The 71,249-nt window shown below is 45.5% G+C and overlaps 2 protein-coding genes across 3 annotated transcripts; one reads left to right on the forward strand and one right to left on the reverse strand.

Moving 5' to 3' along the window:
* Positions 1–375: 375 nt before the first annotated feature.
* AK3 (adenylate kinase 3) lies at positions 376–13,802 on the forward strand. 2 transcript variants are annotated; one of them, XM_054178362.1, is made up of 5 exons: positions 376–526; positions 5,408–5,527; positions 9,591–9,763; positions 12,210–12,328; positions 13,595–13,802. In XM_054178362.1, exons 1-5 carry the CDS (start codon positions 376–378, stop codon positions 13,716–13,718), a joined length of 687 nt encoding a protein of 228 aa, XP_054034337.1. In that variant the 3' UTR covers positions 13,719–13,802. The 2 variants fall into 2 exon arrangements, with proteins under 2 accessions (XP_054034337.1, XP_054034338.1); XM_054178363.1 differs by having other exon boundaries at positions 430–526; positions 5,345–5,527.
* A 2,720-nt stretch (positions 13,803–16,522) lies between these two features.
* Positions 16,523–39,706, reverse strand: CDC37L1 (cell division cycle 37 like 1, HSP90 cochaperone). Its single transcript, XM_054178677.1, has 7 exons — positions 39,550–39,706; positions 37,159–37,440; positions 34,673–34,760; positions 33,283–33,398; positions 32,853–32,975; positions 31,853–32,008; positions 16,523–17,294 (listed from the first exon to the last, which is right to left on the reverse strand). Exons 1-7 carry the CDS (start codon positions 39,652–39,654, stop codon positions 17,193–17,195), a joined length of 972 nt encoding a protein of 323 aa, XP_054034652.1. The 5' UTR covers positions 39,655–39,706; the 3' UTR covers positions 16,523–17,192.
* Between the last annotated feature and the right edge of the window lie 31,543 nt (positions 39,707–71,249).

Below are 71,249 nucleotides of genomic sequence, written 5' to 3' on the forward strand. Positions count from 1 at the left end.
TCCCCCCCGCCAGCGCTCCCCTCTCTTCACACCCCCCCCCGCACCCCCCCCACCCCCCCCACCCGCACACACACACACACACACACACACACATACGCGCGCACGCACACCACACCCCCCCCCCCCCGCCTCGCCCCGACAGTTTTACGTAAAGGCTCTTTCCTTCCTGCCTCTGGCCGACAGCCAGGAAAACTGCCCCTGTTTTTGCCGTCGAAGAACCGGCCGCGGCTCCCTACCCTATTCACGCCCTCCTAGGTCCTAAAGGGGACAGCCGAGGCGGCGCTGCCTGGGAGGGCGGTGCTGCTGCGGGCCGCGCTCCGCCGGGCAGCCTCCGCCCGCCGCGCCAGCAGCCGCAGCGGCAGCAGCAGCCGCGGGATGGGGGTGCCGCCGCCGCTGCTGCGCGCCGTCATCATGGGGCCGCCGGGCTCCGGGAAAGGCACCGTCTCCGCCCGGATTATCAAATACTTTGGCATGAAGCACCTCTCCAGCGGCGACCTGCTAAGAGACAACATGCAGAAGAAGACAGGTGGGGAACAGGGACGATCCAGAAGGCGGCTGGAGGCTGGCGGGGCAGTGGGGAGCAGCAGGCCGCCGCTCGCCCGGCGCCGGCCCCCCAGCCGCGCAGGAACCGGTCCCACGCAGCCCGGCAGGAAACCCCCGCCTGACACAGCCCCGCTCCGCCGGGGCGGCCGGGCCGCGCTTTTCTCCCGATCGGTGCCTTGCCCTTCTCTCATCCATCTCGCCCCATCCGGGAAGCCTCTCGGGGCATCTTGAAAGGGGGGTTGGTGCTCCCCAGTCCCACATCTATGTGCCCTCCACCTCGAGACTTGAGAGTCTTCACGCAGCAGTTCCCGGAGACCAGAGGCCACTGAAGTGGGCCTTAAGGTTTCAGCCGAGGATCATCTAAAAGCTGTCACTCGACATCCTCCTTGTAAGCGCGACCGGGGCCTGTCTCGGTGGTGTCGCGTTTCCCTTGCTTTGTAACACCAAATTGTTCGCTTGACTTTGTGCTTTTCATAAGCCACCCAGCGTTTTTGGTCGGTGTTTATCAGTCTTTCAGCTGAAACATCCTGAAAGGGAAAAATAATTCAAGTTTTTAACAGATATGGCAAGAGGAGGAGTTCTGGGCAGTCAGACTTCTTCAGATCTCCATTAGAAGGCTAGTAGTAGCGGCTCCTAGAATTACCAGCTATTCCCAAATTAGAAGACCTTGCCCTGAACTGACTGGCATAATTGAAGTGGTGCATGCCAAAAACAATGGGCAAAATTTTCAGACTGCTTACGTTGTCTGATTTTATTACAATTATCTTACAACCCTTGCTTGGGTTTCAGCATGGTCTGTGTTTGTATGTGAAATTCCTTGTATTAGGCAATGAAGTGAGTACTTGCTATATAGTCTGAGCTTGACCTCTGGCTGTCAACTGAAATTCTACAACCCCTTTCTCCAGGGGATTTTTGCAGTCATGAAGGGTCTCCTCCTGACTTCTTCATCTGTTTTTTTCCACATTAGAGTCAAAAACCTTTTAAGAACCATTTAAAATTGCATGGGAGTTTGTAAGCGTATTGCTACTAACAGCACTTCAAAGTTGCAGAGGACTGTGATACTATTTAGGTAGCTGGTAGTCTTGGTCTTTGAAGCTTATGAGCATGTTTGAAGATGAAAAATTATCTGTATTTTGAAATTGTTTGTTATGTGATGTGATTTCTACATCTCCTTTCACACAAATGCTGTTTGCACTGTAGGAACAATGACTTTGGCCTAGTTGATTGACTTTACTATGGCTGGTATCTGCAAGTTAAACATTTGCTAGGAGTACCATCTGTGCAGTCATACCTGATCACATTCATGCCTTTTCTGTCTGGTTGCACAAGCTTCAGTTTTTTTTTAACAGAAGATCACAAAAGCAAAATTGTTGCTGTTAATGAACTTACAGTGTAAGCAAGACATAGTGAGAGAAGGTGGCATTCCAGAAGATGAAGGGAATATGTTATTTACTAAATACTTTAGGTTCTGCACTCTTTCGGTATGTCTTGGAAGGAAGATCAAAGAGCACCAAATTAAGATGGAGGGTGTGTGAGGAGATTATAACTGGAAGTATCCCATTGCTTGATATGTGGCAGGACTCATGAAGTAGTGCAGAGAAAAGTGATCAGTGAAGTGTGTTAGGTAGGCTGAACACATGAAAGAATGTGAAGAAGTGAAACTGTAACAAACACATTAAACCCCTGAGCATAAGGAGATAAGCCAGTGTAGGGTTTAAGAGATAGTTTGTTCTGAATTAGCTAGTGTAGAGTTCACAGGAATTTGCTCCAGCTTTTAATCCACTAATTAACCTGTTTGAAGCTCTCTTTTAATTTTATTGAAAGTGAGTCAGTTGTTGCAGAAATGGTCTCCAAAGGATTAAGATAAATACTGAGCACAAGTAAGTAGTACACCAAAGGATGAAGAGAGACTGAATATCAAGTCAGGGAGCGCTGAAAAGTTTAGTCAAGGCAGAGTTATGAATTTTTTATTGTAATAGAAAAGTCTTGCAATTTCCAGTTCTTAGGGAATTGTGTTAGACTAATTTGGGTGGTTGAAACACTTAAATTAGTGATACTTATACTGTGCCACTTTTGGCATTTATGGTCTTGTGAAAGTGGACTTAAAGTCCTGTTGAACTTGTCAGCAATTTTAGTAATTTCCAGATACTAACATGTAAAAGCTGCTTTGGAGGGTAGGGAGACAGACTGTGTATCTAATGCTAAGCAGCCTGATGTCTGGATGTTGCTAGAGATTGTTTGCTGTGATCTGGTTAGGATGTGCCAGTCCTTTGGGAGAATTCTGAAACATCAATACCTGCTGTAATCTAGACAGGACAGAAACTTGTATTCCCTTTAATTCCAGAGATTTCTATGCCTGTAATGGTTTTGGGCCCAAGCTGAAAAAAACCACCCAAAAACCCCCCCAACACTCCCCCCACCAACCAAAACCAAAACCACCCCAAACCCCAAACCAAGCAAACAAACAAAAAGAAACCCCCACAAACCCAAAACCAACAAAAACCAAACCAAACCAACCAACCAACCAAAACCCTCAAAACCCAGCCAAAACACCAGAACAACGTGAAGTCAATAAAACCTAAAGAAATACCATTCCCAACAACAAGAAGAAAACCAAGCATTAAAAAGGCAGTAGTCTAGTGTGTACACTTTTTGTCCTAACATACAACTATTTGGGTACAGTTGTGCCTATTTTTTAATTTTGTGATAGTGACTTTCTAAAGAGCCTGAGGTTTACGGAGAGAGGCAGCACGTTTCTAGCTCTTTTGGTCTAACAATAGGACCTTACAGCTTGCTGTGCTCAAAAACTCCTTGGGCCCAGAAGCTCATCTGTCTTTCCAAAGTGTGTTAGTACCATTTTCTGTTGACCTTGCCTTGTAGCTAGAGCAATGCTGCAGCATAAATCAGTAACAGATCCAAGCATCAAGTACACATTGAACTATCTAGACGTGATTTGCTCCTCCTCCCAGCCTACTTCTGCAGGGTACATAGTTCAAAGTTCACTAAAATAAGAAAAGAGGTCTGACTTGCTGATCTCAGAGAAAGGAGATAGAAAAGTATAGACACTTTGTACCCAGACTGTCACCTTCATTCGTGTTTGTGTTGTGATGGAAGACACAAGCACTGGAGTCAGACTCTTCCATATTGTGAGGATTATTTGAAGTCCAACCAAGGTGCAATAGTGCCGGTTGCCAAATGGTCTTCAGATTTTTCAGAGCCTAACTGTAGGTGTCAACATCCACTGAAGGAAAATAGTTCCTTTATTACTTGTTTTCTTTTCAGCATCAAAGCTACTGTTTGAATTACTTAAGGGCATCTATCGCCTTTCAGTTGCCTTGTCTGAGAATGGCCTTCGTACTACTGCACATTCAAATACTGCATCAAGCGATGGGACTTGCATTCTTTGTTGCTTTCTGCTGAAAGTGGGTGTATCTTCTGTTGATATGTCAGTCCATCCCATTTTCTCTTCTGTTTAGTTTACTGTAACTAGATTGAATTGGCTGCAAATAAAGGCTTCTTCATTCATCCACAGTGAAACCAACATACCTGCTACATTGGGTGACTTACATAATTGGGTAATTGTTTTATAAACCCAGATCCCCGAGTCTTTGTGCCTAGGACACAAGCCAGGCAAATGAATCCAGCTATGCCTGTCACTGGGATGAGCTACAGCATGCTGCTGCCTGTCGTGTCAGAGCATGGTTTCATATCCAGAACTGTGGTACGTGGATGGCATTTTAGTGAGCCAATGGGATAAATGCCCGGTCCTAAAGGTTAGCAAGCTCCATGGGAAAATCCACGCTTCCATAAATAGTTTACAGCATCTACAAACATCCTCTTGTAACTAGTTGTGGTGGTTTAGGCTGGGTGCTGGCCCAGATGCCACTGCGCAGGCCACACCTGGGAGGTCCCAAGGGGTGGGCCCAGCCCAGGGGGTGGTCACAGGGAACCAGGTATTCCATTCCCATAATGCCCTGCTCCCCTATAAAAAGTCCATGCGGGGTCTTCACTTCCTCTTTCATCCCCTGCTGCTGCCTAGGTAAAATGGCATGAGCTGCCTCCCTTGGGCCTGCTCAGGCCCAAGGCTGGGTTGGGGGGGGGAGGAAAGAGCCCTGGGGGGGTTTGGGTGTACCCCCAGGTGGGGATGGGATGTTCTTGGGTATGTTCTGGGATCTCTCTCTTTGTCACGGCGCTTGTGGGTCTCTGTAAAACTTTCATTGTTGTTTATTGTTGTTTTCTTATTTAAGCTTTCCATCACTTTTGCAATCCGTTTGCCTGAGTTGTTATTTCTGCCTGTGGTGGGGAGGGGGTCTGCCCCAACCCATTACACTAGTAATGGCAAGAATACATGTGGCAAGCGTGTCCCCACTGCATGCTGCCTTTGTAAATGCCAAAGGTAATTCTGTTTGAAGTCATGTCAATAACTAGCCACTAAACACAGAAAGTAACTTCCTTGATAGGAAACCTGAGTGCTGTTATCTTAATGAACTTGAATCTGCTACATGTATTATTTTGAAGGCTCTTCTACCTAATGGCTGCTTCTGATTTTAGCTCTTGGAGCCTAAGATTTCAAATACTTACTAGTAAAATTATTTGGTGGGGGTGTGGGTAGAGGTGCACTGAACGCCCTGTTGCCGTCTGTGGAACCACAGCCCAATCAAGTTGCTTAGCTGTGTATTTGCATGGTCTGCTTCTAACTGATGACTTTTCTCGTTAGTTTTTTCTGATTTCAGCAAGCAAACTGTCGTGTTTACAGCTTCACTGTTCTGCACTATCCTGATAATATTTTTTTTCTTTTCAGGCTTTTTTTTTCCGCTTGCTGGAGGTCAGAGATAGTGTAATGCGACTTCTCTTACTTTCGCAGAAGTTGGGATCCTTGCCAAGTCCTACATTGATCAAGGGCGGCTTATTCCAGATGACATCATGACGCGACTAATGCTGGATGAGCTAAGAGGCCTGGATCGATGCAACTGGCTATTGGATGGTAAGCTCACAGTGTATTTGGTATCACTATACATGAACAACAGATCTGCACTGGGAAGCTTGAAGGGCTTTGGTCACCTGGGGGGTAGTCATGCTGGAGTCATAGTAGTCATAGTAACTGGGCACTGTTTGTGGTCAGCTTGTTGTGAAACCTTCAGCAGCTAATCTGCCCCAGTTTCTTTGGTTGCAAAATGCTTTGGGTACATCCTGCCTTCAGAGCATTACAGGGTTGTTTAATACACGTTAGAGTAGTTCAGCACTCCAGTTAAAATTTCAAACCTGGCAATTCTGATAATTCTTATGCTTTATTCTGCATTTAAAATATGCACTGAGAAGTTTCTCTTTTTTAAGCTTTTTATTGTTGAAATCCTTGGGGGTAGAACACTTCTGAAGAATGGGGCTGAGGAGCAACTTAAATAGAAAGGTAGGTATGAGATGGAAGAACAAAGTTAAGTATGGAAAGCAAGTACTGCAGCAGCGGTAATAAATCACTAACATAAACACTGCTTAAGTGCTCTGGAGGATCTCTTTCATTTGCTCTTTGGTTCTTTAGAAGGAACTTTTATGTGGTCCTGCAGCATAAGCTCATTGCTTCAGTGTTCACAGCAGAGAGAACATTTATTTGCCACTGTCTTTATGAACTGAAGGGCTCTTATGACCCCAGCCCATGGGTGTAAACTTGGATGAGCAGCACGAAGATAGTGCCTAGGCTGGTTATGTGTGTTTCTGTATTCTAGTGACATGACAACCTGCCTCAGCAGATAAAACTAAAAGGTTGTTGCTGTGGCTCTTTCTTTAGAGGGAGTGAAAAATCCACAGTGCTTGCTGTCCTTTAGTGCTTACATTGTAATTGCTTCTAGTACTGTGGTCTGTTCTGGTGGCTTTAGTCACATTATGTTCCTCCTTAATGGGGACAAAAGCTTAGTTCCCTCAGTAACCTGCACAATAAAACTGAGTCCATAAAGGAAAGGGCTGCAGGTGTTCTTTTTAATTTAGTTACTGGTCCTGTGTACACACAGTTCCAGACTTGTGCATCTGGATGTATAATAGTATAGCTGGCAACTCTTTAACAGGAGGACAGTGTGGAGGCAGTGGAAGAATAAACGAGTTCCTGCTACATGTTAATGTATAGTGTTCTTTAAACCTTTGGAGCAGAAGTTTTGTCTGCATTAGTATTTGTAGTAAGACTGTAGTGGTTTGAGCCTTAACTAGAGTTTAAGAACTCAGATGATAGCAAAAAACCCTGAGAATTTCCTCTCTCCCCACCCCCAAAGAGACTAGAGGTAAATCTACTAAAAAATAATCTGGAGTCAGTTTGGAAGTAGGGAGAAGTGAATTTTTTAACAAAAAATACATACAGCAGTAACAGGGAGGATTTACAAGGGTAAGGAATAAAGGTGAATTGGAAAATATACAAAAGTAAATTTGGATGGCCTTGTATCTCCCTTGATATATGTGGATTTCAGTCCTTTAGAGAAGCATGGATGCAGCAGGGAGATCAGGCCTGACCAGATGGCAGAACCAGAAGGCTAGCAGCAGCTGTTGGTCCTTTCAAATGGGCAAGACAAGAGCAAAGAGGGAAAATGGCTGCAGTGTCTCCCTTTTTATAGGCTTGTTGGACAGGAAGGGGGAGTGGAATAGACCACCTTCAACCTGGGGATCCCTCGTCCTGGGAGGGGGAAATCGAGTCCCTCTCTGTTCACCTGGATCAGGTTTCTTTTGTCCCCTGGGAAAGCAGGGCTCTCGCAACCCTCCCCCAGGATGGGTGTAACTCTGCATACTCCACCCCTCTATTTCAATTCCACTTTCCTGTCACAGTCCATTTATCCATTTGTGAAATGTAGTATTAGAGTTCTTGATCCATGTCCTTCTTCATCCTCTCTCTCTCTCAGGGCAGTGTCTCTCTCTCTGCTGCTGGTTGATGCAGGTAGTGCTCGTGCTGGGCAGGGGTGTGGAGAAGAATCAGGAACCAGGGAACTGTCTTTGAAAGAGGAAATGAGTGACAGTCTGTTGCTGTAGGGGAACAGGAACAGTCTTTTGCTGTGGGGCTTCAGGAACAGGTGAAGGTGAGATGATGCAGAAGTCCCCTGGATTGGAAGCAGGGCTCTTGCAGCCCTCCCCCAGGATGGGTGTAACCCAGCACAAGACTTAGTGGATTACACTAGGGATAGCTGTGGCATAGTCAGCTCTGCAGAAACAACACAGCTCTGTTGAAATACCAAATACCCATTTCCAATGCTTTAGGATAGGTTGGTGGCTTCTAGAGTTGTAGCAGATACAGCAGTTGGAGAGGTGTGGGGTGTGATCTGCTTAGATTTATTGCAAATTAGGTGTTCATGAATTCTTCATAATTCATCACACCTTGTAGATTTTTTTTCTGTATTGAGAAAACATTTCATGCAGCAAACCCTGCTTCAGTTTGAGTGAAATGATGTTGTAAAGGCCCTTTAATTTGTTGGGGAAGTTTCTCAGTACTAAGTCCCAAAGCAAACTCATTTTCCAGTTGCATAACTAAGATGTGTGGTGGCTGACTAGCTTGTCAGCAGTAAGAAAGAACAGCAGTGTTAGAGCTCTGGGTCTCCCTCTGCTCTTAATACTTAAAAACTCTTCCATGAGCTACTGTGAACCTAAGAGAAACAGGATGAGGGCAGTTGATGACTGTGGTGCAAACCAGGTGTGTTAGACAATACACAAGCAAGAGCTTGGTTTCAGTGAATAAACTCTTTCCTTTTGTGATGCAGACAAAACACAGTAGCCTTAAGACCGTAAAATACTTACTTTGTATCATAAAGCTAGTTCTTGGCTGGTTCCTTACTCAGGCAACAGGCTTGTCTTGGGTTCACCTAGGACAGGGTTAATTTCTTTCACAAGAAGAGGGGTCATGCCCAGGATAGCAGCAGAGGCAGCCAGTGGGGTATTTGGTAAGTCATGCCTGCTATAGAAGAGGGATGTGTGGCATGGGTGCTGGGCTTTTTGGTCTGGGTGTCTGGTGAGAATATTGAACTCTAAATGACTAGTTTTTAGATACTAATTCGTTACTTTGTGCTTTGCATTGTTTTATTAAACTCCTTTATCTCAACCCATATGGTTTTCCATTTTGCTCCCAATTCCTACTTCCCATCCTACAGGAGGAAGGTTTGAGCAGCTGGTCTGCTGCAGCTGGGCCTCAAACCACCAACCAGTGTTATGCAAGGGTTTTCTTGTTTGTACCTACCAATACTTGTCCCTGTGGAGAAGTTTACTCGGGTAATACAATGAAAAGTTACTGAAGAACATGAGACTGTACACAAACTTTGTGAATCTGTGGTCCAGTAATATGTTCTGCAGTAGCTTTGACCAGCTGAAGTCTTTTGGTCAATTTTTCATTTGAAATTTTTTATGGAGACTTTGATTTTTCTTCTCCTATTTCTTCTTAAGTTCCATGAGCTCCTCTAGTAGTTAACACATGTCTTTGGCGGTGCACGGAGTTCGTGGGGCAAAATGTGGTGTCTTGGAAGCACAGAACAATTCCTGTTCAGCTTGAGTGTTACCACAGTCAGTCTTCCCTGAAAATGTTTTGATACATTAGACTTTCTGGAACTCTTTCTAAACCTACTTAGTTATGAAAAATCTAATCTTGGGGTGCTTCAGGTAGGTATGTTTGGCTTACTGAAACCGAATAAAATAGGTTTGTAATGCCCACGTCTGTAAGCCAGACTTACACAGCTGTGGAATAGGAGTTGTCACACGTGTTTCTAGGTTGCTTCAAACCTGAATGGACTACCTGTAGCTTTTCTTGTTCAGAATACTTTTATTCAGTACAGTGGTATGCAGTATGTAGGAGTATGGGGTCTTTTTGCATTTATTTGTTAATGCTTTTGAGATGAGTAACTGAAATTAAGTAGAAGCTGGGAGATAGTTGGCAAGCTAAGTGCCATGACTCACTGAAAAATACTGAAAAAACCTTTACAGTATGATGATGCCTCTTTTTTTGTCTGATAATTATTTTCTCTAATGAATGAATCCATGTAACTCTCACTACTACTCTACCTTCAGGTTTTTATTGAGTTGTTTCCTTTGAAAAGGTTTCCCGCGAACAGTTGCTCAGGCAAAAGCCCTGGATAGAGAATGTCAGATAGACACTGTGATTGACCTAGATGTGCCATTTGAGACCATAAAGTGTCGGCTTACAGCACGCTGGATCCACCCTGCTAGTGGCAGAGTTTACAATCTTGAATTCAGCCCTCCCAAAGTGCAGGTAAGCAACACATGTTGATGTTGGCACTAAATAAATGTTGCCTTGCATTTGGTAATTGCAGTAAAATATTCTTTTGCTGCACATAATAGCTCAGAAGAAAAAGGTGCATTTCATCTCTTAGGAGCACAGAAACTTTATGGTAGTACCTTATCTCTGAAGGTATGCTAGTGACTAGTAAAATCCCAAGCTGATAGACAAGGTGTTTGTCCCCTGCAGAATGAAACACCGTGTTTTTCTGTGAGCTGTTGTTAAAGCTGTTCACTCATCTTTTTTGCACACTGACATAGGAGTTGGGCATGTTCTTGACCTGTTCTGCAAGTCTGCAGCCTGTCCAAAACATAGTTTCCTTCCCCTTCCTTTTGAGGATTCGTTCTTTGTATCTAGGATGCAACTGAATTTTCAGTTAGAGGAATCTACGTAATGCTTTTCCTTTGTTTAACAAGGATGGGTATTTTCAAGGGAGCAGTTGTATTGCAAAATTAGATGTGTAACCTTACCAGTCAGGGAAGCCTCTCAAAAGATTAAGGAGGTTATGGCTTGTGATATCCTAAAGAGGAATATTGAACTTAAGGATAATTGTTGTACATTGCTACCTTAAGATTTCCGAGACACTTGTATTAGCCTCAGTGCAACTTTAGAAGCTGTATTTCATCCTTAGCTTTAAATAACTTTCTGTTGTGGTGTCACATTTCACCTGGAAGTTCAATTAAGTAATGTCAGAAGCATAGCAAGCCTTTAGTTTTCAGATTGCAATTTTGCAGGAAAAGCAGCCATCTGAAATAGCAGGAAAGCACTGGAAGTGAACAACTGGAAACAGTGCCTTTGTACCATTTAAAATGTTATGGTTTAAGTTGTTATTTTTAATTGCAGAAAACTATAGGCAAGCTGCAAGAGGGAATTACCAGACCTGCCAAAGAGAAGGCTTCAGCTGCAACACCTTTACTTTTAGGAACATTCCACCTTACCTTCCACTAATTAGCAGGCACATCACAACACAGGAGATTGTGGTACTTACAGGAAACCATGGAATGGAGCTGAAAGTTCTCCTGTTATCTGGTTGACAGCTGGCTGAACATGAGTCAGCAGTGTGCCCAGGTGGCCAAGAAGGCCAATGGCATCCTGGCCTGCATCAGAAACAGTGTGGCCAGCAAAAGCAGGGAAATCATTCTGCCCCTGTACTCAGCACTGGTTAGGCCACACATTGAGTACTGTGTCCAGTTCTGGGCCCAATTTAAGAAGCACATTGATACTTGAATGTGTCCAGAGAAGGGCAATGAGGCTGGTGAGAGGCCTCGAGCACAAGCCCTGTGAAGAGAAGCTGAGGGAGCTGGTGTTGTTTAGCCTGGGGAAGAGGAGTCTCAGGGGAGACCTTATTGCTCTCTAATGCTACCTGAAGGGAGGTTGTAGTCAGGAGGGGGTTGGTCTCTTCTCCCAGGCAACCAGCAGCAGAACAAGAAGACACAGTCTTAAGCTGCGCCAGGGGAAGCTTAAGCTTGAGGTGAGGAGAAAGTTCTTCACAGAAGGAGTTCTTGGCAATTGGAATGGGCTGCCCAGGGAGGTGGTGGAGTCACCATCCCTGGAGGTGTTCAAAAAAGGACTGGACATGGCACTTGAAGCCATGGTTTAGTTAGTCATGATGTGTTAGGTATTAGGTAATAGGTTGGACTTGATGATCTCTGAGGTCTTTTTCAACCTGCTTGATTTTATGATTCTGATAGAACTGCAAAATGTTTTCTTACTCAATGGAACCAAAATATTACAGCATATTAAGGCAAGGCTGAAGGCTTAGTATTTGATATGTACTATGAAGGCATTAGTAAGGCTGCCTGCACAGATCTTAGAAAGAAACACTTGAGTGTTCTAAATGATCGTATTACATAAACAAGGTTAAGTTTTACCACATAAATCCATCTATCCTACTATGATACAGATGGTACGGAACAGATTTTCTTCACACCTCCATGAACAGAGAAGGTTACTGAACTTTATTCCAGCTGTGCCTAAACCACAGTGTAACTCTTCCATTTTGTGACTTAAAGAGCCATTAAGTCCTCTCCCTGTTTCAGCGTTGTCAAATAAAGGTCGGGAGGTCCAGCTGATCTCTTACTTGTTCCCTGTTCAGCAGGACCATATTACCAACAATGTTGTTTTCCTTCATATGTGAAGATTTTGTCTACATATTTCCCATATTCAATAAATATTCCAGAGGAGAAATTAGTCAGTATACTACGACCTGATGCTCATTGCTAATACTGAGAAAATACTTAAAACGAATGGACTGTTGTACTGGAAAGTCAACATATCAGATACAGGCAGGAGCCTTTATAAGCAGAAGGCTGCACCTTAACTGGAAAGTGATCATATTTAACTAGAAAAATGCATAAAACATACTTAAACAGAAATGGGAAAACATGCTTAAACCGGAATTGCTTTTACCCATGATTAGGGCATTGATGATATCACTGGAGAGCCACTTGTTCAGCGTGAGGATGATAAGCCAGAGACGGTTACCAAGAGGCTGCAGGCTTACGATGCTCTAACAAAACCTGTTCTAGAGTATTACCGGTAAGTACTAAATTCTGTTCTTCCGCATCCACAGAGACACTCTACCACGTGGTACAAGTAGCACTGTACCTTTCATCAACTGAAGAAATCAGCACAATAAAATCAGTCTGTTTTCCAGTGCTGCCTGAAAACTCTTCAGGGGGCTGCTTAGCAAAAAAGCCTTTCACTGCAGCCACATTTTGCTTTACGAAGGGTCCTGTGCATTATTTGATACATTATAATACTGCTCTAAGCAACATGGCTCTGATTAGTAAGGTGACAGATATAACATTATTTTCTCTTCTGGATGTCTAAGTAGCAGCCCTCCCAACAAGGGCAAATAGAAACAAACAGAAATCATATAGAAACAAAAGCTCTTAGTGAGGATTTAAAAGCAGCTGTTCTAAGAACTGGATTGTGACAGGCATAGCTAGCAAGACTCTTAAGGAATAAGCAGCTATTAGAGAATACTGCCATTATTACTGTAGAATGACAAATTATTTCTTTTAAGAGCCAAAATTAGACATGAAGTTTTTCTTAATGTAAAAATGCAAATAACACATATTGTTACCATATAGGTAACACTAGGTTTCTGTGTTGATCGTTGTTGTCTTACCTTGCTTAGACAAGGAAGTCAGATTCAATTTGACAGCATCCTGAAGTGACTGTCCTTCCTCTCTCTCCATATCCAGCATTCTTCATCGTGCTCTACCAAAACTGTTGAGCAAAAGACTAGAAGCTTCATAGTGTGGTAGTTAATTTCTAAAGGAGCTTTTCTGGATTCTCAATGATTTTCCGACTTTGGTAGCTTTCTGAAGTGAAAATACCTCAGAGAAAACACAGGCCTAAGCTGTTGTAAGACACCTTACAGATAAAACTAGCTACTGTAACTAACTTAGAGTAACTTTTTTGGTGCCTGATTCTCTTGCTTGGTCTGATGGGCTTTCATCCCTCATGTGTAACTTTACATTGACTGGGTTAGTTACAGCTGTTTGGATGAGTGATGTATAGCATGTGCTACATGACTGCATTGTTTCTTATTTTTCCCCCACATAGTTTGTTATTAAGTGCTCCATGGATAGCTGTCAGTTCTATGAACTGTGGCAATAGCTCTCTGAGGAACAGAGTAATGCATGCCCAGCTTCCATTCCCAATGTTATGGCTGGTCTTGGTGTGAAATCACACACATTCCCATGCTCTTGTCAGGGCAATCTTAACATGAGCTGGAGATCTTTGAACAATTAAACAACTTGGCTTCTGTAATGCTGTCTTCTTTTTCTCCCTTAGGGAAAAAGGATTACTGAAATCCTTCTCTGGAACAGAAACCAATAAGATCTGGCCACATATCTATGCATTCCTCCAAACCAAGCTGCCAGATATAAGCCAAGAAAATGCTGCCACTCCCAGGTGAAAATAGGTCTGACTTTCCCTCATCTGTCGTAGCTTGCAACTGAGATTCTGCAATCAAGGGTTACTCTAAGTAGTCTATAATAATAATAATGACACTCTAATGCTGCCCTTAACATACATTATGATAAAATTTTATGCCTGTGATTCTCACTTTAATGCTGTATTTTTAAAATATTGAACATACCTAATTTTTTATAATATAGTAATTGACTTTAACAAGAACAGGTACTGTTGTGTCTCTTGTTCAGAAAAGAGTTATGTCTGCAGATACTGACTGCTGAAGGAAACATGTTTCAGAATACAGCATAACTGCAAAGCATGTTGAGTGATTTGCTCAAGAAACACTGTGCAAAGCAATAATAAGGACAGGAAAGCATGTTTCTGGAACGTGTGATTGCAGAATCACAGAGTATGTCCAGTTAGAAGAGACCTCAAAGATCATCCAGTCCAACCCTTTATCCCACACTGAAGTGTCAATGCTAAACCATGTCCCTAAGCACCAGATCCACATACGGTTTCAACACCCCCAGGGGTGGTGACTTCACCACTGCCCTGAGGAGAGTATTCTAATGTTTGAGAACCCTTTCAGTGAAAAAATATTTCCTAATATCCAGCCTAAACCTCCCCTGGTGCAGTTTATCACTAGCTTCTCTAGTCCTGTCACTTGTCATCAAGGAGAATAGGGCTGCCCTGCTCCTTGCTTCAGGTAGGTGTAGAGAGCCTCCTCTTCTCCACTCAACAACCTCAACTTCCTTAGATGCTCCTCATAGGCCATATGCTCCAGGCCCTTCACAAGCCTCATTGCCCTTCTCTGGAAAAGCTCCAGCATCTCAGTATCTTTCCTATAGTGAGTGCCCCAGAACTGAACACAGTCCTCAAGGTGTGACCTCACCAGTGCTGAGCACAGGGCTATGATCACCTCCCTGTTCCTGTTGGCCACAGTGTTTCTAATACAAGCAAGGATGCCCTTGGCTTTCTTGGCCACCTGGGCACACTGCTGACTCATGTTCAACTGACTGTTGACAATACCACTAGGCCCTCTCCACCGCAGCTTTCCAACCACACATCCCCAAGCCTGTAACTTACAATGTGGTGGTTGTGACCCAGGTGCAGGACCTGGCACTTGGCTTTGTAGCTTCATACAATTAGCCTTGGCCCATTGGCCTCCCTGTCTGTTGTAAAGCTTCCCCTTGGTTGGGGCCAGCCAGAAGCTGTGAGGAGCCATTCTGCAAAAGGCTATTTCAGACCAGACCTGGCATGTGTATAGGCTGAGATCAAGGAAGACAGTCACCTTTGGCAGGCTTAAATGACCCTTAACATTTGCTTGGGTAACTTGCCTTACTACTATGTTTATATTTCAGCCCTCAGAGCAGCTACCTTGCAGGCACGAGAAATGGAGTTTCGATGATTTGTAACACATTTGGTAAAGCCTCTGTGCACATGTGTAAGATTCTTAATAAAAAGACAGCAGATACTAAACAGATTAAGTGTAATCTGGTAAACCTGAAACTAGCTGATCTTGACAGTAAATGTGTCTTTTCTACTATGCCTGTAAAAAGAACTTCTCATTGATGCCATTGCCACCATTTCCAATGGTCAAACTAACTTTCTTGTATTAGTGTAGCAAGTTTTACTGTGGTGATTGGACTGGTTCTCCTGACTTCATACAACTATTTTATGTCTCTTGACCAGCTGTTTTATTTTAGTCACTAGAAAGCTGCAGTTACAAACCTTCACAGGCCACACTTTTTAATAGTCCAGACATTGCCATTGTTCAGTGAACTTTCCTAGCTGTTTTTGTTTTATGCTCCCCAGATTGAGAGTTCCAGGGAGTCAGCAAAACCTGAGGAACACACAGCTCTGTCTAGGCAAGAAGCAATTGTGTCCTGCTAATGCAGGTCCCAGCTTCCTTTTGCAGTAACTGTAGACAGCTCCACAACTGTGGTGCTGACATAGCATGGACTGCATTTGCACATCTAGCCTTATCAATGTTGAGACACGAGTCTAATAACTCAATGTAAAATTTGTAAAGCTTTCCCAGTACATATTCCCTGACCATCCAGTTTCAGCCCATTAGAAACTTTTAACTTTCAATATATCACAGGTGTCTAGGTTGATGTAGCTCTGCTGCTAATGGTAGTAATTGCAGGTCACTTGCTAACCACCCTTGTGATCCGTGTATGTAATATTCAGTTAAAACCATGAAGTGAGTAGTTTCCCTTACTTTCCTTTAAATAATTAGCTAATTATTAAGGAGGAAGCAGTATTTACTTAGCCTGTCTAGAGTATGTGTCCAACATACATAAAGCTAGTTACCTCCAATTTGCAACCTGGAACAGAGTTGCTGTTTTCTCCTTTATCCTGTGTCTGCCAAAGAAGTGCTAGAGAGTACATACCAATACCATCATCTGAGATGTGAGTTGTCTTCACTGTAGTCTCCCATCTGCTGTATACATTTTTATATATAGAACTGCTGTTAGCAACAAGTTGGAAAAGAACAGCATTCTGAATTGCAAAGGTTCTGTGGAAGGCCTTGTCTAGAAACAGTATTTGGATTTCCAGATCAAACAGGAAGCTTTTATTGATTTTACACTTGAGTTGGCAGTGTCAGAAACCCATATGAAATACCTTTCATACCCTTCATGACATCTTACTCTATATGAATGACATCAAAACTTTAAATGAAGTCTTAGCTCATCTTTGTAGTTCCAGTTACCCCAATCCCCTCCATCAAATTTCTTCCAGTAATGAGACTTAGCTTTAAGAACATGAAGAGTCATAGTCTGAGAAATCACACAATCCAACACGCGTATGTAAACAAATACCACTCACATTTTAGGACAAAACAGTTATGTTTAATGAAAGCACAATTTAACATTTAAATCCCCTTAAGTAGAGGTAGAAAGCCAGTATTTTAATCGAATCCATTCAGATCTGAAATACTGATACCAGATACTGATTTATTGCTATTAGTGATAACCAAATTTGAGCTTATAATATCAGCAAGGTAGCATCAATACAGTTGTGATCTCCAATACTCATAGAAGAAAACATGTCCACATCTGTAGTAAGACAATAGCAGATTCTACCAAGAATCTACTGCTTCTTGTAAACATAGTATTTGTGCAGATTTTTTTTTTTCATACTTTAATTCCTAAAGTCATTAAAGGCAAGGTTAGTAGCAGAAAACACATCCAGTTTCACATTCGGCAATATTGAAAACCCTGCTCTTCAAGGACAACCAAAAACCTAGCAGCACATTTTCAAACAATGTAACAAGTTTTTCTTAATTACTCACCCTTCAAAATCCCTTCCCCCCCAAAAAACCCAAACAACAAAACCAACAAAAATCTGACACCAAAAATAAAGTGCAGTACCCAGAAAAGTAAGTGTCAAGAAAATAGCCATGTTTGTTTCTTTGAAGGAAAAAAACAACAACAACATAAAAGAGTACTTGGCTTCAGTCTTACAAGTACTATACTGTGTCCATCATTTTGGATTCTTCTTCATCTCTTTGTATGACAGAGTTTAAACTGCAGGCATCTGTGCTTATGGAACCTTGTAGATCACTTGTGTTCTGCGAGAAAAAAAATGACAGCTTAATTCTCCATAATTTCAACCATTACTGAATCAATGAATACCAGGTTGAAAGTGACCTCAAGGATCCACTCTTCCTGAGAAAAGCATTATTTCTCCTCAAACTTCTTTGCTCCCATCTGTAGGTATGCCATTTCCCACCCAAGGGGATCAGGGAAGTTAATGGAAGGATGAAACCAAAGGGCTGCCCACCACCAATTCCCCAACCCAGCGCTGTGGGAGGGCTTGGCTGCTTTCACCTCCTGCCTCCCACTCAGCTATGACACCAAAATGTATGAGATGGGGGTGGAAAAGAATCTGCACAAGTGGGAAAAAAAAACACAACCCAAAATAAAAAAAACAAATCAGAATCACAGAATTATTAAGATCATCAAGTGCAATTGTAACCCAACTAGCACGACCACTAAACTGTACCTTGAAGTGCCACATCTACATCTACACCTCCAGGGATGGTGACTCCAGCACCGCCCTGGGCAGCCTGTTGCAATGTCTCACCACTCTCTCAGTAAAGAAAATTTTTCTAATATCCAACCTAAACCTCCCCTGGCACAACTGAAGACCTTTTCTTCTTATGCTATTGCTAGTTACTTGGGAGAAGAGACCAACACCAGCCTCACTACCACCTCCTTTTCAGTTAGTTGTAGAGAGCAATTAAGATTCCCCTTAGCCTTCTCTTGTCCAGACTAAACAACCCCAGTTCTATCAGCCACTCCTCATATGCCGTGCCCTCCAAACCTCTCACCAGCCTCACTGCTCTTCTCTGGACACACTGTGGGACTTCAGTGTTGTCCTTATACTGTGGCACCCTGAACTGAGCACAGTACTTGGGCTGTGGTCTCACCAGGGCCAAGTACAGAAGCACAACCACTTCCCTACTCCCGCTCCCGCTGTTCTTCATACAGACCAAGACACCATTGGCCCCCTTGGCCACCTGGGTGTGCTGCTGGCTCATGTTCAGACATCCGTACACCAGTACCCCCAGATCCTTTTAAACTGGACTGCTTTCAAGCCACTCTTACCCAAGCCTGCAGCACTACTTGGGGTTGCTGTGACCACAGTGCACTTGGTCCTGTTAAACCTCATTCCACTGGCATCAGCCCATCAGTCTAACCTGTCTAGATCCTCTGCAGTGCCTTCCTACCCTTGGGCAAATCAACACTCGCACCTAATTCAGTGTCATCTGCAAACTTGCTGAGAGTGCTCTCAATAGAATACATAGAATAAACCAGGTTGGAAGAGACCTTCAAGATCACCGCGTCCAACCCATCAACCAATCCAACACCGCCCAAACATCTAACCCACTGCACCCCATCAAGTCTTCTCCTGAAAACCTCCAGTGATGGCGACTCCACCACCTCCCCAGGCAGCCCATTCCAATGGGCAATCACTCTCTCTGTATAGAACTTTTTCCTAACATCCAACCTGAACCTCCCCTGGCGCAGCCTGAGACTATGTCCTCTTGTTCTGGTACTGGCTGCCTGGGAGAAGAGACCGACATCTGTCTGTCTACAACCTCAGGTAGTTGTAGAGAGTAATAAGGTCACCCCTGAGTTGTAGAGAGTAATAAGGTGACCCCTGAGTCTCCTCTTCTCCAGGCTAAGCAACCCCAGCTCCCTCAGCCTCTCCTTGTAGGGCTTATGCTCCAAACCCCTCACCAACTTTGTTGCTCTTAATCCCCTTATCCAAATCACTGATAAAGATATTAAGCATAACTGGCCCAAATACCAAGCCTTAGGGACAGCACTTGTGACTGACCACCAGCTGGATTCAACGCCGCTTACCACAACTCTTTGGCCCAGCCATCTGAAATCAATTACAAACCCCAAATCCACAGACTTTGGCATAATGCAATATTGTTTAATTGCCATTTTGAATCTCTGGGACAGGCTGTCAAACAGGCATCTCATGTATCAAATCATTAGGAGCTGGCTGATGAAGAGTAAAGCAGAACCTTGCCCCATTTCCTCCTCACACCAACCCTGTGCCTCAGATGCTGTAACTACTATTTTTGTAGCCCCAGCTTTCCAGCAAAATGGAGTATCTTGGGTTCAGATAGGATGAGAAGATAAGAAGAACTTCACAAGAATATGGGATGAGCCACACCCCAGCCAGCCAGCTGAACCAGCCAGTGGGGTATTCTATACCATACTGACCTCATACCCATTACATCCAGGGAGCAACTGGAGTGAGAGGTCAGTTCTCCAGCAAGTGGGGCTCAGTTTCTATTTGGCTTAAAACTACAATAGGCCCTTTTTAGCATGCAGTGTGGGGCACAAAGCATTGAAAAAAACAGAACATCTGACCAAAGCATGTGTCCTGAATGGACAAAAAAGCCTCGAAGTTGCTCTGAACCAGACAATGAGGCAGAAGCGAGTAGAGTTGGTTCTTTAGGCTTGCTTGAGTATGTTTCAGAGCCAGAATGAGCCAGGTGGGCGTGCTTTTGGCCACAGTTGGAAAGAAGGCTTTCTATAGGTTGTAATGTCAGGGTTTTATCCCTCGATCTGTGTTGCTACTGGCCATTATTGCCTTGGGAAATCTCTTAAGTACCAGCCCAAAGTGCCAGAGCGTGGTCTTGCAATTGTCCACGCTCTGGAAGGAACCATAAGCTTCACTTGGAAGCCGAACGGTGTTTCAGTTTACCCAGACAAGACAGCAAAGACCCCTCGCTATTTTTCAGCGTTGTAAAGCCCAGGATCAGACACGCATCTTGCTAGGCCGAGAGGCGAAACCCCAGAGGAGCTGAGTCCCCGGGACAGCTTCGTTTGACTGGAGCAAGGAGCGAGCGCTGCTACAAAAGGATTACAGTTGAGAAACCTCTACAAAGCTTTCAGCTACAGATCCTTTGGGAGCAAATCCTGCCTCAGCAGTAAGCTGCAGACACCAACAGAAAGTGAAACGGTGCTCCTGCAGCTTCCACGTGGTCAATGCCATTTTGGTTTGTCTAGATCTTAACGTGTGCCACCAGGTATCAGGATCAGTGAGTAATTACAATATCTAATTTTTGTAAGCATCTACTGCAGGTCTTTTGTCCCAGGGAATTCTGGGGTCCCCCTCCCTTGTGGGCAGCCAAGTGGTACACCACAACTGTGGGCAGGCCTGTGGATGTAGTCTACCTGGACCTCAGCAAGGCCTTTGACACCGTTCCCCATAGCAAACTCCTGGCCAAGCTGTCAGCCCATGGCTTGGATGGGAGCACACTGAGATGGGTTAGGAACTGGCTGGAGGGCCGAGCCCAGAGAGTGGTGGTGAATGGTGCCACATCCAGCTGGCAGCCAGTCACCAGTGGTGTGCCCCAGGGATCGGTACTGGGCCCCATGCTCTTTAACATCTTTATTGATGATCTGGACGAGGACATTGAGTCCATCATCAGTAAATTTGCTGACGACACCAAGCTGGGGGCAGGAGCTGATCTGCTGGAGGGTAGAGAGGCTCTGCAGAGGGACCTCGACAGGCTGGGCAGATGGGCAGAGTCCAACGGCATGAGATTGAACACATCCAAGTGCCGGGTTCTGCACATTGGCCACAACAACCCCATGCAGAGCTACAGGCTGGGGTCAGAGTGGCTGGAGAACAGTCAGGCTGAGAGGGACCTGGGGGTGCTGGTCGACGGTAGACTGAACATGAGCCTGCAGTGTGCCCAGGCAGCTAAGAGGGCCAATGGCATCCTGGCCTGCATCAGGAACAGTGTGGTCAGCAGGAGCAGGGAGGTCTTTCTGCCCCTGTACACTGCACTGGTTAGGCCGCACCTCGAGTACTGTGTCCAGTTCTGGGCCCCTCAGTTTAGGAAGGATGTTGACTTGCTGGAACAAGTCCAGAGAAGAGCAACAAAGTTGGTGAGGGGTTTGGAACATAAGCCCTACGAGGAGAGGCTGAGGGAGCTGGGGTTGCTTAGCCTGGAGAAGAGGAGACTCAGGGGGGACCTTATTACTCTCTACAACTACCTGAAGGGAGGTTGTGGACAGATGGATGTTGGTCTCTTCTCCCAGGCGGCCAGTACCAGAACAAGAGGACACAGTCTCAGGCTGCACCAGGGGAGGTTCAGGCTAGATGTTAGGAAAAAGTTCTATACAGAGAGAGTGATTGCCCATTGGAATGGGCTGCCTGGGGAGGTGGTGGAGTCGCCATCACTGGAGGTTTTCAGGAGAAGACTTGATGGGGTGCTTGGTGCCGTGGGTTAGTTGTTTGGGCGGTGTTGGATTGGTTGATGGGTTGGACGTGATGATCTTGAAGGTCTCTTCCAACCTGGTTTATTCTATGTATGTATGTATTCTATGTATGTATCAGTGATGTGTTCTTCTCCATTCCTACAGCACCAAAGCGCAAACCACAGTTTGCATCCAGTACACCTGGAACTGACTGTCCCAGGGGTGGAAACACAGCCCCACCATTTGTCATGGACTGGTCAAGACTGTACTCCAGAACACTTTCAATACATTGATGACATCATTGTATAGGACAGCATAGAAAGGGAAGAAAATAGTCCAGAGCCTCCTGAAAGATGGTTTTGCCATCTGCACAGAAGATCCCAGTTTTTAGAGATAAAATGTCAAGATGGTACATTCAAAGCCCATCCCCACCAAGACAGGATGGGTGGGAGCAGAGAAGCTGGGACAGAGGCAGTCAGGTGGAGACACCTTCCCCCACCCAGGACTATGGGTCAGTAAGACTCATACAAGCCCTGCCCCCAAGCCACATGCCCTGCCGGGCACAATAAGACACAGAAGTCATGCTGGGAACAAGGCTGGGCAAAGGACAGATGCTATCTGTTCCTGATGCCCACTTCTTTTGTCTGGGCTTTGGACATGCTCTCCTTACGACTTGCGACAATTAGATTTGGCTTTTCATTAGAACAGCTCAGTTGTGGAGTGAGTGAGCTCTTTCTTTCAGGTCTTCCCCACCACTCATGTGGACTAAGCAGCTGTAGCAGTATAGAATTCCCTGATAAAAAGGGACCAAAAGAGGAATTCCCACAATCAGCAAACAGCATTGTATTTGACATATTCCTAAGCCCTGGGAAAGTTCCTTTTGTAAGTGGGATGTTACTGGTACTTTTGGATCTATCTTTTCCCAATACTATTTTCAAACAATCTGTAACCATTCCTGTTGGGAAGATAACCATCAACCAAGCTACCACACCATTATAACATTTGTATCATATTATGAGGGTGGCAGAGCCAAATGAATAAATAATTATTATTAATTTATCACCTTATTCCCCCTTATTCATGAGAGATGGGCATCATCAGATCCCAACAGATGTGATTAACAAGGCAGCAGCTGTGTCTCTGCTCAACAATACAAAGGAAACCCAGGCTTTCTTCGGGGTTGTAGGTTTCTGGAAGATGCATATCCCAGACTACAGCCCAGTTGTGAGGCCTCTCTACCAAGTGACCCAGAACAATTTTAATGGAGCCCTGAGCAGGGACAGGCCTTTGAGCAAACAGGAGAGTGTGCATGCAGTAGCCCTTGGGCCAGTCTGGGCAGGACAAGATATTAAAAACATGCTCTACACCAGAGACAGGAAGAATGGTCCTGCCTTGAGCCTCTGTCAGGGAACACCCAGGGAGACCCACAGCCAGCACCTAGGATTTTGAAGTTGGGTATACAAAAGATCTGAGGCCAACTACACTCCAGCTGAAAAAAGAGATACTGCCTGTATATGTGTTGCAGTTTGAGCTGGGTGCCCCCTGGTGTGTTCACTTCCTGTGTCCAGAAGTCCAGCCCAGAGGGATGGACGCAGGAAATTGCATGTATTTCCTACCATAATTCTTTGCACCACTATAAGATCCAGTGCGGGGTCTAGCACTCTCTCTTTTTCTTCCTCCTCCGCCAGCCGGTAACTGGGGCAGATGTCTGCTGGCTTTGGGCCTGGCTAGGCCCAAGGCCACAGGGGGATGGGCAGTCTCAGGCCTGGCCAGCTGAGACTAGCCCAGCAGAGGGAGGGGGAAGAAGGAGCCCTGAGGGTCTCGGGTGTACCCTCAGGTGGGAATGGGATGCCTCTGGGTTTGCTTTGGGATCTTTCTTTGTCACTGCGCTTTGGGTTCTCTGTAACATTCACTGCTTTCTATTTAAACTTTCATCACTTTTGCAATCCGTTTGTCTGAGTGTTTTATTCCTGCCCGTGGTGGGGAGAGAGGGGGCTGCCTCAACCCAGCACATTCTTGGTAGCAGAGGATGGTTGTTGTGGGGAGGGGGTCTGCCTCTGAACCCACCACATTCTTGGCGAGCCAGGCAGGAGAGGAGTTTGCTATTGTGCACATTCTGCAGATCGGATTGCAAAAGATAAGAGAGTTTAAATTTAGTTCTGGGCGTCGTTCTGGTTTTCTGGCAGTTGGGGCTCAAAGTGTTGTTGTTGGGGCGATTGTGTGAGTTCTTGTGGATTGCAGGGGGACACCTGGTGCGTGGCCGGTGGCACAGAGCCCCTCCTGCTATTTCAAGCAGGGGTGGCTCTTAACCATCGGAACTGGGGCATCGCTTGAGAATGCGGGACATGCCCTCCTCCACCTTTACTCTCTGCGGAGCGGCAGAAGCGGCGGGGGGTGAAGTGGCGGAAGGGGCAGCGGTGAGCAGATCAAAGTCAGGTCTGTTCTCGCTGCGGGGTAGGGCCAGCCGCAGTGGAGCGGGCGAGCCCGGCTCCTGATACCCAGGAAGGGCGAACGGGAACTCAGTTCGAAAGCTGTTCTCAAGGGCCCTGGGGACGCGTTTATGGCTTTCTCTGGAGGAGCCGTTTGAATGCCCGAGGGGTGGAGGCAATTTTGATTCTGTACCGCGGCGGTAGAGGTGTCTGGAGCCCTGCTGTATGATCGGGTTGCGGCGCCGGAGGGCCGGGCCGTGCGCTCGGAGTGGCGATGGCGGCTCAGGCCGTCCTCCTCGGGCTGTGGCAGTGGCGGGTTCGGCCGTGCGCCCGGGGCGGCGACGGTGGCCCCGGCCGTGCACTCGGGCTGCGGCGGGGCCAGCCCTGTTCTCTTCCCCGACGTTTTCGGACGAGTTCCGAAAATGGCGCCTAGCACCTGGCTCCACCTCCCTCCTTCTCAGCAGGTTGTGGAGCAGCCCCTCCCCTCCCGGGGTGGGGCTATGTACTTGGAGCTGCCACATCTGCGGTACGCGAACGCCCAGTGGAGGGGCGGTGTACCTGTGGCATGCGTCTGTGGAGCCTCGGGCCGCGGCTGAAAGCGGTCAGCACTGGGCTTGGGATAGGTCCGTGCGGTGTTGAGAGAGGCTCAGCGTGCTATTTCCCGGAGGGGTGGAGAAGCAGCAGAGCCTGATTGTTCTGACTGGCTTGCCCCAGGGGTGGAAATATGCCGCTGAGTAGATAGAGATGGGAATGAAGGTTTGGTTGAGAAGTTGTGAGGTTCTTTCCAGGTGACCAGGATGTCCATGAAGAGCTTGCACTGCAGAAGAGTGAACTCTGCATCGCGGGAGGTTCCGTTAGATGAGAGAAGAAGAACTGGAATGGACTGACACTTGAGCCTGAAGGAAAGACTGTTTGAGTGGACGCCCAGATGAAGATGTGGACTTCACCAGACATGTCATCAGGAGATTTCTGATTTGATGATGTGTTTAGGTGCAAAGATTATGGTATGAAATAAGGGGTGGCGTGTTGCAGTTTGAGCTGGGTGCCCCCCTGGTGTGTTCATTTCCTGTGTCCAGAAGTCCAGCCCAGAGGGATGGACGCAGGAAATTGCATGTATTTCCTACCATAATTCTTTGCACCACTATAAGATCCAGTGCGGAGTCTAGCACTCTCTCTTTTTCTTCCTCCTCCGCCAGCCGGTAACTGGGGGAGATGTCTGCTGGCTTTGGGCCTGGCTAGGCCCAAGGCCACGGGGGGATGGGCAGTCTCAGGCCCGGCCAGCTGAGACTAGCCCAGCAGAGGGAGGGGGAAGAAGGAGCCCTGAGGGTCTCGGGTGTACCCTCAGGTGGGAATGGGATGCCTCTGGGTTTGCTTTGGGATCTTTCTTTGTCACTGTGCTTTGGGTTCTCTGTAACATTCACTGCTTTCTATTTAAACTTTCATCACTTTTGCAATCCGTTTGTCTGAGTGTTTTTATTCCTGCCTGTGGTGGGGAGAGAGGGGGCTGCCTCAACCCAGCACATTCTTGGTAGCAGAGGATGGTTGTTGTGGGGAGGGGGTCTGCCTCTAAACCCACCACAATATGGAATTCAAGCTGTCACAGAAAAGGTTAGTATTGAAGCACAGCCAGCAGTGCTGGGCTGGATATTCAAAGGGATGGTCTCCTCTACCCACCATGCAACTGATACCATATGGAGTAAGTAGGATTTGGATTGGCAGCAAGGTGAATGATTCACAGCTCAGTGGGCCCATGACACCTTGAGTCATTAAGGAAGAGATGCAACATATAGCTGGACCTGAGACTGACTTAACCATGGACACTACTGCACAGGTTATCCATGAATACAAAACATGTGCTGCAATCAATCAAGCCAAATGGTTAAAGCCTCTGTGGTATGTGGGATGATTTAAATACAAATATGCAGAGGTCTGGCAGATTGCCTTCATCCTCCCATAAAACATGTAAAGGCAAGTTATGACACTCCCACTGGTGGAAGCAAACCTGTCCCATGCCACTGCCTGGAACACCATCCCAGATCTTATGGTGACATAGCCCCCTGAGAGAATTAAGTCAGACAATGGGACTGAAAAAGCTTCAGACTCCTGAGCTGAAGAGTGTGTCACCGAGTGGGTATATCTCATCCCCTACCACATACCACACTGGGGAAGATCAAACACTACAATGGACTGCAAAAGACTACACTAAAAGCAATGTGGGATGGAATCTGTAAAATAGGAAGAAACATTTAGAGCAAGCCACCTGATTAGTTCACACTGGAGGATCTGCCATTTGAGCTGGCACTGCCCCATCAAAACTCCCACTTACTGCAGAAAGGGACAATATCCTCATACTGCACATGAAAAATGTGTTACGGAAGACGCTCTAGGTTAGTCCTGCTTCAGGCAAAACTCATCCATGGGCTTGCTTTTGCCCAGGGACCTGGGTGGAGCTCGCAAGTGATGTAGGAGGCTGCAGTAGTCTGTGTGCTGCAAGGCAATTTAATTTGGGTATGATCAGTCAGTGAATTAAATAGTGTAATATTGACTGTTAACAAATACCTTTGCTTGGCATGAAGTGGATGTTGCAGAATAAGGGGTAGATAATATCCGGGGTTTGGCTAGGACAGGGTTCATTTCCTTAACAAAAAGCTGGCATCAGCCACACCCAGGACAGCAGCAGAGCCACCCAGTAGTATATTGCACAACTCAAATATGTGGGCTATTCAAGAGGGGAGGGATGTGTGTGCAGTGGTTCTCCCTTGGCAATAGGTCAGGACATTAGGTGAGAGCATTGCATTCCATATCACTATTTGTTATATATTAGTTCATTACTGTTGCTATTCCAGTTGTTCCTTCATTGTTTGTAGTAGGATCGTAGGAGGCTGTAAAGGCTGACATTCAAATGGCTCAATTCAGAGCCATGTGTAAGGGGAGGACCCTGCACCAGACCACGTACTTAGAAAGCCAGGTCATGGTAATAGATGAACCTACTTCCTCATTTTTAGTTATGCACCTATTTAGAATAGAATAAACCAGGTTGGAAGAGACCTTCAAGATCGTGTCCAACCTATCATCCAACACCACCTAATCAACTAAACCATGCAACCAAGCACCCTATCAAGTCTCCTCCTGAACACCTCCAATGATGGTGACTCCACCACCTCCCCAGGCAGCCCATTCCAATGGGCAATCACTCTCTCTGTGTAGAACCTTCATATGATCATAGGATGTCAGGGCTTGGAAGGGACCTTCAAAGACCATCAAGTCCAAAACCCCCTGCCAGAGCAGGAACATAAAATCTAGCACAGGTCACAGGAACACATCCAGATGGGTCTTGACAGCCTCCAGAGAAGGAGGCTCCACAACCTCCATGGGCAGCCTGTTCCAGTGCTCTGTGACCCCCATGGTGAGGTGGAACCTCCTGTGCTGTGGTTTATATCCCTTACCCCTTGTCTTACGACAGGGTGCAATGGAGAAGAGCCTGCCCCCTCCCTCTTGACACCCTCCCTCAGAGATTTATAAACATTTACTAAATCCCCTCTCACTCTTCTCCAGACTAAACAGCCCCAGGGCTCTCAGTCTCTCCTCACACCACACATGATCCACTCCCTTCATCCTCCTGGTAGCTCTCTGGTGGACTCTCTCCAGTAGATCCCTGTGCCCCTGGAACTGGGGAGCCCAAATCTGGATGCAGTATTCCAGGGGAGCTCTCACCAGGGCAGAGTAGAGGGGGAGGAGAACCTCCCTTGATCTGCTGGACACGCCTCTCAATGCACTCCAGGATACCATTGGCCCTCTTGGGCCGCAAGGGCACATTGCTGTCCCATGGGTAACTTGGTAGCCGCCAGGACTCCCAGGTCCTTCTCCACAGGGCTGCTCTGCAGCAGATCACCTCCTAACCTGTACTGGTGCAGTTTATTATTCCTTCCCAAATGCAGGGCTCTGCACTTATCCTTGTTGAACCTCATGAGGTTCCTCTCTGCCCAGCTCTCCAGTCTGTCCAGGTCTCACTGAATCACTGCACAGCCTTCAGGTGTATCAGCCAAGCCTCCCAGTTTGGTATCATCAGAAAACTTGCTGAGCAGACACTCTGTCTTTCTGTCTGTCTCTTCTCTCATCAATGTCATTGATGAAGATGTTGAACAGGACCAGACCCAGCACTGATCCCTGGGGGACTTCTCTAGTTACAGCTCTGCAGCTGGACTTGGCACCACTCACCACCACTCTTTGCACTCTATTTTGTAACCAGTTCCTAATCCATCTCACTCTCTGTTCTTCTATCCCACACTTCCTCAGCTTGCTCACAAGGATGGTATTGGGAGGCAATGTCAGAAGCCTTACTAAGGTCAAGGTAGACTACATCCACTGGTCTCCCTGCAGCTACCCATTCTGATACAACATCACAGAAAGCTATCAGATTAGTCAAGCATGATTTCCCCTTGGTAAATCCATGCTGACTGCTCCTGATCATCATCTTCTCTTCCAAGGGCCTAAGATGACCTCCAGAAGCACACAATCATAGAATCGGTAACGTTGGAAAAGACCTCAGAAATCATCAAGTCCAACTTACAACCCAACACCTCATGACTAACTAAACCATGGCTTCAGGTGCTACATTCAATCCTTTATAGAACACCTCCAGGGACAGTGACTCCACCACCTCCCTGGGCAGCACATTCCAATGGCAAATTACTTTTCTATGAAGAACTTTCTCCTCACCTTGAGCCTAAAGTTCCCCTGGCACAGCTTGAGACTGTGTCTTCTTGTTTTGGTGCTGGTTGCCTTGGAGAAGAGACCAACCCCCACCTGGTTACAACCTCCTTTCAGGTAGCAGCAGAAAGCAGTAAGCCTCTTCTCCAGGCTAAACAACCCCAGCTCCCTCAGCCTCTCCTCATAGGGCTTGAGCTCAAGACCTCTCACCAGCTACACTGCTCTTCTCTGGACACGTTCAAGTGTCTCAATATCCTTTTTAATCTGAGGAGCCCAGAACTGGACACAATATGCAAGGTGTGACCTAACCAGTACTGAGTACAGGAGCAGAATGACTTCCCTGCTCCTGCTGGCCACATTACTCCCAATGCTAGCCAGGATACCATTGGCTTTCTTGGCCACACTGCTAGCTCATGTTCAGCCAGATGTCAACCACTACTCCCCGGTCCCTTTCTGCCTGGCTGCTCTCCAGCTACCCTGACCCCAGCCTGTAGCACTGCATGGGGTTGTTGTGACCAAAGTATCACAGTATCCCAGTATCACTAAGGTTGGAAGAGACCTCAAAGATTGAGTCCAACCTGTCACCACAGACCTCAGACTAGACCACAGCACCAAGTGCCATGTCCAAACCCCTCTTGAACACCTCCAAAGACGGTGACTCCACCACCTCCCTGGGCAGCCCATTCCAATGATGAATGACTCTCTGTGAAGAACTTTCTCCTCACCTTGAGCCTAAACTTCCCCTGGTGCAGCTTGAGACTGTGTCCCCTTGTTCTGCTGCTATTTGCCTGGGAGAAGAGACCAACCCCTTCGTGGCTACAACCACCTTTCAGATAGTTGTAGAGAGCAATGAGGTCACCCCTGAGCCTCCTCTTCTCCAGGCTAAACAATCCCAGCTCTCTCAGCCTCTCCTCAAAGTGCAACACTTGGCACTTGACTGGTTAAATGCCATCATGTTGGCCTCTGCCCATCTGTCCAGCCTGTCAAGTTCCCTCTGCAGAGCTCTCCTACACTCTAACAGATCAACACCTGCCCCCAGCTTAGTGTGATCTGCAAATTTACTGATGATGGACTCAATCCCCTCATCCAGATCATCAAAAAAGATATTCAACAGGATTTGGCCCAGCACTGATCCCTGGGGGACATCACTAGTGACTGGCTGCCAGCTGGATGTGGCACCATTCACCACCACTCTCTGGGCTCGGTCCTCCAGCCAGTTCCTAACCCAGCACAGAGTGCTGCTATCCAGGCCATGAGCTGACAGCTTGGCCAGGAGTTTGCTGTGAGGGATGGTGTCAAAGGCCTTGCTGAGGTCCAGGTAGACTACATCCACAGCCTGCCCCACATCCACCAGGCAGTCACCTGATCATAGGAGATCAGGTTGGTGAGGCAGGACCTGCCCTTCCTAAATCCATGTTGGCCGGACTTGATCCCTTGCCCATCCTTCAGGTGCATTGTGATTACCCCCTAGATCATCTGCTCCATAAATTTTCCCTGGCACCGAGGTCAGGCTGACAGGGCTGAAGTTTCCAGTTCCTCCATCCGTCCCTTCTGTGGATGGGCATCACACTGGCCAGTTTCCAGTCATCTGGGACCTCTCCAGTGAGCCAGGACTGGAGGAAAATGATGGAGAGTGGCTTGGCCAGCTCATCTGCCAGCTCTCTCAGCACCCTGGGATGGATCCCATCCAGTCCCATGGACTTGTGAGTGTCCAAGTGGCTCAGCAGGTCCTGAACTAATTCCTCATGGATTTCTGGGGCATTACACTGCTCCCTGACCCCATCTACCAGTTCAGGAGGCCAGTTATTCTGAGGTCCTCCTGGCTTCCTGTTGAAAATGGAGGCAAAGAAGGTAGTTAGTGCCTCAGCCTTTTCCTCATCTTTAATTACAGGTCCAATAAGGAGTGGAGGTTCTTCTTGCATTAATATATTTATAAAAATGCTTTTTACTGTCCTTTACAGAAGTGGCCAGCTGGAGTTCTAACTGGGCTTTTGCCTAATTTTTCTCCTACATAATCCAACAACATCCTTTAAAGTATCTCAAGTTGCCTTCCAATTTTCTTGGGCTCCTTTACCCTCCAGAGTCTTAGCCCGTGGGATTCCTGCAAGTATAACTCTGAGGAGTACAAAGTTAACACTGCAGAAATCCAGGATTGTAATCTTCCTTACTGCCCTACTTCTACCCTGTATAATCCTGAACTCCACCATGTCATGATCACGGTCACCAAGGCTGTTCCCAACCTCAATGCCCCCAATCAGTCCATCTCTTAGTCAACACAAGGTCCAGCAGTGTACCTCTCCCTGTTGGCTCCTCCACTACATGCATCAAGAAGTTATTGTTCTATTAAACTCTTTATCCCAAAATGTGAGGAGCTCTGCATTTTGCTCCCCATTTCTCTTTCCCATCCTACTGGAGAGGAGAGGGTGGGGGGGCAACTGTGTGAGCTGCCATGTGTAGGTCAGCTGCAGCTGGGCCTGAAGCCACATCAATGTGAGGCAGTGAAACAGATTTTAGATTAAGTTGAATGCTTCATGTTGTCCACTCTAAAATGAGACAAATTTGCAACAGTAAGAAAAGCTCTGAAAAATTCCTCAACCAATATCACCTCACGTCAGGAATTCTTTAAATTTGATGGCACAGCTTGTTTTTATTCTCAGTATTTCTAGCAATTTACTATATGATTACTTAAAATTCAGCTGCAGTATCTTATTTGAGAGGTACTTCAATTATTTAAAGGAGGCAGTTTCAGCTGTGACCCATTGCCTAACACTGCATTTTTCATAATCTTTGAAGTTGTTTCTTCATTCCAGAATGTGGCCATCACTAGTACTGTAAAAAAACCCAAAACCCCAACAACCTAAGTGCCCCAAGTTTTCTCATCAGAAATCTTTCCTTAGGCTTGACTTACCTGAATGATGCCATGAAGAGGATTTGTCATTTTACACTGAAAGCTCATTTCACTACATGTGGTACGCCAAATACAATTCTAGCTTCTGATCAGTTTTATGATACAGTGTTTATCTTAAGCATGCAAACACAAGGGCACTGATCTAACAAATGCTTTTGACCTGGTGTTGATGCTTTCTAAATTCCAGACAGTGAAAAGAAAGCCCATACATGCCTTGCACATTAATACTGCAAGATATAGCCTGAGTATTAGCAGTTCCACAAATAATCCTCTGTTTCAAGTAAGTATAGTTTAAGGCAGGACCTAATCCTGCTTCAAGTGGAATTCCTAGAAATAACAAACATACCTGTAAAAAAGAAGTCAGCTCTCCTACAAGACCAGGATTGACACTGAGATCACGTAGTAACATAGTCTGAAAGCCCTGTGATTGTGACCAAATTCTCACTCTCGTCTTGAAAGCTTCAAGTTCATTTTTGAAAGCCTCAAAATAGTCTTCTCCTGTCTACAAAGAGAAAAATAAATGCATGCACATCAAGATTTACTTTTGCGCTGTAAGTACAGAATGCTGAAAGAACCTCATGCAGTAATGCATTTTATACCCTTTGGGGAATAACAATCATGAACAACTCAAGAATGATGTTAGTCCATTTAAAATGAAGTTTCAGGTAGATTTTAAGGTGATCTGTAGTATTTTGTATACAGGAGTAAAGTAATTGATTTATTTAAGGACATCCTATATTAGCCCTTCTTTTATTTCAACAGCCAGTATGCTTTGAAGAATGGGTGCTTGTTGTAGCACACTGGTCAAAGGTAAAGCACAAACTGACCTGCACTTTAACTCCTTTAGGCAATATTAAGAACCATCAATTACAGTAAGTGAATGCAGGAAGACTGAAACTGATTCACAGACTGTATTTCTCCTGCAGAGCTCTGGCTTGCTGTATTTCAGCAACAATAGGATCCTATCTTGGGCCCCACCGTGAATCGCAGATGAAATGGAAAGTTGTGACACTGAACACAGATGTAATTAGGCAAAATCAGTTCTTAAACTGGCCTGTATTTGGTGTTGTTAGTTATTACTCCTCTGTAACAGCCCTGCTGTCCCCTTCCTGTACTCTGCTTTCCCTCCGAGATAACCAAAATCCACTAAACTTTCCTTTTCAGAACTGAAATTACACCAACATATTCCATCTAGAAAAGAACTGCTAATGCTAGTAAAACACTCTTCCACAAGTCTTAGTCAATAGAGTATTTTGCCTCTTATGGTTAAGAATAAAACTTCTCTAAAACACAGGTCCTTTGTAAAATATCAAGAGTTTCTCCCATTGTTACCCAAGCCAACTTACTTTGGCTTTTTGGAAAAAGAGACGAAAACAGCCTCTTGGATCCACATTGCAGTTTCTGGCAATTTCTATAATAAACTGCATTACAACTGCTTGGTGTGCTACTTGCTCCATCAGAGCTGTTTTCTGGGGGGGGAAAAAAAAAATAGTTAAAGTTATGATTTAGAGACAGTTCCTGTGATTGTATTTCTGAAAGTCAGCGTAATTTCCTTTTGTTCTAGTTCCTAAACAGATGATAACTGATACACACCAGGGATGCAAGGGAACTGATCATTAGTTATAACTATACTCATGTGGCAGCAGACTAGGGAGTTTTTCCTTCAGTGAGGCAGAGAGGGTGGAAGGCACAGTTAAAAGAGCTGATCAAGTTGGCTAGCTTTTCTATAGTGCAAACGGCAAACTGTATGCTTTCAAACAATTCACACCTTCATACCTGTTCACTTTCTAGATGAAAACACCACAATGTGAGATATCTAGATGTTTCTTCACATACAAGATATGGGTGATCAGACAAAAATCTTTGACTATCATCCCATCTGCTCAGCATACCTAATAAGAGAAACGTAGTTAAGATATTCTAAATGGATAAATTATTTAATGCAGCAAGGAAGTTACTTGCATTGACACACCAGTATATATAACACCTTTGCAATTCACTAACTTCAGAATGCCGGCATGCAGTTAAATTTGGAGGTTTATTTATATATCTAACCAACACAAAAAGAGCATTACCAGAGGGTATAACCAGACTTCAAAGAGTCTAAAAGTAGATTTTAACAGTCAGATTTTCCCGTATTTTAATGCATTTCCTGCATTTTAGTAGTTTAGTTTAGACAAAAGTATTTTACCTAACTCTTAGCTAGGAGGCCTGCAAGAAAGCCTCTTTTTTTCTGCTGAAATGCACAGCAGTGGAGAAGTCTTCTGATTCCACTGTCATTACACTTAGCAGCTCAGATATTGAAAACACCTGGGCCTATCGCTGCTGTCCGCATACTCTTAAGAGTGTTGTACTTCAACCTGGTACTTGCAAGGCTTGCTAAGATTAACAGGACTAGAAACCCTTCCTTTAAAATAGTTCAGATCCTTAGAAGACAAACAGCTTAGCAACAATCAGTTTCTACAAAAAAAATAGTTGTATTTTGCCAACTCGGTGCTGCTCTTGATCTGAAATTCCAAATATGGTTACACTACACCACAGATTGAAAGCAGCCCATAATTTACCACAGAAAGCACTGCAGAGAACCACCACATTTTTGGATTACTTTACAAGATCTGCTTTGTGCTTCACTGGGTCCAACAATTTTGACAGAGCTCAAGTGACACCTAGTGGATAATTAGATACAATTTTAAGAAACACGTAATTTCATGCACACAGAGGCATTTCTAGGCATTTGATCAGTCGTTACTCTTTAGTCATTACTCTGTAGCTCAACAGCTACAAGGAAAACGTTTAATAAAAGGAGATAGCTATGGATAATCCCGTGACATTCTACACATACAACTTCCATTTCCATGCATGTCCCTGTCTCTTCCTTCTGAGCAGCAAAGGAAGTTGACAGAACTTGGTCTTTAGGGCTTACACTCATTTAAGCATTAATTTTTCACCAAAGAAAAAAAGTCAGTCACAGCTGCTTACAGGGTCTAATAAGCTTCTACAGTTTATATGTTGTTCTGCTTTGACATTATCTGTCCTGACAAATTAAAGCTGAACAGTTTGTTAGCATGTCTTTAATTTGTTAGCATTCATTCTGCACAGTAAGAAGCAAACCCACTCAAATTCTGTATAAGTCTGAAACGCAGAATGTTGGACAAAGCATACTCACCAAAGTGTCTAATCTTTTGTTCGTGTTTCTGCATAAGTGGTTCAGACACATCATCTTCTATTTCTTTTCTTTTTTGATTAATTAAACTCTGAGGAAGAGAAAAATTGTACTGTCACAGAAACTCAAGACATACTCCCATGTATCACCAAAAAGTATTACATTTGCTACTATTCAAAGGGCTATGTTCTCATTTTGGAGTCATGTCATACACTTCACAAGGTTCTCTTCAAAAAGTGCAATACCTTACAATAGGGTTGGAAAGTCTCACTATAGTCTGACCAAAGAACTTTGAGAAACATCTTTCCTCAGGTAGGAATGTACTGATCTGTCAACAAATGAGAATCACGTACATTGCAGCCTGGATGCAGCTAAACTGGTGAAAACAGGAGACACACTAGCTGTCCAAATTAAGCTGTGAAAGCAAAGCTGAGATTGTATTAAAAATAGTAAAAAGTGATTTGTGGTAAATAACCTGTGTTAGAGTCATTGTTAGATGCAAACTAACAATGTCACATTTTAAGAGTTTGGCACAGTAAAACACTCCTCATGTGAAGAAGCTATTCCTCAGCACATTTGGCAGTACTTGCTCTATACAGAATCATGGTGGTTTGGGTTGGAATGGACATTTAAAGACCACCCTGCCAAGAGCAGGGACATCTTTCACATCAGGTTGCCCAAAGCCACACTCAACTTGTCCTCTACTGCTTCCAGGGATGGGGCATCCACAAATCCTGTGGGCAATCTGTTCCACTGTTTCAGCATCTCCATCATAAAAAAATGTCCTTAATGTACCCTTTCAGTTTAAAACCATCACTCTATAGTCTGATCACTACAAGCCACGATAAAAAAGAGTAATAAAAAAGGATCTCCATCTTTCTTGTAACCCCCTTTAAGTACAGAAAGGCCACAATACAATTAATAAAGGCTCTCCACCACAGGCTGAACTTCCCTAACTCTCAGCTGTTCCTTACAGGAAAGATGTTCCAGTGCTCTGGCCACTTGTGAGTTTTAGGCTGTGCCTTTAAGAAAAGGATAGCAACAGAGTTCTCCAGCTGAATGTTTAGGTGTATAAAAGGAAAACAAAGACAATTCTAAATGAATTTAGTTGGTACTTCAGTAGAATGTAGCTTTAAGAACTCAGTCTTCAGTCTTCTTTTTTCTGTTCCTGGCCAGCCTGCATGCAACTAACCTTGGACTGTGTGGTGGGTTGAAAGGAAAAGCTCCGCTTTCCCTCCCCCACTGAGAAAGAAACCATGGCTAACTCAGTGACTAGAAAAAAAACCAGACTGTATTTGCAAGCACATATAGGAAACAGATTACATGTAACACCACAAATACAGGTATTTTACAATATATACAGGAATATACAGCAAATGAACTCAACCAGAAACCAGACCCCCCACAGAGGGGGCTTCCCCCTGTGCCCCCTTCACCCCCCTACCTCCTTTCTCCCCCAAAAGAGGTAGAAAAGAGACAAGGATGGTTAACAGCGCAGGAAAGAAAGAGAGGCCTGGTACAGGAGTCAGTATCTTATCTTAGCTGGCCAGAAGCCCAGCAGCAGTCCAGCCGAAAGGAACAGCGAAGGAAGAGAAACTGAGAGAAAGTCCCAGCTGCGCTGGGTCCAATCTCACCTCCCACCTTACCTGGCCAATGAAATTCGTTTAGAATATCAAAATACTTTATAGACATTTAGCCAGTGTGCCCCTTCCTTAAAGGCACAGCCTCAAACGGTCACAGACTGAAACCAATAAGAAAACTAGCTTTAACAACTGCTTTGAGCTAACAAAAGTTTCCCTTACTATCCATTTCTCTTCCCCCCCCCCCCCCCTCCTTTTTTCTTTAGTAAGCTTTGGACAAGAAGGGGGGGGAGAAAGTTTCTTTGTTAGGTTCTTTCCTGTATATTTTTGTATATACTGTCAATACTGTATATTTTGTATAAATCTGTTGCATTTCATTCTGCTTATAAAATACAGCTTTTCATTTGCTTCTCCAACTGAGTTAGCTGTGCTTTGTGTGGTGGATTAAAACTTCACACTACCACACCACTTCTGTGACCCTCCTCTGGACTCAGTCCAACAGATTCATGTCTTTCCTATGCTGTGGACTTGAGCTGGACACAATACCCCAGTTTGTGTCTCAGCAGAGCCAAAGCAGAGAGGTAAAACTGCTCCCCTTGGCCTTGCTGACTATGCTTGTTTTGATGCAGCCCAGGACAACCATATCCTGGGCTGCAAATGTACATTGCTGGTTCATATCCAGTATCTAAATGACCCAAGCAAGTTCTGATTCATAGTTCTGGTAGAGAAATACTTCCAAATTTGCATGAGTGCAGCTTGCTCCCTTTCATGAGGAAAAGTAAGAAAAGAGGAAAAAAAAATAATTTCACATATACTGTGGTTCTGTGCTGTACTGAACACAGAAGACACTCAAGTGAAAGGAAAAACGAGGCTAAGACTTCTCTCCATGCACACTGATATGAGTCATACCTTATTAAAAACCTCCTTACTAACAGGGTCTGCATTCCATAGATTCTGTCTTTCGCTCTGGTTTAGTGCTTCTTCTTTTCTTCTCCACTCTTCCTCTCTCCATCTCAACTCTGCAGCTTCAGTCTTTGCTTGAGCTAACTCCTGATCACAGGATTCAGAATTATGCAGTGCTAAGCTTCCAAGTTTTTGCTGGGCTTCTGCTAGGTTCCATGTGCATTCTACAGAGTGCTTCACAAACTCTCTTTCTTTTTGGCAGGCTAATTCAATCCCTTGGCTGTATGTCTGTGTGGAGAACGAGACATTTATTAGGAGAAAACTGTCCATTGACTTTGTATAGGAGCAGACATGCAAAAATCCCAAAGACAATGCACCCAGAAGGCACCTTAGATATACAGCATCATACAGACAGGAGTGATGAAGCATGGTATGGGGCAGCCAGATGTTTTTTGGAAATATTTCTAATGCATCCTAACTTCGCCAATTGCATTTGCAAAATCATGGATCATATACTGTTATCACTAATAGTCTCAAAACTGTAAAGATACTTCTGACACAGCTGAAACCCCTCTGGCTATCTCTGGGTTGCAAAGCTAGCAACAGCCAAGTGCAAGAATATTCTGAATAGATACTTCTGAGAAAAAAGCATTAATTTTGCGGTGTCAGATCACAAAGTAATTGCTGCTGACTGCACTCCAGTATAGACTAGTGCTTAACAGATATCCAGCATCTTCCTTTGAACTGACAGTGAAAGTGGAATAATTTAAGTTATGAAGTGGCTGAGGCCCAGCACAAGCAAATCTACTGAGGTCACCACATAGCTGGGAGAGAAAAGCAACCCCTTTAAGGATCAATGCTTATATTAGAATACATACATAGAATAAACCAGGTTGGAAGAGACGCTCAAGATCATCGCGTCCAACCCATCAACCAATCCAACACCACCTAAACAACTAACCCACGGCACCAAGCACCCCATCAAGTCTTCTCCTGAAAACCTCCAATGATGGCGACTCCACCACCTCCCCAGGCAGCCCATTCCAATGTGCAATCACTCTCTCTGTATAGAACTTTTTCCTAACATCCAGCCTGAACCTCCCCTGGCGCAGCCTGAGACTGTGTCCTCTTGTCCTGGTACTGGCCGCCTGGGAGAAGAGACCAACATCCGTCTGTCTACAACCTCCCTTCAGGCAGTTGTAGAGAGTAATAAGGTCACCCCTGAGTCTCCTCTTCTCCAGGCTAAGCAACCCCAGCTCCCTCAGCCTCTCCTCATAGGGCTTGTGTTCCAAGCCCCTCACCAACTTTGTTGCCCTTCTCTGGACACGCTCCAGCAAGACAACATCCTTCCTAAACTGAGGGGCCCAGAACTGGACACAGTACTCAAGGTGTGGCCTAACCAGTGCAGTGTACAGGGGCAGAATGACCTCCCTGCTCCTGCTGGCCACACTGTTCCTGATGCAGGCCAGGATGCCATTGGCCCTCTTAGCTGCCTGGGCACACTGCAAGCTCATGTTCAGTCTACCGTCGACCAGCACCCCCAGGTCCCTCTCTGCCTGGTGTGTTCTCTCTTCCAGGTGTGTTTTAAGATGTCAAATTCAGTAAAGTACAAAATAATCCTCTAAAGCACAGGCTATGCTACCCCTCAGGGCATAGAGGAAAAGCTTTTATATGCATTATTTACTCAGCCTTCCAGCGCCATGCGAAATTTGTGGTGCTGATAACCTCTGGATGAGGGACACAAAGAGCAAAACAAGTTGTGAAACCTTATTGGGAAGAAAATTGAATGCAGGCAGGTACACTCACACCTGCTTTGGGAAGTACAGTGTCTGTGGGTTTTTTAACAAGAGGAAAATGTCACTGTTTGGGAAACCAATGTAATGGCACCTTCTTCCAAGGCCATATGTAATTTCTCACAATGCATTCATAAAATGTCGACTTGCCCAAGGCAACACAGAAACACACCGTCCATAAATCTGTCTGCTTGTAAGTCTTAAGTATGCTGGGGTAACTTCAACCCAGCGCCCTCCATACCACTTGTCAGACCTACAATCGTTACCCACGGGTGGGGGCGGCCACCAGATCCCACCCAGCCCCCTTCAACGGCGGCAGCGTATTTGCTCCTTCTGGCGTGCTCCAGGGCGGCGAAACGGCGCCGGAGGGACGCGGACCCCTCCGCGCACTCCCGCCCCGACACGCGCCGGCCTCCGCGGTGACCGGCGGCCCGCTGCGCGCATCGGGGTCGGGCTGCGGCCGCGGGGCAGCCGAGGCTCCCGCAGCACCGACTTGCTCCACTCCGCGCCGGCCGGGGGAACTGCGCCTCAAGGGACGAGAAGAGGCGCGGGGTTACCGGGGCGGCAGGAGGCGGGGGGAGTGTGGGAGGGGGCACAGATGTACCTGCATTTCTGGCAAGCGCCGAGGGGAAGTGGGAGCCTGCTCCCGCTCCTCATCCTCCTCCGACGGAGGGCCGCTGTTCCGTGAGCCCGGCAGCCACAGCGCCATCCCCAACGCCGATCCCCCACCGGTCGCCGACCCCGGTTGCCCGCGACTCTTACACACCCCACCGGAAGGGAGGAAGTGCGCCACTTCCGGCAATATAAGCGGGTCGCGCGCTCCCCCAGCCGGCGCCGTCGGGCGGGGCGAGGGGGCGGGGCGAGGGGGCGGGGCGAGGGGGCGGGGCGAGGGGGCGGGGCGAGGGGGCGGGGCGAGGGGGCGGGGCGAGGGGGCGGGGCGAGGGGGCGGGGCGAGGGGGCGGGGCGAGGGGGCGGGGCGAGGGGGCGGGGCGAGGGGGCGGGGCGAGGGGGCGGGGCGAGGGGGCGGGGCGAGGGGGCGGGGCGAGGCCCGCTGGCCGGCCCGTGCTCTTGCCCCTTCCCCTCGGAGGCGCAGCGCCGCCCGCTGGGGTGATCTACCATCGTATCACCCGCCAGGCCCAGCCGCCGCTGGAGCGCAGTGGTCAGCCGAGTGGCAGCGCCGAGGCGCTGGGGCATGTCCATGCCCGCAGTACAGTGTGTGGGGCCTCCTCTGGGTCCCCTCCCAAGATCTTGCCCACCCCTCAGTGTACTCTTGGGGCGGGGGAATGTTGGAAAAACACAGCCTGGGTGCTCATTCAGCAGTAACTAAAGCACTGCTGTGTTACCAGCACTCAGCTATAGCACTGCAAAACGCGGCGCTAGAACAATGCTCTGGGGAGAGTTAACTCCAGCTCAGCCAAACCCAGTGCGCTGATACAGGCCAGGATGCTGTTGGCTTCCTTTGCCACCTGAACACACTGCTGGCTCATACTCAGCTGGCTGGCGACCTGTCCTTTTCTGCCTGACAGCTTTCTAGCTGCTCTCCCCCAACCCTGTAGCATTGCATGGAGTTGTGTCCCATGTGCAGAACCTGGCAACTGGCCTTGTTAAACCTCTGTAGTGGGTTGAAAGGAAAGGCTCTGCTTTCTCTCCCCCACTGAGAAAGAAACTGTGGCTAACTCAGTAACTAGAAAAAGCAGACTATGTATTTACAAGCACATATAGGAAGCAGATTACATGTAACACAACAAATACAGGTATTTTACAATATATACAGGAAGCACCACTTGTGACTGGTCACCAACTGGATTTAACTCCATTCACCACCATTCTTTTGGCCCAGATACCCAGTCAGTTTTTAACCCAGTGAAGCACTGACCCATCCAAGCCATGTACAGCCAGTTTCTCCAGGAGGATTCCATTGGAGAGTGTCAAAGGCTTTACTAAAGTTCGGACAAACAACATCCACAGCCTTTCCTTCATTCACTAACTGGGCCACCTTGCCCTTCATGAACCCATACTGACTGGGCCTAATCCCGTGGTTGCCCTGCACAGGGTGCATAATGGCACCCAGGATGATCTCCATGACCTTCCCTCGAACTGAAGTCAGGCTGACAGTTCTGTAGTTCCCTGGATCCTTCTTCTGGCCCTCCGTGTAGATGGGAGTCATCTTTGCCAATCTCCAGTCAGCTGGGACCTCCCTGGTTAGCCATGACTGCTGGTATATGATGGAAAGTGGCATGGTAAGCATTTCTGCCAGCTCCCTTGGTACCCTCAGGTGCATGGCATCCATTCCCAGAGACATCTGTATGTCTAAGTAGTGCAGCAGGCCGCTATCTCTTCTTGGACTAGGGTGGCTTTATTTTGCTCCCCATCTCTATCTTCTAGCTTGGGGTGCTTGGTACCAAGCAAACAACTGGTCCTACTATTAAAGACTGAGGGAAACAAGGTATTGAGTACCTCAGCATTTTCCTCATCCTTTACCACTGTGATCCCTCCTGCATCCAACAAAAGACAGAGACTCTCCTTACTCTTTCTCTTGTTGCCAATGTATTTGTAGAAAGAATTTCTGTTTAACAGTTGAAGCCAAATTAATTTCTAGTTGGGCTTTGGCCCTTCCAATTTTCTCCCTGCATAGCCTCACACTGATGTGTTTTTGTGTCTGTGACCTTTACTGGTAGGTGGTAACCAGCATGAAACAACACATTTTCTTAGGGAAAACATGACTTTATACAGGCCTTTCAGAAAAAAAGGCTACTGAAAAATGATGTCACAAAAATGCTGTCTGAGAACACTGACATAGTTTGAAGCAGTATGACGGCACATCTGAAAGAAAGAAAAAAAGCAGCAAATGCTGATAAAGCAAATGGCATGCAGCTGGGGACATCTTCTCTATATAGGTAGAATGTCCAGTGTGAATGCCCAAATAAAGTCAGTGGTAAAGTTGTCGTTTGCTTCAAAGGGGTTGGAATTTCATTTGAAGGCGTGGAAACAGAGTCTCTGAATAAGACATAATTCTTCATAATTAAACAGAGAAGACTAACTACTGGCAACCAAATTTGAATTTGCTTATTAAAAGACATTTAATAGCTGATATCTCAGTTTTATTTTTATAAGATACTTGGACAATCTTTGCATAATACAAAGATTCAGAAAAAATTCCTCATATTTTCTCATTGATCTGTAGTCCCTATGGAAGACTACCTGTACTTTAAGGGGTTTGCTCTTAGGGATTTTAATTTTTTTCCTTTTGGAATTGGCCAAGAATTCAAGTGCTTTCCAAACATAGCTTCCCTAATGGTACTTGTGGTTCGTTCTGCAGTTTTACAGTTCACAGAATTGCACTTACTCTTCTGCAAACACGGTAACTTTTTCCTTTTGAAGAACAGACTGTTCTGAAGTTTGTACAGACATGGGCAAATATGCAGTTTCAGCTTTAAAAGGTTTATTTCCCAGTATATTGTACAACTTAAAAAAAATGTAAATGGTATCTTAAAAGTACACAAACATAGACACATGGTATTTGTTAATTTTGATTTTACTTAGTGGCAGTCTGACAAAGAGTAGGTATTGAAATGTTACTGTGAGTGCCAGATTGTTGAATTACTTGGTGTTACAATCAATTAATTTACTTCTTCCTGTTTCCCTGAAGGCGTTTGAAAGCGCCATATATCCTGCTTTCAGTAGGAAGAGGAAGAACAGGGAAGGTGGGGCCCTGCTTCTGAACGAGGACGCAGTCCTCATAACTGAGGATGCAGAGAAGTTAGAGTTGCTGAATGCCACCTTTGCGTCAGTCTTTACTCCTAAAACTGAACTCCCCCATGAAGACCAGACCCTGGGTGAAGGAGAAGATGACTGGAGGAGGGAAGACCTTTTTATTAGGTTGGACTGAGCTGGAGTTAATTCTTCTCACAGCATCCTTCTAGTGCTGTGTTTTTGCAGCAGTAGTTGATAACACAGCAGTGTTTTGGCTGCTGGTGAATCCAGTATCCAGGCTGTGTCCTTTCAACATGTCCCTGCCCCAAGAGTACATTGAGAGGTGGGCAAAATCCTGGGAGGGGACACAGCTGAGCCAGCTGACTCAGACTGGCCAAAGAGGCATTCCATACCATATGATGTCAACTCAGATATAAGAATGAAGTGAAAGAAGGAAGTGGGGGGATTCGTCCATGGTGTCTATCCTCCCAAGGAACCACCAAGCTTAGAGAGCCCTGCTTCCCGAGACCGACCACCGTCCTGCTGATGGGAAGTAGAGACTGACGTCTCTCTCTCTGCTTTTTGCTTCCATGTGGTCTATTGCTGTTTGCTTATTAGTGTTACTAAAATTGCTGCTAACCTGTTCCTGGCTTCTGTTATATTTTTTAACCCTTCTTCCCCTGCTCACTTAAGAGGGGAAGTGATAGAGCGGCTTTGGTGGGCATCTGGCCTCCAGGCCAGGGACAAACCACCATAACCTTCCACTAGTCAATGAAGACTGGGTTAGGGATCATTTACATAAACTGAATATTCACAAGTCCATGGGCCCTGATGAGATGCACCCAAGACTGTTGAGAGAGCTGGCTGATGCTGTTGCTCTACCACTCTCCATTATTTTTGCAAAATCCTGGCAGACAGGAGAGGTGCCTGAGGACTGGGGGAAAGCCAATGTCACTCCAGTCTTCAAAAAAGGCAAGAGAGGTTCCAGGCAATGACAGACCAGTGAGCCTCCCCTCCATCACTGGAAAAATGATGGAGCAGATCATTCTGGAGGTCATCTCTAGGCAATTGGAAGGGAAGAAGATGATCAGGAGCAGTCAGCATGGATTTACCAAGGGGAAATCATGCTTGACTAATCTGATAGCTTTCTGTGATGTTGTATCAGAATGGGTAGCTGCAGGGAGACCAGTGGATGTAGTCTACCTTGACCTTAGTAAGGCTTCTGACATTGCCTCCCAAACCATCCTTGCAAGCAAACTGAGGAAGTGTGGGATAGAAGAACAGAGAGTGAGATGGATTAGGAACTGGTTACAAAATAGAGTGCAAAGAGTGGTGGTGAGTGGTGCCAAGTCCAGCTGCAGAGCTGTAACTAGTGAAGTCCCCCAGGGATCAGTGCTGGGTCTGGTCCTGTTCAACATCTTCATCAATGACATTGATGAGAGAAGAGACAGACAGAAAGACAGAGTGTCTGCTCAGCAAGTTTTCTGATGATACCAAACTGGGAGGCTTGGCTGATACACCTGAAGGCTGTGCAGTGATTCAGTGAGACCTGGACAGACTGGAGAGCTGGGCAGAGAGGAACCTCATGAGGTTCAACAAGGATAAGTGCAGAGTCCTGCATTTGGGAAGGAATAATAAACTGCACCAGTACAGGTTAGGAGGTGATCTGCTGGAGAGCAGCCCTGTGGAGAAGGACCTGGGAGTCCTGGTGGCTACCAAGTTACCCATGGGACAGCAATGTGCCCTTGTGGCCCAAGAGGGCCAATGGTATCCTGGGGTGCATTGAGAGGCGTGTGTCCAGCAGATCAAGGGAGGTTCTCCTCCCCCTCTACTCTGCCCTGGTGAGAGCTCCCCTGGAATACTGCATCCAGATTTGGGCTCCCCAGTTCCAGGGGCACAGGGATCTACTGGAGAGAGTCCACCAGAGAGCTACCAGGAGGATGAAGGGAGTGGATCATGTGTGGTGTGAGGAGAGACTGAGAGCCCTGGGGCTGTTTAGTCTGGAGAAGAGTGAGAGGGGATTTAGTAAATGTTTATAAATCTCTGAGGGAGGGTGTCAAGAGGGAGGGGGCAGGCTCTTCTCCAGTGCACCCTGTCGTAAGACAAGGGGTAAGGGATATAAACCACAGCACAGGAGGTTCCACCTCACCATGGGGGTCACAGAGCACTGGAACAGGCTGCCCATGGAGGTTGTGGAGCCTCCTTCTCTGGAGGCTGTCAAGACCCATCTGGATGTGTTCCTGTGACCTGTGCTAGATTTTATGTTCCTGCTCTGGCAGGGGGGTTGGACTTGATGATCTTTGAAGGTCCCTTCCAACCCCTAACATCCTATGATCATATGAACTGAAATTCTTGGAAGTGTGACCTTTAAAGTCTCAAACAGTTGCATAACTAAAAATGATGAAGTAGGTTCATCTCTTCCTATGATCTGTGTAAGGGTCTGTCTTTCTAATGAACATGGTCTGGTGCAGCGTGCTGCCCTTACACATAGCTCTGAGTTGTGCCATTTGAGTGTGTGACCATTTGAGGCTGTGCCTTTAAGGAAGGGGCACACTGGCTAAATGTTTCTAAAATATTTTGTATTCTAAACGAATTTCATTGGCTAATTAAGGGGGGAGGTGATGGTCTTGGACCCAGGGGAGCTGGGACTTTCTCTCACTTTTCCTTCCGTCGCTGTTCCTTTCAGCTGGACTGCTTCTGGGCTTCTGGCCAAGAGATCAGAACTAACTCCCTGTTCCTAGGCCTCTGTCTGCTGTGCTAACTCCCCTTTTGTCTCTTTTTCTACCTCTTTGGGGGGAGAAGGGAGGTAGGGGGGTGAAGGGGGCACAGGGGGAAGCCCCCTCTGTTGGGGGTCTGGTTTCTGGTTGAGTTCATTTGCTGTATATTCCTGTATATATTGTAAAATCCCTGTATTTGTGGTGTTACATGTAATCTGCTTCCTATATATACTTGTAAATATATAGTCTGCTCTTTCTCCGACTGGGATTTAGCCACGGTTTCTTTCTCAGTGGGGGAGGGAAAGCAAAGCCTTTCCTTTCAACCCACCACAGAGTGTCAGCCTTTACAACCTCCCCTAGAGTCAATTACATGCCATTCTTGGGCCAGGCTGCGTTCTGACACCTAGTGTAACACCAGGCTAATCTGATGGGTCTGCTTTTTATTTTTCCCATCAGCAGCTCTTTGTTTTGAAGTCACTGACAAATCATTAATTTAATCACTAGGCACATGAAAAACTGAGGTTTTGTGCATAAATTGCAGGTATGTACAATATTAGACTTCAGAAAAGCTAACTGTTGGATAGTTCTGCCTACTGCAAAAACACTTCATGTGCATTCAGAACAGAAATTTAGAAACATATGCTCTGGTTTGTTATCCTTTATGACTCTTTAACTTGGTCCTTAAGGATGAGCTGAAGGCAAAGAAAGTGCTGATGTATTGGTAAGGGAATGGGTGATGAGAGGCTGCCCTCAGACTAGCTCAAATTCAGGCACAGAACTGGCAGCATCACCTCATTGCTGTGACTGGATCTGGGCCTGTCAGATGCTGCCCTCAAATCACATATTCCTTTACCAATGTGTTATCACTGTCTTTTTTCTTTGGGTAGAGAGCTCATTCCTTTGCTTCTTCACCACTGATAGTCTGTTTCCTCCTCCTCCTCTTTGCATAAGGGCAGGGGCAAATACAGTTTGAAGGTACCATACTTTGATTTCTCTGTCAGTCTTGTGGAAGGAAGAGGAATGACTGAAAATGCAAAATTCAGAGTTGAAGGCGAACAGATTTGTTTGTTTGTAATTAGAGGCCATTAGATGTTTTACAGTATTTTTCATTACATTACTTGCCCTGAAAGGCAATGTCATGGTTTGTGAGGGCAATTTCTCCCACCACAGGCAAAAATAACAACTCAGACAAACAGATTGCAACAGTGATGGAAAGTTTAAATGGGAAAACAATAAAAACAACAATGAAAGTTTTACAGAGAACCACAAGCACCATGACAAAAGAGAGAGATCCCAGAACATACCCAAGAACATCCCATCCCCACCTGGGGGTACACCCAACCCCCCTCCCCACAGGGCTCTTTCTCCTCCCCCAACCCAGCCTTGGGCCTGGGCAGGCCCAAGGGAGGCAGCTCATGCCATTTTACCTAGGCAGCAGCAGGGGACGAAAGAGGAAGTGAAGACCCTGCGTGGATGTTTTATAGAGTAGCAGAGGATTGTGGGTGAATTACCTGGTTTGCTGTGACCACCCAGTGGGCTGGACACATTTGGGACCTCCCAGGTGTGGTCTGTGCAGTGGCATCCATGCCAGCACCCAGCCTAAACCACCACAGGCAAACTGGAATTCTTTTTGGACACTGTTTTGGAAAGTGCTTTTGGACCATTCTGATCCACCAGGAAGACCAGTCGACAAACTGAGCTGCTAACCAAACAGTAAAGAGCTGTATATCTGCTCTGTAGGTCAAAGGAGTCTACTCACTTTTCTTCACAATATTTGCTTTATGAGGAAATACTCTGGGGCAGTGGTAGAACCTCAAGCATATGTTTTGATCATGCTAGCCTTGTGCATCACATTTCTCTTTTTGGGTGGTTTATACCTATTAAGACAGCAGACTAAAATCACAGTATCACAGTATCGCTAAGGTTGGAAGAGACCTCGAGGATCATCCAGTCCAACCTGTCACCACAAACCCCATGATTAGACCATGGCGCCAAGTGCCATGTCCAATCTCCTCTTGAAGACCTTGAGGGATGGTGACTCCACCACCTCCCCAGGCAGCCCATTCCAATGACTAATGACTCTCTCGGTGAAGAACTTTCTCCTCACCTCGAGCCTAATCAAATCACTGCTTTTCATAGTAAAATTTCTTTGCAACTCTTCTTTGCTGGTGGGTTTGCCATAGGTCTTTTTCCGCCTGCAGTGCCTCTTTAAGCCACTTTTCAATTCTGCCTGTGTGTGGTGAAGGCACATTGTGCCCAGATGCTGAATCTTGTCCCAGCATGTGGACAAGTTCCCCCTCCTGCAGGAGGAAGACAAAAGCTAAAGCATTAGCCAGGCCAGCACGCACCCAGCGCATGCAGTGCTCGTGCAAACACCAAATATGGGGAGAATTGTAGCTTCACGCTTTCTATGGGCTGAAGCCAGTTGTTTATGAGAGTGCCCATTGGTCAAACCCAGCCTCGAGGAAATCTGTAAGTATCACCCCAGCCGGTAAACAAGTTGCCCCCCTCCCTTCACTTTGTCTCTGTGCTTGCTCGAGAGAGTGACTCTGGAGCCGCAGCTTCTGCCATTGAGTTTATTGCTGTTTAGCTTCTGTAATACATGCACGCATACTGAAAGCCTCTGCATCGTGAGAAGCAGTTGGGAGGATCATCTCCACAGAGGGAGGACCTTCGCTGAGCCCCAGGAGCCCAGCGTCGTCACAGCCAGTTGTAGCGACCGGGAGAGCCCACCGTGCCACCAGAGGACTGGACCAAACCCCGAGGGTAAGACCTGCCCAGTTGCCGGGGAGAAGGGACTTTGATCGAGATTGAGTCCATAGATGCCTAGCCCCGCCGTAGCGGGAGAGGAGCCGCCTAACGCAGCTGCACTCTCTCTCCGAGGCTGTTTACCTCAGCCCCAGAATTGCCGCAGCTTTGCCTGCTGCCGTGTCCTCCGAGCCCGCCTGATGGCAACCATCGCCCTGCCCGCTGGCAACCATCGCCCTGCCCTGTCGTACGAGCCGACTCCTGAGGGCCGACCCTACGGCCTGACCCCGACCAGGACCGATCCCTGTTGTCCGGAGGGAATTGACCGAGTTCTTCAGGGAACCTGCTTCTGAGCCAAGCCCAGGTTCCATTATTTCCCTCTCCACTGCTGCGGAGAGAGGAGACAGTAACCCAACACCGCCGTGTAACTCGACTAGGAACCAGTCCAGCGACAGTCGTCTGCTGGACCCCCGCTTTGCTACAAACAACAGCTACAGAGTATCTTCCACGTGCTTTCCATCCACTAGCACTCAGTTCAAAGTATCCGCGTCTAGCAGAGTAATCACTGACGTACAGAAAGATTAGAATACTGCTGCGTGTGGCCAGAAGCCGCCCGCGTCCCGCCGAGTCGCCATCTAGTGGCCAAGTGGCAGAACTGCACCATTTGTTATATAAATATAATAGATAGTTAATTAAGTTCTAATCATAACACTAAGCCACTTGTGGAATGTATTTCACGAACGTGCACTAGAACATATATATAAGTTGGTGATTCATCGGTTATTAATAATTTGATCATTAATAAAAATAATATCTTCATATTTCATACCTCTTCACCACAGCAGTTGCAAAGAAATTCCTAAAGTGTTCTAAGGGAGATGTTTAGGCAATGATTATATTTTAGATCCTTTACCCTTAACTGTTAAGGGAATACCACCAACAATGGAAATCTCCACAAGAACAACCATTACAGAGCTTCTACTTCAGTATAGAAGGAAGAATTTTTTAAGTATTTATTACAATAAAAATGCAGACCTGGTTGCAGTTTTACTGCCATTGACAGTGTGTTTGAGTCTAGCTTGAATCTAGCCTTTTTGTCTAAGATACATTGGACAGTAGTGTTAGGCAAGATTTTAGGCAATGCTAAAGGGCCTACATTTTACTGTAAAACCAGCAAATCTAACTGATTGAACCAAAGCCATCCTTTTCTCAGTTGTTACCTGCTTTCTCAGATGCCCTTATTTACTAACTACTAAGCAACTCCTTTCAGGGGAAGCTCACAAAACCCAAATAATACTTGAATTTCTTTCTATTGAATGTTAGGCTTAAATGGATACTGATCTCTGGATTTTATGGCATTTCACTCTCTGTCATTTGCTGACAGTGGTTTATGTCAAGTGTTTACAAATGTTTCTCTTCACATGTTTTGCTTGGTGAATTCGTGCTTTTTCTATTTATCATTGCATCTGATCCAGGCTGAATTGCAATCAGTTAGTGCTCTGCTGGAAAGTGCTACCAATGTGCTTTGTGTTTTGTTCAGTAGCTTTATATCTAATAGGTTATCTATTAGATAATCCTGTGGGGAAAAAATTCTGCCCACCCTGCTGAAAAAAAACACTCAGAGCAGATAAACTGTTTCTGTTTGAGTAACAGCTGCTGGAATTGGCCCTCATAAATTGTCTCTTGACCAGAGATAATAGAAAGGTTTGCTTGGGTAAGCTCCCAAAGAAGTCAGGATTTCAAGATTTTTACCAAAGTTCTGAATTTTCTAAGACTGTATGTGCTTTTATGAAGTACTTGATCCTCCTTTGAGCTCTGTGTCAGCCAGGGAACAATCTTTCAGGACTGAGCTCTAGAGAAGAGGTTATACAACTAAGATAATGTGGAAAGAGTTAGGATATTTGAGCCAATGCTGACCCCTCTCTGGTTTTGACTTTGCTACACTCCAATACAGAATCACCAGATCCTTCTATTTTGTACATATAAACATCCAAATTTTCCAATCATAAAGTCAGTTAGCAATGGACTAATTTCTCCTTAGAGCTTAGGCTTCTTTGCTGGTAGTTGCAAATGGCTTGTACCTGGTTTTACTCAGGTAGTTTTATAACAGTGAATTTCTCTGCCAGGACTAAACCAAACAAGGGAGTGAAAGATCTGCATCACCAAAACGAAGGAACCAACCACTAATGCAATGCAAGGCATGAGTGAAAAGAGATAAAAGCTATAGAGGGCATACAGACCTTAAAACCACAAGCTCCTTCTGTAGGAGACTTCTGTGGGTTCTGCAAAAAAATCATCAGCAGCCATCAAGACTGAGCCTGCAGTCTGCTGAGTGCAAATCAGAAAATCAGAACAGGCCACCATTTGTGGTCAGACATGTAAGTCCTGGAAATATTGTAATGCTGAAGAAGGTGAATTTTTGTTAGTATTAATTTCAGCAGTTTTGTCTATCCTGTCTTGAACTACCAGATCAACAGAAGACTGAAGAAATTTAGCAACAAATTTGGAAATATAAACAGAAATTTCTTTTGTTCAGTATGTTATTGGCCTGTCAAATTTAAAAACAGCTTGTGGAAATCAGGCCAGTCAACACAGGAAAAACATTAAGCAAAGGAAATACTAGTACAAATGAAAATTCAACGAAGAGTTCAGATACTATAAAAATATAGTAACATCTTAATCCTTGCATTTTGTGTTGGACAAAAAACAATTAATACTTTTCTGTACTTGGTAAGGAATCTGTGGGCAGTTTATTTCTTCATAGTCCTTCTTTGTTCTGAAAATTCTGGGACTGGTTATACATACTGACAGCTCAGTAAATTGATTATATGGCACCTGATTACATGGCAGGGATGTCCGTCCCCAAGGTTCTGCTTAGGTCTGTCAAACTCTTTCGTTAGTCACTCAAGTTTGTGGAAAGTGTTTCTGGAGTTTCATCAAGAAACCTTTGAGTTTAGCTAATAGCGTGGTCCATCTGAATGCCTCAAGTCCTAACAATTACTAGGACAGTGTTCTTCTGAATATTTGCCTGGCTTAGAGAGAGGAGCAGTGCTTCTCGCATCATTGCTACTTCCAGGCTTGTGGTGGTTTTAGGCTATGCCTTTAAAACGTGCTTACAGATTTTGAGCAGAAAAGTAGAAAAATATAAATAAATCACTATTGGGTGTGAAAAGGAAAACTAAAGATAATTCATTGGAGAAAATACCTGGTATAAGATTGGCTCTACCAAAATAATTCTCTCTCTTTTTCTGATCTCTTCTCTGCTTGCTCTGCTTGGGAGAGATTAACCTGCTTCTGGCTGACCTTGGCTGCATTATTTTGGTTACGTCTAACTGATGCCTTCTCTCTCTGCTCCTTTCTCCCTTTTGGGCAGGGGGTGGGGTGGGCAGAGAGACAGTTTCCATGGTCTCTGACCAGGGACATTTCTATGTTGTGTGTTAATTGTAAATGTTGTAAATACTGTAAATACTGCATATTTTATACACATCCATTGCATTCCATTGTAGATTGTAGTTTTGCCTGTAAATACAGCTTCCATTTGCTTCCAACTGAGCTGGTGTGGCAAAGTTAATATTGGGGGGGGGGAGAAATTTCAACCCACCACATTACAAAAAATAATTGACACCCAGCGTGGGGCAATTGCTTGATTGATTAATTCCTGCTCAGATTAAGGAAGCAAAATGAAGCTGTTTCGGATTTTGTGGTATTTGGTGTAGTCTGCTCTAACGGTAATGTTGTATAAGCAGTGTGTGTTTGCTATGATTGATAAAATAGGTAGATATTTGGCATATAAGCTGTCAATTTGGTTTAAATACAAGATAAAAAGGCTGTATTAATACTGCCTAGGGTTTATTTGGTTAAGAAAATATAATAATGTGACTGTAACTGTTCCTGCAGAAATTTATTAATTTAGTATTCCAGTTACAGAGAGCTATGTAAGCAGCAGGGCCCCCAAAATGATTTATTTGCTATGTGTGAATCTGCTATTGGTAATAGTATTTGTATGCCTGCTAATAGCACCGTACCAAGAGAGGCGTACAGCTAGTAGGTGTTGTATTTTTAGGCACAGAAGAAGATGTAGACGGTCTGGTTCTAATGCAGACATTTCTAGTGATGAGGAAGATACAGAGACAAGATGAACAGGTGGCAGCAGGTGGGCAGGAGTTAATGGGAAAGGTGCTCTGAGTGAGAGTGGCAGCACTGGCGTTGAGCCAGCGGGGGCAGGTGCAGCCCACACTGGCAGCACGGGCTACGCCAGCATCTAAAATAGTGGCCACTACTTCACAAGCAGCCATTAACCAGGCAAAGTCTTTTCCACCCTCAATGGCTGGAATGGAAGTGAGTCCATCAGCAACCACAGGGTCCCAAAGACTGCCTGCTGATGCCATTTTTGTGCAATCCCCTTCTACTTCTGCTGATCCTGCTGTGAATTTAAAAGCAGCTCCAGTTAAGCAGGTTGTGGGTTTGGACAAAAGGGGCAGGTACAAGGCAGATGCAGAAGGGCAAGATTCTTCGCTGATCAGGGACCTTCTGTTAAAAAGGATTCTGCTGAAGATGGAAAGAAAGTCTGCCTTAGAGATATAGCTGAATTACTGAGGCCACCAGTGGATAGTGGAGATGCAGGACAGGATATGGGTTCTGGTAAGTAAGGAGCTAATGGAGGTGCTTCTGAACTTAAAGAGGTCCTATGGAGGGTATAAGCAGGATGATAGGGACAGCAGATTCAAGAAGAGGAAGATGATGTGGATGACATACAGTCAGCTAATGCACCCAGACAGGAAATTACACATGTAAGAAAAGATACATTAGAAGAGAGAAGGAGCCAATTCTGAGTTGGTTAGGGAGATGTTATGACATAGGCACTCCACAAGTCTGCATCCCAGCTTGGAACTCTCTCAAAAGATAAAGGAATTGACAGGCATCTAGGCAGGTGTCTTGGTAAGGTTTCTCTGTGGACATGCCTTCTACAGGCAGCTCTTATGAGATACCTGTCCAGAGAGTACCTCCCATGGAACCCTAAGCCTTGGGACATGATGGGTGAGGGAATTAAGTGTTTGAGAGAGTTTGCTGTAGAGAAGTGATGTTGGCCATTTCACTGACCAAATGAGACAACTGGAGGATAGTCTTACACATGTTTCTTTGGTTTCAGCATTGAAACTCTGGTGAGATAAAGAATTGCATGAAAGATCTGAAGGAGGAATTCAAAACTTCCATATCCAAGTTGGCAAAGAGAGATGATTCCAATTCTTCTTCTTCCAGACGGATACAAGTTTCAGCTGTTAGAAATAGATGTCCTCCAAGGAGACCATTCCACAATAGGTCATCCAGAAGTGGTAGATAGCTATGTAGCGTAACTTTTGTTTACCTAGGTTATAGTCTTGTATTGCACAGTCATACCCTGGCATGCATGTGTTTTACCAGTCTTATGTTTATTTTAAGTGTTTCCTGTAATAGGCTATGTTCTTTACATCCCAGCTTTGCATGAGAATCATGAAATCATCAGCTTGAGGCAGACCTCTGGAGCCCACCTAGTCCACACACATCCAATTAGATTAAGCTGCTGAAGGCCTTTTGTGGTTGAGTTTTGGATATTTCCAAGGACAGAGATTTCATAGCCTTTCTAAGGTAACTACCTGCATGGTAAAAAAATGTTGTCCTTGTATCTGGCTGGAAGTTAATGCCATTTGTTCTTGTCCTTCCATGAGGTATCTCTGGGAATAGCCTGGCTCAGTCCTTGGATTATATAGTTGTGGACAATAATACGATCTCAGAGTCACAGAACTGTTGGAAGAGACCTTGTGAAATCATCTAATCCAACTGGGCTGCTCAAGCAGGGTCAGGTATAATGTCCACAGAACTATATTCAGTTAGGTGTTGAATCCCTCTGTGGATGGAGACTTCCCAACCTCCATGGGAGATATGTTTGACCAATCTCACAGCAGAACAGTGTTTTCTTGTGTTCAGATGGAATTTTGTAGGTTTTAATTTGTGCTCATTTTCTCGTGTCTCGGGGCATCACTGGGACAAACCTGGCACTCTGCTCTTCATTCCCATCCATCAGGTATTTCTATACATGAATAAGATACCCCTCTGACACTTCTCTTTTCCAGGCTGTAGTCCCAGCTCTTTCAGGCTTTCCTTATACAAAACATGCTCTAGTCCTTTGATGACCTTTGTGGCTCTTTAGTGTACTTGGACCAGCAAGTCTATCTCTTTCCTGTACTGAGGACCCCAGAACTGCACACAGTACTCCAGCTATGGCCTTACCAGTGCTGAGTAGAGAGGAGAGATCATCTCCCTCCACATGCTTACGATACCCTTCCCAGTGCTACCCAGAAAGCTGTTAGAATAGAATAGAGTGGAATGGAATGGAATGGAATGGAATGGAATGGAATGGAATGGAATAGAATAGAATAGAATAGAATAGAATAGAATAGAATAGAATAGAATAGAATAGAATAGAATAGAATAGACCAGGTTGGAAGAGACCTTCAAGATCATCATGTCCAACCTATCATCCAACACCACCTAATCAACTAAACCATGCAACCAAGCACCCTATCAAATCTTCTCCTGAACACCACCAGTGATGGCGACTCCACCACCTCCTCAGGCAGCCCATTCTAATGGGCAGCCACTCTCTCTGTGTAGAACTTTTTCCTAACCTCCAGCCTAAACCTCCCCTGGCACAGCTTGAGACTGTGTCCTCTTGTTCTGGTGCTGGTTGCCTGGGAGAAGAGACCAACCTCCACCTGTCTACAACCTCCCTTGGTTGGTTGCCTTTGCCAGGACTCATGATCAACATGTTATCCGCTAGGACCCTAAGGTTTTTCCCTGCAGAACTGATCTCTATCCAGTCAGTACACAGTATGTACTGGTGCCTAGAGTTATCCCTGCCCAGTTGCAGGACTTTGCATTCATCCTTTTTAATTTTTATGTGATTTCTGTCAGACACCCCTTTGTCTGTCCTTCTCCCTGTGGATGGCAGTAAAACCATCTTATGGATCAGCTATTCCTCCTAAACTTGTACCATGTATTCACTGAGGGTGCATTCTAGCTGTTGGTGAAGATGCTAAACATTATTGTCCTTAGTGTTGGCTCTTAGAATACATTACTAATGAGTTGCCTCTAGGTCAGGGATAACAACCCTCTGGGCCAGGCTGTTGAAGCTATTTTAATCTATCTCTCACTGTGCATTTATCTAACCTGTACTTAGTCAGCTTTTCAGTGAGCATTTTTTGGGAGACAGTGTCAAAAGCCTGACTAAAATCAAGGAAAATGACATTCACTGCTCTCCCCTCATCCATGAAGACTGTCACCTCATTGTACAAAGTTCAGGTTGGTTGAGCATGGCTTCCTCTTGGTAAATCCATGCTGGCTATTTCTGTCCACTGTCTTGTGCTTTGCATGTTTTGAAAAATGGCTTCCAAGATCGATTGTTCCATTATTTTCCCAGAGATTTTGATGAAGCTGGTCAGCCTGTAGTTCCCTGGATATTTCCTCTTGCCCTGCTTGAAGACAGGAAGGACATTTGCTTTCCCTCCAGTCTTCAGGAACCTCTCCTAGTTGCCATGACCTTTCAAAGACAATCAAGAGTGAACTTGCAATGACATCATGCAGCTCTCTCAGCACTTGTGTTTGCAACCTCTCACGCCTCATGAATTTCCATACGTTCAGTTTGTTTAAGTTCTCTTTTGTCTGGTCTTCCTTCCATGGAGGGTAGGTGTTGTTCCAGACATTTCCTCTAGTTTCTGGAGCTTGGAATTCCTCAGGGACAGTAAAGACTGGTAAAGACTGAGGCAAAGAAGGCACTGAGTATCTCAGACTTTTCTATATCCTTTGATATCAGCACCTCTCTCCCATTCAGCCCACATTTTCCCTAGTTTTCCGTTTGCTCCTATATACTTGTAGAAGCCTCTCTTTTTTCCCTTCACATCCAGAAACATTACCAGATTCAACTCCAGCTCAGCCCCTCAGCTTTCCTGATGCAGTTGCTGCAAGATCAGACAGCAACTCTCTACTTCTTCTGGGTCACCTGTCCTGCCTTCCTCTCTTTATACTCTTGCTTTTTATGTCTGAGTTCAGTTAGAAGTTCCTTATTCGATTGTGCCAGTGTCGTGATGCTTTTGAGGCCTTGAGCAACCAAGTCTAGTTGAGAGATGTCCCTGCCCATGGCAAGGGGGCTGGAGTAGCTGATTTCTGAGGTCCTTTCCAACCTAAGCCATTCTGTGATTATGATTCTATGATTTCCTACTTGTTGGGATGGGACTTTCTTCTTCTCAAATACCAAACAACATCCATGAAACTCTCTTCTTTCCTGAGCCATATTCCATGGGACTTTTTGAAGCAGATTCCTGTTGAGGCCAAAGTCTGGTCTCTTGTAATCCAGGGCTGTGTTCTTGGACAGGCTTGAGAATTGTCTGTACTTCATAAGGTCTTGCATCTGATCTGGGACAATTCTCATTATCAGTACAGGCTGGAGAAGTCCTGTGGAGGAGTTTGAAATTCTGATAGATAAGAAAATGATATTAGGTGCTTGCAGCCCAGAAGGCAAACTGTACCCTAGACAAATTAAACCAAACGTAGCCAGCAGTTCAGGGCAGGTGATTCTGAAGCTCAGCCTGGAGTACTGTGTCCAGCTCTGAAGCCTTCAGCACAAAAGACCTGAACCTGTTGAAGCAGGTCCAGAGGAAGGCTGCAACCATGATCAGTGGGCTGGAACACACCTCCTGTGAGGAACGTTTTGAGAGAGTTGGTGTTGTTCAGCCTGAAGAAGAGAAGCTGCTGGGGAACTTTACTTCAGCCTTCCAGAGCCTAAAGGGGGCCTTGTAAGAAAAAAGCCTACTGTCTGATTTCATCATGAATTTTATTTTGCACTGTTTGAGGTCAGATAAAGTAGGAAGGGTGGTATTTTCATGTCAGTTTTACAGACATTGAGAACAGATTTTCATCAATCTATAATCTGCAAGAGCAAATGAAGAGGAGAAATGAGAATTGCAGTGTTTTGGTTTGTTAAATTGAAGTGCCCATTCCTTTGCTAATGTGGTGTGTTACATCTGATACACCAGAAGCAATGTTCTTTGATTTGTGAGCGTGGTAGTAACCACTGTTATCCTACTGTATCTGACCTCAAATGATGCAAACCAAAGCTCATGATGAACTCAACCACAGGGCTTTTTTCCTCACCAGCACTGATGTTTCCCAATGAGAAAGTCCATTTTCTGCCATCAATTTAAGCAGATTAATACATTGTGTAGTTACTTTTGTGGAGTTTGCACAGGAATGGCTTTGAGATTAAGAATAGACCGTGTGGCATGTGAGAAACATATAGGAAGAGGTTCCTAGGTTGTGTTCTATTCTTTGAGTCTTAGCAGCCCTTTCTGCTTCTTACCTAAGTACATAAAACACTACTCTTGTCGTAAAATGTTTGTAACCCCAAAGATACACATTATGTTCAGAGTAGCTGTTCAATCAATCCAGTCAGAGACTATTTTTATTGCAACATTTAGGTTGCAATAGAGGTCCAATGAATTTCTTATGACATTTCTTTGTGCCCTGTCTTGCTAAAATAGGATTTCATATTGAGGCATCTGACTCCTGAGAAGGCTACAAGGGACAGAGATTAGTGTCTGTTGTTCTGAACTGGCTGAGATCTTGTGGTAACTAGTGAAAGGTTTGCTTTCTGATACTGATACTTCTCTCAGTTCTCTTGAAGGTAAGTAAAGAATTTCAAGGCATAAAGGGAATCGAGAGGGGTGATAAAAACTTTCTTTGGGTATTTTCATACAGTTGTACACTGCATGGGTTTGCACACCCACTTCTGACCTGTCTAGTCCTAACCACTGAGGGAGACTTGCTGGGTGAACCATGGCTTTTCTATATATCTATATGAAGGAAGCATTTCCTGAAGAGTTGCCACTATTGTTTTCCACTGAAGTTTATGTGAGAATCATAAATGCAGTTTGACCAAGTCAGGAAGTGAATCTTCCTGATCATCTTCATCTTGTGCTCTCACAGCACAAAGTCACTCAGGTAACTGATTTGATTAGGAATAATCTGTTTTGACAAGCACAGGGACTCCCAACAGGATTCGGTGGCTTGAGGCACTGGGAGGTGGTAGGCGAAGCTGCACAGTGAAAAGTTGAAGTCGTCTGACTGGCAGAGTAATGCAAATAACTCATGGATCCATCCATCCTGAGAGAGGATGCATTGTGTTCAGAAGTAGTGCGTTCATGTGGTTCCATGATCAGCTGGGGAATATGGAAGCAAGTTTCCATAACTAGAACTGACACATGACATAGCAAAAGAAAGTGTCTGGGGAAATAAAGGAGGAGAGAAATTGACTTCTGTTTGAGAGAATCCTCTCTTGAACATGTAAATCTCCTGGTGAAGTGATGATTACATTAAGAACTGAGAAGTGTCTCAACAAAGATAAGATCATCCTGAACGACCCACCTGATGTGTCAACTCTGCCCACGACACAGCAACTGCCCAAGAGGTGTAGTGGGCATGGCAAAGAGGGGTGGAGGCCACTCAGTGCTGACCCCTGCAGGCACATAGAAGACCGCCCCTGGAAATCCACTTACGCATTGTTGATGTCAGCCAGGTGGAGCTATGATGAATGAGTCAGGAACAGTATAAAAATTTGTGAATCGAGCCTGCTTAAGAAGAGAGAAAAACATCACTGGAAACACTGCAAGCTGGAGTGATGCCACCCAGGACATCACAAGCTGAGGAGACGTCAGCAACACCCTCTTCAGATGTCTCTTGCCTCCTCCTCATTTGTGTCTTAACTTCACTCACAGGAATGTTCAAAAAGAACCATGTCTCCTTCCCAACTTCCAGACCGAGAAGCCATTTTATGGAAAGGAAGCCTAAGGGGATAGTGGAGCTACACTGAAAATTCTTAACGCCAAATATAAACCATGTACAGACCTGCTGTGAGACACATGGAATGGAAGCTCTTAAAACCAAGGCCCATAACTAACAAAAACGGGCAGAGTTACTCATGCTGATGAGCAGCTGGAAAAAAAAAGCTAATTGCAGGCTAGGAGACCACAGGAAACATGAGCAGGCTGCTCCTCTCTCTATGTACTTTGCTGCATTAGGCTGACAAGCATCCCTCCCAACTAGTTGTGCTTGCCCCTGATGTGTGAGGGAATCAGGAAAAATGTGCCACATAGAATAGTCCTGGGAGAGGCTTTTGTAGAACCTGTGGCCACCTTCCTTTGTGAAGTGACATTTCAAGCGGGCTGTGACTAGGCAATGAGAAAGGAACAGAGGAGCAGCCCACTTCACAATGAAAGCACTTTTGTTCAGTGATGAGTGGGGATATATCAGAAGACTGTTTGAGCTCATCTTTGATATCAGACATAATTATTAGTACACCTGCTACCTGAGAGAAAAACAATGCCATTAGTTGATGTGGCCGAACTGTGTCTCCATAACTACCTCATTGGCCACATGAAAGTTTGGCATCCAGTTCTGACTAGTTGTCCATTTTAGATAATGAGGAGAGGTAAGAATGGCCAGTACATGATACACCCCCAGGTGCCTCAGATTTTATGGAAGAACAAATCACCAAATTTCCACCACCTATGGAAAGAGATGACATGTTGTAGTGGTGAAAGAAGTTCAGTTCTGCCACCCCCAAACACGGCTAACTCAGTTGGAGGAGCAGATGGAAAAGCTGTATTTTACAAGCAGGATGAAATGGGATGAATATATATAAACAATATACAGTATTTACAGTATATACCCTGTTTAGGTCTATTCTTAACTGATTCAGATTCTCCACTCTCCTCATCACTAGAAATCTCTGGGGTTGAGTTAGAACTATGCCTCCTCTTCGGTCTATGGTTAATAATGAAGCACATTTTAGATACCTTCTTCTCCCAGTACAGTGCTATTAACAAGTATCGGCAGCAGCAGATTCACACACATCAAATAAATCACCTTTGGATCCCAGCCATCACTTAAAATTACTCTTTCACCTACTGGAATCTTAAACTCCTGTATCTTGATGGGTAGAGTCGTAGTAGTCACTTCTTCCTAACCTCCAGCCTAAACCTCCCCTGGCGCAGCCTGAGACTGTGTCCTCTTGTTCTGGTGATGGCTGCCTGGGAGAAGAGACCAGGCCCACCTGGCAACAACTTCCCTTAAGGTAGTTGCAGAGAGCAAGAAGGTCACCCCTGAGCCTCTTCCTCTCCAGGCTAAGCAACCCCAGCTCCCTCAGCCTCTCCTCATAGGGCTTGTGTTCCAAACCCCTCACCAACTTTGTTGCCCATCTCTGGACACGCTCCAGCAAGTCAACATCCTTCCTAAACTGAGGGGCCCAGAACTGGACACAGTACGCGAGGTGTGGCCTAACCAGTGCAGTGTACAGGGGCAGAATGACCTCCCTGCTCCTGCTGGCCATACTGTTCCTGATGCAGGCCAGGATGCCATTGGCCCTCTTGGCTGCCTGGGCACACTGCAGGTTCATGTTCAGTCTACCACCAACCAGCACCCCCAGGTCCCTCTCTGCTTGGCCACTCTCCAGCCACCCTGACCCCAGCCTGTAGCACTGCATGGGGTTGTTGTGGCCAATGTGCAGAACCTAGCACTTGGATGTGCCAGTCACTAGTGGTGTCCCCCAGGGATCAGTGCTGGGCCAAATCCTGTTCAATATCTTTATTGATGATCTAGATGAGGGGATTGAGTCCATTCTCAGTAAGTTTGCAGATGACACCAAGGTGGGGGCAGGTGTTGATCTGTTGGAGGGTAGGAGAGCTCTGTAGAGAGACCTCGACAGGCTGGACAGATGGGTAGAATCCAACATCATGGCATTCAATAAGTCCAAGTGCCAGGTGCTGCACTTTGGCCACAACAACCCCATGCAGTGCTACAGGTTGGGGTCAGGGTGTCTGGAGAGCCGCCAGGCAGAAAGGGATCTGGGGATACTGGTTGACAGCCAGCTGAATATAAGACAGCAGTGTGCCCAGGTGGCCAAAAAGGCCAATGGCATCCTGGCCTGCATCAGAAATAGTGTGGCCAGCAGGTGCAGGGAAGTCATTGTGCCCCTGTACTCAGTCAGCACTGGTTAGGCCATAGCTTGAATACTATATCCAGTTCTGGGCCCCTCAGATTAAGAAGGACATTGAGACTCTTGAAAGTGTCCAGAGCAGGGCAATGAGGCTGGTGGGAAGTGTCAAGCACAATCCCTATAAGGAGAGGGTAAGGGAGATGGGGTTGTTTAGCCTGGAGAGGAGGAGGCTCATGGGAGACCTTATTGCTCTCTACAACTACCTGAAAGGTGGTTGTAGCCAGGTGGGGGTTGGTCTCTTCTCCCAGACAACCAGCACCAGACACAGTCTCAAGCTGCACCAGGGGAAGTTTAGGCTCAAGGTGAGAAGAAAGTTCTTCACAGGAAGAGTAATTTGCCATTGGAATGTGCTGCCCAGGGAGGTGATGGAGTCACCACCCTGGAGGTGTTCAACAGGGGATTGGATGTGGTACTTGAAGCCATGGTTTAGTTAGTCATGAGGTGCTGGGTGACAGGTTGGACTTGATCTCTGAGGTCTTTTCCAACCTTATTGATTCTATGATTCTATATGCCAGTTCAATTATTAACAAATAGACATTAAAACTAGGTTAAATACCACTGGATTTGGCTCTACAAATGCTTTGCTACAAAGGTTCTGATTGAACCTAGAGGACAGTCAATGAATGACAGACAGTGAATGACCAAGAGTAATGCACATGAAGCGCAAACAAAGAAACTCCCATTCAAGATCATATTATGTTGGTTTTGCTGCTGCTAATGGTAAAGCAAGTTAGAGTATGCTGACATGAGTGTGTTTTTACTCACTACACCTCCAAGTGAAATGCAGTTATTGACAAAGAGCTGTTGGGTCTTCTCCATTTTGGGCTAGTTGCCAAGTACTTAGAAGCTAAATTTCTCTCCAGTTTTTATTAGAATGTAGTCTGAGAATGTGTAAATTGTTTTAAACAGTGTACTTGGGGAGGGAAACTGTTCTCGGAGGACATATTATTCCTCTATGACAGACACAGGCTGGAGGTTTTGTGTGATCTCAGCAATTCTTACTGCCCACTTGCTCATGAGGGACAGGGGCAGGAAGGTGCTGACCTCCTCTCTCTGGTGACCAGTGATAGGACACAAGGAAAAGAAATTAAGCTGCATTAGGGGAAGCTCAGAGTGGACATTAGCAAAAGATTCTTCACTGAGGGGATGGTCAATCACTGGAAGAGGCTCCCCAGGGAAGTGGTAACAGAACCTAGCCTGTCTGAGCATCTGAGCCTGTAAGAGCATCTGGATGATGCTCTTAGTCATAGGGTTTAGTTTCAGGTAGTCCTGAAAGGAACTGGACTCAACGATCCCTAGAGGTTCTTCCAACCTGAACTATTCTGTGATTCTGTAACTATTTTTTATCATGTTTGGCAGTAACAAAACAAAGAGTATGAAGGCAAAACTCAGGTCAGCAAAATTGGGAGTCTGTTTTCCTTGATAAATATTGCATGGAAATTTCAATAAGGTTGCATAATGTGAGCGAGCTAACACAGCAAGATAGAGAAACAAGCACAAAACCACAGATGAAATGGAGAAAGTAAATCTCATTGCTTCACAAACCTGGTATCTCAGAAGCAGCACCTGGGCAGAAGCACACAAGTGGGAAGACAGTCACGATGGAGCTTGGTCCTTTCTAGAGAGAGAACTCAAACCTGCTGCTTTCAGCTGTATTTACAGTGTTCCACTGTGCTTTGTTCTTCCACACAGCAGGACGCAGTCTCACACAATCTCTAACGCAAGCGTATGTTGCCTAAACACGAAAGACCAAACTGTTTGTATGATAGATGTGTTTTTCAACACTGTCATGGTCCAGTGGTGGATAATTTGGCAGAAGTTAAACCTTCTTGCCTTCCAGCTGATGCTGGGTGTGGCTGAGCTCAACTCCTGATTGATGCCCAGTTGGACCTTTAATGTGACTAACTTTACATTCTTGGGAACAGAATTAAGACTCAGACAGAGTCAAATGCCTAAAAAGGTTTATTGAGAGACTGCAAACGGATAACACAGAGGTCAAGCAGTGACAACGCAAACAGGGGGAGGGAACAGGGCCAGGCGGGTTGGGGGCTTTCTCACCCTCTGTCAGGTGCATGGCAAAGCAGGGAGGCAGGACATGCAGCCAGGTGCAGGACACACAGGCATGTACAGACAGGTGGCAGCACAGGTACAGCAGGCAGCTGCTCCTCACGGCAGGCAGGCAGGTACTGCATGCACACAGGTACTAGCTCCTGGCTCCTCATGGCAGGCAGCCACAGAAGTATAGCAGGCCGGTAGGTATGTAGGTGGGCAGGTAGTAACCACCCCCTCTCCCAGCCAACAGCTTTAGAGAAGATTAAATGACAGTATCTAAAGCAGTAATTAATATTCTGTCCTCCAGCTACTAGCCTTTGTGGTACTGTTTCAAAAAGGTCAGTGATGGGAGATTTTTAACATAGTTTCTTAATATGGTCTCCCTATAAAATACATATCCTTTTTCTACAGGTAGAAGGAGACCTCCTTTTCTGGGTTTGGTGTTTCTTTTGCACCATTAGGCCTGGTGCCTTGTTCTTTTTATTTCCTGTGGTCCTGGTGAGACTATTGTTTGCCATCTCCATTCCTTTTTCTTTTAAAGGTTTGGGTTGACTTTGCCTCTGGGGATGTGACATGAATCTTTCTCCTTTTATGACTTTTTATTTGAATATGAACAAGTCCCAAGCCTGTTGGTGTTTCCAGATTGTTTGGCACATGGAAACATGTCCAAACATGTGTTTTCTAGTATCTTGAGTAGTGCTGTTAATGTGTTGCTGAACAATTTCCAAATCCCTTTTCAGCCACAGGATGGTCTTCCTAAACAGGTCACAGAATGTACTTGCAACAGTCACAGCATGCATCACATAAACCATCTTGAAAACCAGGAACAACACTGCCAGTCTGGGCTCTGTAATAATTTACTGTCAAGGATGGTCCCTATAATTTTCTACCACTGTCATTTTGGTGTGGTTTCTTAAAATGTTAGATACTTGGAGGGCTGATGATGCACTTCATGCTAACTTACGCTAAGTAAAATGAGAGGTGCTTATGCTGGTCAGTCTTTATTCCAGTGATGATTGTGTCAATATGCTGGTGGTCTGCCAGCACACAGTGCATCTTATGTCACTGTGTAATGGTTTAGTGCTTGTTCTCCTAACCCAAAAGTGAGGGGAAGAGTAACACACAAAACTCAGGGCTGAGATAAAGAAACAAGAATTGAATATAACATAAGATATCACAAGCACAACAGGTAGTTACCTCAGCTAATAATCTAATAATCCAATGCATGATTACCTATTTGCAGAAGAAACACAGTGAAATACAAAGGGTGGAGGGGTGGAGGTGGGTTTAGAAGGGGTGAATTGTGGCAGTTTCAGGCTGTGCCTTTAAAAAAAAGCTAGCTGCAGTTTTCCAAGCAGGAGAGTGAAGAAGTACAACAAATCCACAGTTGGGTGTAAAAAGGAAAACAAGACTATTCTAAATTAATTTCATTGGCCAGATGTGAGATGTACCTCTAGCAATATCTCACATTCCACTGTATTCCCTTCTTTCTCTTCTGGCTACTGCTTTCTGTCTCAGCTGGGAGAATTTTTATCGCCACTGACCTTGAGATAAGCATTACTGACTCTTTTTTCTTAATGACGTGTTTGAACTAACTGAAATTTCCCTAACACCTCTCCTTTTCCTCTAATTAGCCAGAGGAAACAGGGATGGAGGTGGGGAGGGATGTAGTGAGGTAGCATCCTCCTGGACAAGGAGGATTTCTGTGCTGTTTTAATTTTGTAAATACCTGTATAATATTGTAAATACTGTATATTTGTACTTATTTCATTGCATTCCATTATTGCTTGTAAAAACAGCTTTCCTTTGCTTCCCTGACTGAGTTCAGCCGAGTTTTTTTGTTGATGTGGGTGGAGGAAGCAGGAGAAGGGAGGCATAAAACAGAAAGCCAAAAAGCTAAAGCCAGCAGCTACCTGACTCCCACCCATTCTGCTGCCATGCCTGCAGAAAAAAACCCAGGAACCTAGTACCCAGAAGCAGCAACTGGAACAGGAAGCTTCCCATGTTGCAATCTTAACTTCAAACCCCACACTATTTTGCTTTTTGAAGCTGGCATGACTGCAGCATGGTATGCATTACAGCAGCAGGTTCAACTCAATCCATGACGCACTGCAATGGTGTGCGTTGTTGTTGTTGGGTTGTTACAGATCAATAATGGAATCACAAATTCCTTGACAGGCTAGTGCTCTGCAAGATATGTGCAGCAACGAATTGAGTTAAGTCCCACAGTGATGTCTATCAGGCAGGGCAATTTCTTAGCAGCAACCTGCAGAGAAGTCACCCACAAATGTGCTGAACTCTGTTCATAGAACAAGTGAAAGGCTTTTATCCACTTTAAGTTTGTTTTCACTCTGGTAGGATCACTGGCCAAGTCCACTGCTGAGAGCTGATGGCTGAAGTTCTCTTGTGGGGGTTAGTATGATAGTTCAAATAGCCCATCAACATGGAAAGGGACAGATAATAGACTTTTGGTAAAGTATACTGCCATATTTTACCCTGCAATGGTATTTCAAAGGTAGAAGCTATGAGGGTACTGTATTTCAACTAGCCCAAACTCCCACTTGCCGGAGGACTCAAGGGTTTCCACTGGCTCTACAGTAAAGTTCATGCAGGTGTATTGTGGAAAGCTGCTGGTGCTGGCATTGCAGGACAGCATGATGTTTCTGTGATCCCCCATCTGTCATTCTTCCTTTTCACCCTGCTCTGCTGCCAGTCACTCAATAATCAGGATGGGGGAGGCTCCTGTTAACTGCTAAATTTCTGGGGGTAGCCTTGCCACTATTCAGCAGCTTTCTTCCTTTTTCTTCTGCAGCTATGTTCTTCTAAATTCTGTAGATTCTGTCCTTGTCAGGATCCATTTTTTTTAAGTTCTTCAGAGTAAAATGTCTCACCAATTACTTTATGATCATTATCTGTTTAGTATTATGCAGGCAGCCTAATACACATTTTAGCTGCTATGAAAATTGAACCTGCAAATACCTGCTCATAACCTTTCTCCAATTCAACCCCATACATGGTTTTCCAAACCTTTGCAGAGTTTGAAGCACTCATGTCCACAGGCCTGAATCTGACAGCTTGGTGGAAGCTGTGTTTGTAGCATTTTATAAACTTCAGTGACACATCAATGTACCAGGAAGTGTTACATGTCAAATATCTCCACACCCTGGCTTTGAGCATCCTGTTAAAATGCCTTATGGCAGAGGCTTTTACTTCTTTATTAGTAATAACATGGTGAACATTATGTGCTTTAGCAGCTTGCTTAAAGGCTAGTTGAAAAACAGTTTTCCCTGGTCCATCTGTAATATCGTAGGCTTGCACTGTCTTCTGAAATTGTTATAAGAGCCCCAGTACCTCAGAACTTGTTACCTTTTGGATCAATGGTTGAGGCAAGCTTTGACAGGATGTCTATCACTAATAAGATCTACAAAACATCATCATTATGACAGAAAACTGTTGCATATCCAGCAGTTCTTCTTCCCATGATGCATCTACCGCTTGAGAGCAGCCCTGCAGAAAAAGGCTTTTAAGTGCTTTTCTTGCTACCTTGTCTGAGTGTAAGAGACTAAATCTTGTCTCTCCTAATGTGAATCAACAACGACAAAATCACCTTTGCTCCTCACCCAGACAATAGCTGATGTGTAATGGGCAGCTGCCACTGGATAATGACTCTCTGGAATGTGCAATGACAAGATCATCTCGACCCATCAGCTACCCTGGAAAGGGAGGATGGTGAAAAGGACAATGGTTTCATCACCTGGACACATACCTAAAAAAAATGTATAAAAGACTTGAGCAATGCCTGCTCAGGAGAATTAAAATGGAAAAGCAAATACAAGGAAAGAAAAGGACAGACACAGGAGAAAATACATCACCATGTAGCCTGGAAGCAGCAGACGAGGAGAAACCCTCTCTCTGTGTCCTAAGTTCCACCTGCTGCAATTCATGAAGCTGAAGAGGCTGCTCAGAGAAGGACTTGGACATGGACTTTGGGATCTCTCCCTCCCCTTCTCCAGTGGAGGACAGCACAGCCAACAAGGATGACATCTCCTCCATGCCAAAGTGGCCGCACCCTGCCTCCACAGACCCAAACCATCCTGGGGGCTCTGGTAATATAATTCCTTTCCTCCTCTCTCTTTTCCCTCTCTCCTTCTATTTTCCCTCTCTCTCTCCCTTCTCCTTTTTGGTCCACTTTATTCTGTTAATAAATAGCCTCGAGGTCTGTTGATATTTTGACCTTGTTTGTGCCTCTAACTTCATAGCACGGGAATATTCAAAAGAACTGAGTCTCTTTCGCTCTCCGGACCTGGACACTGAGCTATAAGCAATCCTGGTTTGCAAGTGAAGGTTACCACTTGGCTTCTGTTGATTTCAGTGACTCAAATTTTAGAAGCTTCAAAAAAGAGGTTTTATACCCCAAAAGCTTCCTATCTACCCAGGAACACAGTAGATCTCTGCTACAAGAAGTGGTGGAATAAAGGTCTACTCGTGTGCTATTACATAAGCTTATGAAAGGAAACACTAGGCAATCAATTTAATTCAAGTACTGGAAAGTTTACTAACAGGGTGTAAGGGGAGCTGGTTGCCAGTCATACTTCTCCAGACTTTTTCCTGCCCCTCCCAGAGCCTCCCAGCTTGGGAGGAGCAGAGACAGAGGTGTTTTTCTTTACCTAGTTTGCAAAGCTTCCCTTCCCCTCCAAGTTTAGCAAAAGGCCCAGGGAGGAGCAAAAGGCACGGGCCCTGGGCAACATGCAAGGTAGTGCAAACAGAAAAAACTCATCTGCCTCTACCCCACCAAATGTGCTGCAGGTCAGGAGAGAGGAGAGGGATCTTACCATACAGTCTTCAGTTCAGCTGCAGCTTGCACTGCCAGCTCCTGAAAAGGAAAGTCTCTCCTTTGAAGCCCCAGAGCTACCAGGACTTTCCTGAGTCTGTAGTCTTAGGAAGGCATGGCAGAAGGTGCTGCTGCTGCCTCTGTGGGTCAATGCCGGAACTGGACAACTGGGCGATTTCCCTCACCCGGCACCAGCAGTGCTCCTTTTGTGGAGCTTTCCTGTTCCAGCAGCTGCCGACCTCTTGTGGCACGTCGTTTGTGTGCAGCCTCCCCCTCGAAATAAAGGTACGGCAGCAGGCACCAGAAGTTAACTCACACTGCCAATAGACCTTTATTTTGCTGGGGTTGCTAATGATCCCTGTAGTTGCACTGTCTTCTCCCACAGCAGGGTAGTAAGAAGCTGTCTGAGGGCATGACGAAGGAAGAAGTGGGTTCTGACTCTGTGGGTCACAGCCTGGAATCAGAGGGGTTGGGAGATTTATCTCATCCACCACCACCAGTATTATACATACTCAGAAGAAACTGAGGAATGACAGTGGAATAAAATATTCTCTTCAGACCTAAAGACATGAAATATTCTATTCAGACATTTTAGTCCTGTGTGATGTTTCACTGTTAGAGTATGCCAACCGGATCCCAAAGGAGCCATGTATATTGCTGTTTTACAATTGCAATTGTCAGCATAATTAAGAAGGCTGATGCTTGGATGAGTGTTTACAGATGTTCCACTTGCAGGATAAGAGGTATATGGAAGACCACGTTTCAATACTGTTGTATTGGCTGTTGGTAGCATTACAGATTCTACCCCAATTCTGCCATCCGTCTGATGGGTAACCCCAACAAGCACCCATTATCCATGATTAGAGTTCTAAGGCTTCCTATCAACCACATTTTCAGGGCAGGTACTGCATATAACTGTGCTTTGGCACAGCTGAAAAGAAGACTTCACCAGCCTGACAAGTGGGTCAAAGCCAGTTTAAGTCTGTCCTAGCTGCCTAACAGACCAGGCCCACATTAGATTATTCCCACTGCTTGGTGAAACCTGTGTCTTGCTGGATGATCACATACAAAGGGTAATGGTCAACAGCTCAGTGCCCAGCTGGAGATGGGTTACAAGTAGTGTCCCTCAACAGTCTGTGTTGGCACTAGTGCTCTTCGGTATCTTCACCAATGATATAGACAGTGAGACTGAGAGCATCCTCCGCAAATTTGCAGGTACCAAGCTGAGTGATGCAGTTAATAAGAGTGCAGGACACGATGGAATCCAGAGGGATGGAGAGTGGGCTGAGGAAAATCTCATGAGGTTCAATAAGGCTAAGTACAAGGCAACCCTTGGTATCAATACAGGGTGGGGGATGATGAGATTGAGAGCAGACCTGCAGAAAATGACTTGGGGTACTGGCAGATGAGAAGCTGGGCATGAGTCAGCAACATGCACTTGCAGCCCAGAAGGCAAATTACATCTTGGGCTGCATTGAAAGAAGTATGGCCAGCAGGTCGAGAGGGGTGATGCTGCCCCTTTACTCTGCTCTGGTGACACCTCACCAGGAGTACTATATCCAGCTCTGTGGCCCCCTGTGGAACCAGCAGGATCGAAGTCCCCTTTAAGAAATGTGCTTGTAAGTTCAAAACTGTGGGATGAAAGTTTTTTGGTATCTGTCTAAAGGAGGCAGCTGTCCTGTTGCTGCCCTGACCTTGTAGATAAGTGAAAGAATGTGTGTTTGTTAAAATTATTAATTGGCGCAGCTCTGGTTTTATATCATCCTTGCCCGTGTTACATCAGCTATTTTGAGCATATATAAGGACCTCAGATACATTAATAATGTCTTCAATGCCTTCAATTATCACACTGGAGTCTGTGAAAAATCCACTGTGACAGCCCCCAACACAAAAGGGACATCAACGTGCTGAAGCAGGTCTAGAGGAGGGCCACAAATATGACCAGGGAGCTGGAGCACCTCACATATGAAGACAGACTGGAAGAATTGGGGCTGTTTAGCCTGGAGAAGACAAAACTCTGGGAAGACCTTGTAGCTACATTTCAATATCTGAAGGGGACCTACAGGAAGGCTGGGAAGGGCTGTTTGGAAGGACTTTTAGTGATAGAACAAGGGGTTTTAAACTGGAGCAGCGTAGATTTAGGTTGCACATGAGGAAAAAGTTCTTACGATGAGAGTGGTAAAATACTGGTACAGATTGCCAGTATTTCACTGAAGCTCTGTCCCTGGAGGCATTCAAGATCAGACTTAATGTGGCCCTGGACAGCCTGATCTAGTTGGAAGTGTCCCAGCTCACTGCAGGGTGTTTGGACAAGATGACCTTTGAGGGTACCTTACAACCTAATGCAATCTATGACCCTGTGGAATATTGATATTGTGATCTTTTCCATGGACATTGGTGGCCACCCATGCATAGAGATTAAGGGGGAAAGGATGGCTGTGTATAAGGTCAAAGGTACTTGTCCCAGGGTAGGCAACTCCACCAGGAGCATGGCTGGGTCTTTGTTTTCTCCGTTTCTGAGCATAATTATTGGTGATATTTGGCCATTTGGCAAGACAGCAGCTCAGGACTGGCACCGGGACTGGCACACTCAAGCTGAGAGGTGCTGAGAGATGCTTTATTTTGGTTTCTTTTGGGTTTTTTGGGGGGCAGGAGGACCTTGACAGACAGCGAGGACCAGCAGGGTTGTCTTCTTGCATGCTTCCTTGGGAGGGTGATGTCAGCTGTGGGAAATTTTAACGTGGGGAGAACACAGCCACGTGACTGCCATTTGGTAAGAGAGCTGCTGTCTGACTGGATCACAGCAAGCGGTGTGTGCTGGGTCAGGTGACAGTGCAGAAGCCTCTGTGGTAGCCTGGGTAAAACATAGTAGTCAGGTAGATTATATATATTTACAACAAACCCCCTCAAACTTAATTTCACCTGCCTGAGGAGTTCCAGCCATGGTAATGACTTGGCCAGAGGCTACTAGAAAAACAGTAGGTACCCAGGCAGAGCCCATGTGCAAGCATGCAGGTGTCCAGGCTGCTAGCTGCAGAGGGTGCTGGAGCCTGGCACTTGAAATGGAGGGTGATGGAGACAACACCTCTGTGAGGTGTGACCGGGTAAATTATCTTCTTAACTTGGTGGCCAAGCTAAAAGAAGTGGTAAGACTCAGGATTATAAGGGAATCTGAAAGG

Source organism: Dryobates pubescens, chromosome Z (assembly GCF_014839835.1).
Source record: "Dryobates pubescens isolate bDryPub1 chromosome Z, bDryPub1.pri, whole genome shotgun sequence".
Classification (NCBI taxonomy): domain Eukaryota; kingdom Metazoa; phylum Chordata; class Aves; order Piciformes; family Picidae; genus Dryobates; species Dryobates pubescens.

Excerpts from the sequence above, each read along its gene's own strand:
- AK3 (XM_054178362.1), top strand. The coding sequence starts at position 376 with ATGGGGGTGCCGCCGCCGCTGCTGCGCGCCGTCATCATGGGGCCGCCG. Across the intron at positions 5,528-9,590 it reads ATGCAACTGGCTATTGGATG|GTTTCCCGCGAACAGTTGCT; the intron begins GTAAGCTCACAG and ends TCCTTTGAAAAG. Across the intron at positions 9,764-12,209 it reads TCAGCCCTCCCAAAGTGCAG|GGCATTGATGATATCACTGG; the intron begins GTAAGCAACACA and ends ACCCATGATTAG.
- CDC37L1 (XM_054178677.1), bottom strand. The coding sequence starts at position 39,654 with ATGGCGCTGTGGCTGCCGGGCTCACGGAACAGCGGCCCTCCGTCGGAG. Across the intron at positions 34,761-37,158 it reads GTAAGGAGGTTTTTAATAAG|AGTTTAATTAATCAAAAAAG; the intron begins GTATGACTCATA and ends TCTCTTCCTCAG. Across the intron at positions 17,295-31,852 it reads AGCTGACTTCTTTTTTACAG|AACACAAGTGATCTACAAGG; the intron begins GTATGTTTGTTA and ends TTTTTCTCGCAG.